Source organism: Medicago sativa, chromosome 5, assembly GCF_051527215.1.
Source record: "Medicago sativa cultivar Bolivia chromosome 5, Bolivia_mono, whole genome shotgun sequence".
NCBI classification, from domain to species: domain Eukaryota; kingdom Viridiplantae; phylum Streptophyta; class Magnoliopsida; order Fabales; family Fabaceae; genus Medicago; species Medicago sativa.
Window position 1 is genome coordinate 34,480,328 of NC_140753.1, and position 56,565 is coordinate 34,536,892.

The 56,565-nt window shown below is 33.7% G+C and overlaps 3 protein-coding genes and 2 pseudogenes across 15 annotated transcripts; 4 read left to right on the forward strand and 1 right to left on the reverse strand.

The window, feature by feature from the left end:
* Positions 1 to 1,022: 1,022 nt before the first annotated feature.
* LOC146921977 (uncharacterized) lies at positions 1,023 to 3,938 on the reverse strand (annotated as a pseudogene).
* Positions 3,939 to 16,558: 12,620 nt separating this feature from the next.
* On the forward strand, positions 16,559 to 16,906 carry LOC146921978 (uncharacterized). Its single transcript, XM_085711423.1, has one exon. The coding sequence runs from the start codon at positions 16,559 to 16,561 to the stop codon at positions 16,904 to 16,906; it is 348 nt and encodes a 115-aa protein (XP_085567549.1).
* A 2,617-nt stretch (positions 16,907 to 19,523) lies between these two features.
* LOC146921979 (18S pre-ribosomal assembly protein gar2-like protein) lies at positions 19,524 to 25,484 on the forward strand. 12 transcript variants are annotated; one of them, XM_085715157.1, is made up of 5 exons: positions 19,524 to 21,110; positions 22,265 to 22,387; positions 22,875 to 23,806; positions 24,384 to 24,829; positions 25,116 to 25,484. In XM_085715157.1, the coding sequence occupies exons 2-5, from the start codon at positions 22,378 to 22,380 to the stop codon at positions 25,222 to 25,224; spliced, it is 1,497 nt and encodes a 498-aa protein (XP_085571283.1). In that variant the 5' UTR covers positions 19,524 to 21,110; positions 22,265 to 22,377; the 3' UTR covers positions 25,225 to 25,484. The 12 variants fall into 12 exon arrangements, with proteins under 12 accessions (XP_085571283.1, XP_085571291.1, XP_085571284.1 ...); XM_085715165.1 differs by having other exon boundaries at positions 19,524 to 19,633; positions 25,079 to 25,484; XM_085715158.1 differs by having other exon boundaries at positions 19,524 to 19,633.
* A 14,706-nt stretch (positions 25,485 to 40,190) lies between these two features.
* Positions 40,191 to 44,007, forward strand: LOC146921980 (uncharacterized; annotated as a pseudogene).
* An 8,434-nt stretch (positions 44,008 to 52,441) lies between these two features.
* Positions 52,442 to 54,597, forward strand: RGF8 (root meristem growth factor). 2 transcript variants are annotated; one of them, XM_085715169.1, is made up of 4 exons: positions 52,442 to 52,588; positions 52,672 to 52,730; positions 52,825 to 52,888; positions 54,219 to 54,597. In XM_085715169.1, the coding sequence occupies exons 1-4, from the start codon at positions 52,504 to 52,506 to the stop codon at positions 54,377 to 54,379; spliced, it is 369 nt and encodes a 122-aa protein (XP_085571295.1). In that variant the 5' UTR covers positions 52,442 to 52,503; the 3' UTR covers positions 54,380 to 54,597. The 2 variants fall into 2 exon arrangements, with proteins under 2 accessions (XP_085571295.1, XP_085571296.1); XM_085715170.1 differs by having other exon boundaries at positions 52,481 to 52,588; positions 52,678 to 52,730.
* Positions 54,598 to 56,565: the final 1,968 nt, after the last annotated feature.

Consider the following 56,565-nt stretch of genomic DNA (forward strand, 5'->3'; position numbering starts at 1 on the left):
AACCAGCTGAGAGTCTGTAACACCCACGTCGTGGCTTTCGATATCCCGCTAGGTGGATACGAAAGGTTCCCGACCTAAGGGGAACGGTTTAAGCCGCAAGGGACCCCCACGACAATAGTAGGAACCGAAACACATCGGAATGAGAGGGATCCGGAGGCCGTGTAGGTATGGGACTACATGGTTGAAGGAAGGCTTATAAGAATTGTTAGGTACTACCCATATCAACAAGATGCATCTTCTTTTCGGGAGCTCAATCCATAGGAAATCCACAGTTAAGCGTGCTTGGCTTGGAGTAGTACTAAGATGGGTGACCTACCGGGAAGTTTCCCGGTAAGCATGTGAGTGAGGACAAAGCATGCTGAAAAGACTCGTGTTGGTTTGTGGGGTTAGTCGGCAATCCTGTAAGCAGTCTGGGATGTTACACTTGGTATCAGAGCAGACCTCTCCCAGTACGGTGTGGTTCGGGGACGAACCAGGCGGAAGCTGGTGGGCATGTAACACCCACTTCGTGGCTTTCGATATCCCGCTAGGTGGATACGAAAGGTTCCCGACCTAAGGGGAACGGTTTAAGCCGCAAGGGACCCCCACGACAATAGTAGGAACTGAAACACATCGGAATGAGAGGGATCCGGAGGCCGTGTAGGTATGGGACTACATGGTTGAAGGAAGGCTTATAAGAATTGTTAGGTACTACCCATATCAACAAGATGCATCTTCTTTTCGGGAGCTCAATCCATAGGAACTCCACAGTTAAGCGTACTTGGCTTGGAGTAGTACTAGGATGGGTGACCTACCGGGAAGTTTCCCGGTAAGCATGTGAGTGAGGACAAAGCATGCTGAAAAGACTCGTGTTGGTTTGTGGGGTTAGTCGGCAATCCTGTAAGCAGTCTGGGATGTTACAAAGTCCGTTTCAACCCATATGTTCCTCCAATTTATTGACATAACTATGTCAATAGCAGTAGTGACCCCCAAAAGTTCTGCAGTAAAGGCAGAGTTAGTGTTAAGGTTCTGAGCAAAGGCTCCTAAAAACAGGCAATTATGATCTCTGAAGACTCCTCCACAGGCAGCCTTAGTAGGTTCTTTGTTAAAGCTCCATCAGTGTTCACCTTGACCCAATTATGAATGGGAGGTGACCATATAACCTCCTTGATCACTGGAGCTCTGGGGGGATGAATGTTGATTCTGAAAGTTTTGAGAAGCACAAACTCAGTCATGTCACCAGCTGATGTTAACTTTGTGTTGTTACCAGTTAAGGAAACTTCTGCAATGATACTATTGATGACAGATGGCAAGTTAAAACTCTTGTTCTGGAATCTAGATTGGTTCCTCACAAACCAAATGGCAGCTAATATATTGATGATGACTGCTTTAATCACTACTTTACATTGAGGAGTCCATCTTCTATCACAAACTTTCCAAATGTCCTCCATGGAATTAAAATGAAAAGTAGTATTGAGGAGAGATGCAAACCAGGTCCATACTTTAGAGGCTAGAGAGCATTGAAAGAAGATGTGAAAAGTTGAATCAGCTGCTGATCCACAGATTGAACACATTGAGGCTATGCTGCAACCTTTACACATTAGATTTTCATCTGTGGGGAGCTTCCCATGTATGAGTCTCCAGCTGAGAAAAGATTTTAATGGTGGTATGTCAGGAGACCAGATGGTTTTTGCCCAATGAAAGTGCTGAGATTGAGGTGACTTTAGCAGATAAGCATCCTTCAAAGTTAATGCACCTGAAACATTAAGGTTCCACACCTTCTGATCCAATGTTGGAAAATTAGGTATGGTTACATCAAGAATAAGAGAAGTAATGTTTAGGAATGCATTGCTGACATAACCAGGAATCTTCCACTGATTTTGGTCAATGAAGTCACAAACTTTGGCTTGGAGGTGATCTGAGATGTATGAAGGGAGATTGAAGTGAGCTGCAAGATTTGTACTGCACCAATTATCTCTCCAAAAATTAATTGAATTTCCATCTCCTAGGTTCCAACTAGAATTCTGAACCACCAAATCATTTTCACTTTTAAAAGAGCTCCATAAAGAGGAATAAATATGATAGTGAATAGAAGTGGAACCTCTTAAAACTCTTGCCTTGAGAATTTGAGCCCAAGGTGCATCAGAAATATGCATTTCCCAACAAAGCTTCAGATTAGTAGCCTCATTGAGAGAGATCTTCCCTCTTCAACTGGTTTGCAAACTCTATGCCATGCAATAGTGACCAATTTTCTTTTTTCAATGTCTCCAAACCATATAAAATTCCTTATATTTCTTTCAATTTCTTCCAAAATGGAAATTGACCAAGAATAAACAGACAAGCAATGAATGAGCATACTTTGAATGACTGCTTTAACAAGCTGAACTCTTCCAGCCATAGACAATAAAGATGCTTTCCAATTTGCAAGTTTGATTTTGATTTTGTTAGCAATAGGCTGAAGATATGATGCTTTAGGTTTGCCTCTGAAGATAGGGACCCCTAAGTATGTAAATGGAAGAGAACCCACTGAAAATCCAAGTTGATCAACAATGGAGGCCAACCTGGTAGGAGAAATAGAGCTAGAGAAAATTGAGGACTTGGCTGGATTCACTTTTTAGTCTAAACAATTAGCATACTCTATAAAAAGATTCTTTAGATTCTGAATGCCAGACATTTTTGCACTGCAGAAGATCATGACATCATCTGCATAGAGTGTGGGAAGGAATCTTCTGATTTCCGGCAGCAGTGATAACATCAAGTTTACCCTCCTGAACAAGGTTAGTGATGCTTCTACTCAACACATCCTCAGCAAGACAAAAAAGGAGGGGAGATAGAGGGTCTCCCTGTCTCACCCCTCTTTTGCAACTAAAGAAACCATTTTGTTTACCATTGACTGAAATGGAGAGTTTGGCAGATTCCAATATCTCCTTAATCCAACCACAAAATTTCTCATTGAAGCCAAACGCATTCAAAACTTTTAAAAGAAATGACCACTCTAAAGTATCAAAAGCTTTGGAGATGTCAATCTTGAAAGCAATGTTTCCACCAAAACATTTCCTGTTGAGCAAGTTAACTGCTTCTGATGTGAGACAGATACAATCTTTGATATTCCTCCCCTTAATGAAGCCTCTCTGCTCCTTGGATGTGATAATGGGCATGATATTGGCTAGTCTATCTGCTACAATCTTGGATATTATTTTGAACTTGAAGTTGGCTAAAGCAATAGGCCTGAACTGACTGACTGTGTCTGCATTGTTTTCTTTTGGAATCAAAACAATTGTGTTGGAGTTATAGTTGTTAAGAATCTTGCCTTGAGAGAAGAAATCTTGCACAACATTAATGACATCAATCTTGATTATTTGCCAATAAGTATGATAAAATATTGCTCCAAAGCCATCAGGGCCTGGAGCACCATCTTTATTGAGACCCTGCACTGCATCATAAATCTCCAAATTTGAGGGCATCACAGTGAGGATGTTGTTTGATTGTTCATCAACAAGATTTGGGATGCAATCTTCCACCATTGTGCTAACCTGCAAAACAGAAGAACTACAAAAAATATTATGGAAATGGTTAGTGAAAAGTGAAGCTATCTGCTCTTGATTAGTAATGATACTGTCACCATCTCTTAGGGAGGTTATAAGCTTGGTTTTGTTTTTAATTTTGGTGGTTTTATGGAAGAAGCTGGTGTTTCTATCTCCCTCATGGTGCCACTTAATCTTTGACTTCTCCTTCCAAAAGATTTCTTCAATGTTCAAAGACTGTTGGAGATTTATTTGAGCAAGTTTTTCTTGCTCCATAAGAAGATCAGTATGACCATTAGTATCAATGTTGTTCTGAATTTCTTGCAGTTTGTCTTCAGCATCTTTCACTAAAGCATGTACATTACCAAAAGTTTCCTTGTTCCAAACTTTCAACTTTGATTTCAAAATTTTTAATTTTTGGGAAAGAATGTACATAGGGCAGCCATAGATAGAAGTCTTCCAAACAGTGTCAACTATGTTTTGCAGTCATCATGTAATGTCCACATCTTCATGAATTTGAATTGTGAGGCAAAAGTGATGGGGTTGAGTTTAAAATCAAGCAGTAGGGGATAGTGGTCTGACTTGTGTCTGATTAGAGTTGAAACATTGATAGAGGAGCATAAATCCAGCCACATGTTGTTACAGATTGCTCTATCTAGCCTTCTTTGAGTATTTCTTCTGCCATTTCTGCCATTTGTCCATGGAATTGTGCGCCTTTTGTAGGGAGATGGATGAGATTGTTGTTGTCAGACCAATTCAGAAATTCTTCAATAGGAATTCTAGCAAGTGAAAAATTTCCTCTGTGTTCATGAGTACCTATGATTGAGTTAAAGTCCCCAACAAAGCACCAAGGGATTAAGTGTTGGGTTAAAAGGGTTTGAAGTTCATTCCAGAGCTGTCTTCTTTTGATGTGGGGTGTAGAAGCATAAACTGCTGATATGCCAAAGGTTTTGGATTCTTCAGTGAGGGTGAAGCTAACATGTTGGTTAGAGATGGATAAAATGTTGGGGGAAAGGTCGATTGAGCAAATGCACCAATTGTTTGGGAGAGCATTTTGTCTGTGGTTCAAGGAAAAAAGTTTAAAGCCTAATCTAGATAACCATTTGTTAGGGAAAGTGTTAAAGTTCATCCAAGGTTCAGATATTAGAATAAAGTCAGGTTTGTGTTTAGATACTAACCTTTTTAGTGCTAACCTTGAGGGCTGGTTAGCAATGCCCCTAATGTTCCAGTAGATACCCTTCATCTGAAGGGTTTGGCTTGACCAGATTTGGATCTGATTGTGTAGGTGGCCAAAGAGTTGGCTTTTTGGGACTTCTTTTTCCTGTTTTTAACAACTTGAAAACCTGATGCTTCAATATTAAGGGCATCCTCTTCCTGCAAAGCTTCATCAATGTTCCTTTCATTCTCTTTTCTAGAGGCTTCAATCATTGCATTGTCCTCCATCTCCTGGTCTGCAAGGTTAGCCCATGATTTTTGTAAGAAAATCATGTCTTCTGGATTCTTTGGGGAGTGTCTAACGGTGTGGTTTGTGGTGAAGCTTCAGCAGTAACCTCCATAGCTTGTGTAGCATCCACAAACTCTGAGGTCTGAGAGCTTGACTGACTTTCTGCATCATCTTGTGGCTCAACATGAACTGCCCTATTTTCATCAGTCACTTCATGATTAAGTGGTTCATCTTCTTCTGTGTTTTCAATCCCCACAATTCCCTTCTGTGCATTTTCAATTTCTTTAGCAGCATTATCAACAACCAAATCTTCGACATCAACAACAATGTTTTCATTCACATCTTTCCTTACCCAATCAAATTCCTTAGCAGGTTCTTTGCCATCACTTTTGTTTTGTTTCCCTTTTTTGTTTTCTCTATTTCTGTCAATTTTATCTTCCTCCTTACCATTCAACTTTCTGCAATTTCGTTCCTGATGCCCTATTACGTTACAATTACTGCAAAACTCAGGTAATTTCTCATATTCAAAATCCACAAACACAGCGTAGCCTGTTCATTCAACTAATACTCTATAAGTCAGTTCAACAGCAAGATCAATATCAACAAGAACACGGGCAAAGTGGCCAAATGTTCTTTCAAACATAGGTTTGCTTGTGATTTCATCAATACAAATGGGGCTACTGACACTACTGGCTATAGCAAACAGTATGTTAGGTCTCCAATATTCCTGCCCTAATCCATAAATTCTAAGCCATACCTGAGCTGATGTGTTCTTCTGAGAATTAGGGTTGAAGTCAGGAGTCCAGGAAAAGAGCTTCAACAACCCTGGATTCAAGTTCCAAGTACCAACAGTTCTTACGCTTCTTGCATCTTCCAAAGAGGAGAAAGAGAATTCAAAATACCATTTTCCTACTGATGTAACTCCCCAGCGGTTTAGAGATTTCCATAGAGGTCTTAGCTTTTCACGCAAGGCAACAGTTGTCAAAGGGGTCGCGCCCTTTGGCCAAACTACTCGCGCATGCAGATTGTGCTTGCAAGTCTCTAGACCTTTTTCATATTCCTCATCCGGTATTGTTATGGCTTTTTTGTTACCTTTCAGGCTTGGTTTGGGTAGCTGGGACATGGGTATGTCGCAAACAGTGTTTAGGGCTTGGGCAAAGGTTTTTTGTGTAGTTTGACGTTGGATGGTTTGGTTATTTTGTGCGATTGTTGGTGAATCATGATCTACAAGGCATGGCCAAGGGATTAAGGTTTTTTTGGTAGTCATGGTGGTTAGTTTGAACAAGGCGGTGGTGTTAGGTAGAGGGATTTGATAGGGATGGTGAACAGTATCAAGATAATCGCCAGAGTGTTTTCATCTTTTTGGAAAAAGATAATCACACAAATTTTAATTTAATTGGGATAAAAACTACGTGCTGAAAAATTTCATAGGGACCAAAACATGTCACTTTTTTATGAGGTTAAAAATGAAATTCGCTATATTTTTAGGGACCAAAAATTTATTTAAAAGAGATAATAAATTTTATCAAATAAAAAGAGATAATAAAAAGAATTGATTTACACTACAAAGAAGATAAAAAGAGTCTTCAGTGATGATCAATTCAAATTGCAAGAGCTTCAAACAATCTTTCTTGTTTTCTTGTATGCTTTGCAATGGTGCAAGTAATGTTGAGCCTTTGATCTCTATTTATAGAGTTTTTGGGCTCATATAGCCGTTGTAGGGTGTCCAATGGTGTTATGCCATGGGTCCTAGTCCCCACAAACTTTTACTTGAAATTCTGGGTAAACATTCTGATCATAGGATGAACATCAGAATGTTGTTGTGTTCTTAAGAGAAACCCAGAAATATTGTTGTGTTCTTAATGATCTTCATCTGAGTTCATGATGAATGGATGAACACATGAGTTTCTGGGCACATCATATGCGTTTCATATGATTTTCTGGGCAATATCCATTGACCATGGCTTTTCCACATACATCATAATGTTGCTTGGATAAAGCATTCCCAAATTTACCTTGGAAACTGTGCAGGACTGATAAAGTGGATTCTGCAATCTTTAGGCCCATGCTTTGAGGGATTGTGCGGTCCTTGTACTGTACCAACTCCCATGTGTGTCTACATTTGATTAAATGAGACAGATTTGCTTTTGCTTTTGCTTTTTGCTTTTCACCAACTATACTGTTCATAAAGTAAGCATGTGCAGAGCTGAACATTTTGATCATTAGAATGTTCCTTTTGTTTCACTTATGATGATTTGTAAGACTACCATTTGATGTAATCAAATCCTAATAGTGAAACAACACTGAAGAGCAGTGATTAAAACATCTAGGATGATATTCCCTTTTGGAATAATCCTAGCACTTCAATGTTCATAGTCTTAAATGAACATTGAATATCCTTTTTGACATTAACCTTGGAAATGCCTTTATTGCTTGATTGATCTATGTAGATGTACTTTCTTGGACATTTGTTCATGTCACGTATAGCTTGCATGTTCTTGATAATGTTCGTGAGTTTCTGGGCTTGTGTAAGAACAACCTTCTGAACTCAGCTTGAACATTCTGATCAACTTTCTGAGCAACATTCTAAACTAACTTTCTGACTTCAGAATTAGTTCATGAATTCAAACGTCCTTTGATTTATTGAATCTTGGTATGATTTAAATTTTGTTTTGTGTCTTGGTTAATCACGCAAGAACGCACAAATACCAAGAACTATCAAAGTCCATTAATCTTTTAATCACCACATATGCCTTTAATGATTTCTTAATCCAAAGTCAAAATCATTTTCTGCATAAGATATGTTCATGTCACATCTGTTCTTGCATTTTCTTGGTGTGGACATTGATTTATGAGTTTGCTCTAATGAACCTTCTGAACAACCTTCTGAACTCCTTCTGGGTTCATACATGATGTAACACATTTAACATTTAACATGATAATTAAGATGCTATTTGGGGCAAATAATGAGAGAATATAATGCATGAAATTATACATAACAGAACCAATCCCTTGTCAATTATAAGAACACTAATTTATTTTAAATGCACCCTTAATATATCTTATTAAAGCATAAGACATCATGCAATGATTTTAATCATCAATTATGACTTGTGCAGTTTAAAATGAGTATCATACCATCATGAAAGAAATATGAACAAAGAGTGAAAAAAAATTATTGCCTTTTATGGTTAATCATTTGATATATGCATGTATTAGATATGACAAAATTTGATGCATTCAACCATCATATTTATTATAGTGCAAATAAATGTGTACCTTATAAGATGATATCCATCACTTTGAGATTCAATGAAGAGATCATGATGTTATGCCATGTGTCCTGGGCCCCACAAACTTTTACTTGAAACTCTGGGTAAACATTCTGATCATAGAATGAACATCAGAATGTTGTTGTGTTCTTTAGAGAAACCCAAAAATATTGTTGTGTGCTTGATGATCTTGATCTAGGTTCATGATGAATGGATGAACACATGAATTTCTGGGCACATCATATGCGTTTCATATGATTTTCTGGGCAATATCCATTGGCAGCGGCTTTTCCACATACATCATAATGTTGCTTGGATAAAGCATTCCCAAATTTTCCTTGGAAACTGTGCAGGACTGATAAAGTGGATTCTGCAATCTTCAGGCCCATGCTTTGAGGGGTTGTGTGGTCTTTGTATTGTACCAACTCCCATACGTGTCTACATTTGATTAAATGAGACAGGTTTGCTTTTGCTTTTTCTTTTTGCTTTTCACCTACTGTATTGTTCATAAAGTAAGCATGTGCAGAGTTGAACATTCTGATCATCAGAATGTTCCTTTTGTTTCACTTAGGATGATTTATAAGACTACCATTTGATGTAATCAAATCCTAATAGTGAAACAACACTGAAGAGTAGTGACTAAAACATCTAGGATGATATTCCCTTTTGGAATAATCCTTGCACTTCAATGTTCATACTCTTAAATGAACATTGAATATCCTTTTTGACATTAACCTTGTAAATGCCTTTATTGCTTGATTGATCCATGCAGATGTACTTTCTTGGACATTTGTTCATATCACGTATAGCTTGCATGTTTGTGATAATGTTCTTGAGTTTCTGGGCTTGTGTAAGAACAATGTTCTGAACTCTGCTTGAACATTCTGATCAACTTTCTAAGCAACATTCTGAACTAACTTTCTGACCTCAGAATTAGTTCATGAATTCAAATGTCCTTTGATTTCTTGAATCTTGGTATGATTTAAACTTTATTTTGTGTCTTGGTTAATCACTCAAGAATGCACAAATACCAAGAATTATCAAAGTCCATTAATCCTTTAATCACCACAGATGCCTTTAATGATTTCTTAATCCAAAGTCAAAATCATTGTCCGCATAAGATATGTTCTTGTCACATCTGTTCTTGCATTTTCTTGGTGTGGACATTGATTTATGAGTTTGCTCTATTGAAACTTCTGAGCAACCTTTTGAACAACCTTCTGAACTCCTTTTGGGTTCATACATATGAACTTCAGAATGTTTCTTCTGGGCTCCTTCCTTTTTTACGGTTGTACTTTGTGCTGAACATTTTGATGTTCTTCAACACTTTGAACCTTATGAAGGTTGTTTATTTATTTCCTTCAAAAACTACTTGAAGCATATAAATGAGAAATCATTTGTTTTGACAAACAAGATGATTCTTTCTTTGAAGTCCAAAGGAATATTTCTTTGCATCTAGTTCATCATTGCTTGTAACCGATGACTTTAAATATTCTTGTTTATCCATGAAATAATCCTTTATTATTTCTGGATATATTTAGGGCTAATGTTCATGATTATTATGAACTCCATCCATATGAACATTCTGATCTCTGTTCTTATGAAAATTCTGAACTCAGAACTTCTTATCTTTAGAAGCTTTGGAAGTGTGATACTTTGAGGAGGTTCGGAGAATCTTCCTAACTTGTATGCATATTTCCTTTTATCATATAACATAAAACTCAATGTGAGTTATGTCACATAACTTTAAGCACATTCTTGTGTAGCTTGTGATGTAAGTTCTTCCATCATGATTCAAGTTCTTCCATCATGATTCTTGAGCTATAAATCTTCATGGAGATATAATATTGTTGTTTCAACTGATGATATACTCATTCTTTCATTGTTAAGTAGATATAATGCACTTATCAATGTGGGTGGTTTCTAGCTTATCCACTTATGTGATTCATATTCTTTTAACAAAAACTCCAGTGCAAACATCAGTATATCAACCTTTCATAAAATTTATCATTTATTCCATGAGGTTTGTTATCATTAAAACATTCATCAAAAAGATTTTTGCTTCAACAAGAGATACATTGATGAATGCAACACATCAAAAAGAGTCGTTGTTGAAGCTTGATCATCACCAATGATCTGTTGCTTGATTTGGCTATTGTCCTATGAGGGAATAATTTCAAATTCATTACTTGTATAGAGAATAACCAGCGTAGACACAGTTGTTATCTTGTACTATTGCATACATGACAAGTGGAGTAGTGGTTGTACAATTGTACCATGTCCTTTTCATGTGCTCTTTAGTGGATAAGCATCCAATGCTTTCTAATTCCTCGTAAATAGCCGTTGATGCAGGCCTCTATCCCTTCTGCAATGATGTGTCTTCAAAATAACAAGCTTTGACTAACTGCAGCTTCCACTCTTCAGACTCTAAAGAACTTCAGCTTCTGAGGATCTTCAGACGCTTGATGACGTTAGTTTCTGCAGTCAGTTTCTAATAGTCTTTAGACTCTGGTAGTCTTCAAACTCTGTCTTGCAACACAAGCTTCCTTTGTAAATTTCATTGCTCTCATTTGTTCTTTCAGAACCAATACTTGAATTTAAGACTTATAAATTTTTGTCTATGGTCCTGCACACTCGAACAAATATTAGCATATCCAATTGATTTTTTAATACCTTGTTATCATCAAAGCTTAAGGTGGTAATGTTAAACACATTTTGTTCCAACACATGGATACAATGTTCATGTGATCCTAAAATAGTGTTAAAATCTCATATGCAACTTCAGGGTATTTTAAATTGATTGTGAATGTTAGAAATTGATGACCACAAGTTTCTTCTTCTAATATAGCAGGTGGAAGCATAAACTGCAATGACACCAAAAGGCTTACCATCAATATCAATTTGGTGAAAGGAGGCCTCTATTATTGACAGTATAAGTTTTAAGACTAAGATTATGAAGCCACCTAGGGGAAAGGTTTGAAATAGGCATCCAAGGCTCAACTATAAAACATAAACCAGGCTTGAATTTAATAAGTAACTTTTTTAGAGCTAATTTTGTAGGAGAATTAGCTAAACCTCTTAGGTTTCAATAAAAACACTTCATCTGAAAGGTTTGGGGTTACCAACCTTTGATCTGGTGAGATAAGGTTATGATTTTGAACTCTTTTATGCACTTGCTTTCTTCTCAGCTTTCTTAGTTGATTTGCTGATAACAATCTAAAAACCTTGCTTGTTAACATTAGGGTTTGCATCATCTGCATCTTTGGACAAAACAGTTTGAGCATGTAACTTGTTAGACAAGTTTCTAGTGGTATGAACTGGTGGATTTTTGTCAACTTCTTGGATAGGCATCTCAAAATCACCATCATTGGGTTCCTTTTCTGCAAGGTTTGCCTAGGATTCTTTTAGGAATTCCAAGTCATTTTGCACTATCTCATGCATATCCTCATTGTTACTATCTTATGAATCTGCATACTCACTTTCATCATCTTCTTCCTTGAGGTTCTGATTGTTGATAGCTTGAGCAGCATCAACAAATTCAGAATCATTTGTACTTCCAGAGTCTTCTATATTTGTTTTACTTGATGCATTGTTCTCAATCTCAATGTTTCTCTTGGAACTTTCTCCCTCATCTTCTCTTCTCTTTGCCAATTCTTCATTTATTTCCTTTTCAAGATTCACATCCTGTTGATTCCTTCCTTGTGATGTTGTTTCTTCAAGAATCACCACCTCAAGTTCCTTGTTTTTCTTTTGCGCATAAACCTGAGCATTCTTTTGAGCCTGATTTTTCTGAACAATATCTTTTTTCTCAACTGGCTTTCTTTTACATATATCAAAGTAATGGCCAGTGCACTTAAAATAAGTACAAAAATCAGGTAAATTCTCATATTCTATGTCCACAAAGAAGGCATACCCTATTCTTTCAATTAAGATTTTATGGCATAGAGTTTCATTCAAGTTCATATCTATCAAAATCTTAGCATAATGTCTAAAGGATCTATCAAGCATAGACTTACTAGTGATGTTATCAGTGCAAATCGGTGTTCCAACCCCACTGGCTATTGCAAAGAGTATTTTTTTTGTCTCCAATACTCCTAAGAAAGCCCATAAATACGAATCCACACATGTAGAGTAGTTTGGTGTTGAAGGCTAGGGCTAAGACTCAAAATACCAAGACTTAAACTCCAAGATCCTATTGATCTTACCCTTTTCATGTCTTCAATAGAAGAGAAGGAGAATTCATTAAAACCCTTTCCAATCGAAGTAACCCCCCATCTTCCTAGGGCTTTCCACAAGACAGATAGCTTGGATCTTAAGCTTTCAACCGTAATAGGGTTTGATCCTTTGGGCCAGTTGATTCTTCCTTGCAAGTTGTGTTTGCATGCTTATAATCTTGCTTCATAATCGTCATCAAGAATCTGGATTGCTCTATCATCGCCCTTACGACATGGTTTTGGAAGCTGGCTTAATGGAATAACGCATATATTACTCACAGCTTGAGCAAAAGTCTTTTGTTGTTTGGATTGTGTGTTTTCTGGGTGAGGTGGAGATTTTGGTGGAGAAATCTGAGGTGATTAAAGGCAAGGCCAGGTGATGATGATGGGTTTAGGCGATGGTCATGGTGTGTTTGTTGGTGGTTGACGGCGGTTTAAGAGAAAACTTAGGGTGAAGGAAAACTAAAATGTGAACAGTGAAATATCGAACATAAAATTGCCCAAATTAAGAGAGCACATATTGTTTTTCAAAATTCTTCAAAATCCGTCAAACCCCACTCCAAAGTTATTGATTCAACCAGTTTTGTGAAAATGGGATGCATTTCTTACTGTTTATTATTCACACAGTTGTTTTTGAACGAAAATTTGCACTTGCCCTCCCTTTCTATATATACTCACTTCCTCATAACACCAAATTTATTGAATCATTTGCATCTATTCTCTCTAGGTCTAAAAAACTCATTGTTCATAAGTTCTTCAAGATTAATCACTTTTTCTTAGGATCACTTTGTGCTTTGAATCATATGATTTGCTGGGGTGCTAATTGGGATTGTAAGTTGGTTCTTTCAAGGAAATTGGTTAGGCTTAATCAAGGTTCTAAAGTGAAGTGAATAATCTCATTCCACCTTCAAAGGTATTGGGGGTTCTTTCTAATTGTTCTTGTGTTCAATGGGATCCATTTGTCGGACGTAGCATCGAAGAACAAGAGTGAAGAGTTCGAAGGGTTAGGTGATTGTGGATTTGAAGACATATAGAAGCACCAAATTCAAAGGTTATTTGAAGTTTGAGGGAGTGCTTACATAGAGGTTGAAGAACTAAGATAGTTTCAAGGAACTCTTGTAATCACATTTGTATTCAACATTGCTCCTATTAGTGGATGACCTTGGTGGAGGCTTTTTTCACCAAGAAGAGTAGATGTAGCCCGAAGCGAGGACGAAAGGGTGAACTACTATAAAAATCTCGGTGTCGTTCTCTTTTCCCTTATCCTCTTTAATTTTGATAGTTGTATATGTTCAATTGTTAAATTGATAGTATAGAAATTAATTTTGATATAAGTTATTTTTGTTCAATATTGACCTAATTCGTTGAATTAGGTTTTCACCATTTTGCTTGGATCAATTAGTTTTAATTCGTATCAAATTAATCAATTGTATATACATTATGCTTGTGATTGATAACTTGTTATATTTTCTCATAGGTTTGGTATAGAAATTGTCTTGATTTGCAAGTTGTTGAAGAATTATTAATAATTGATTGTAATAAGATTTATCTTGTGAATCTCTCAATTCTACTATAAATCTTATTAGTACATAGTCTTATCCTCTTTGTGATTGTTTGTGAAGGTTCAACACATAATTCCAATTAGTCAAAATAATTCAAATCGCTTTCGCTAAAACTCCGTAGAAAACTTCAAACCGTTATTCACCCCCCTCTAGCGTGCTACCTTCTTAGCCATATAGACCAACACTTAAGAGATCTAAAGTGTCAAAATAAGGCTAAAGACACATATGAAACAAGTGGATATCTATTAATATTTTTATCTTTACTAATTTTCGGCAAATGATCTCATTTGAGCAGCTAAATATATATAATTGTAGTAACTAATTACTAAATATAACCTATTCAAATAATAAAAAAAACATTTTTCGTTGTAGCTAAAGCTACCCCATAACAACACAAGGCTTCACCCCTGACCAGTGATGTTGTATAGAATAGAGCGTGAGCGATGAATACACAACACAAGAATAAGATAAATGTAGGGAAAATGATGATGTTATGTTGGATGTAAGATGAGAATATATGAGATATGATTAGAAATGACCAACATAAGAGAAAATTCGTAAGATAGAAATGGTGGTGGAAAGTAGACTTAGGTGGGTTGAATATGTAGATTAAAAAAACATTTACATGTAGTAAAAAGAATAGATCAAAGGGAAGATGATTTGATCATTAAAAAAATATTAAGAAAGATCTATCAGTTGGAATGAAATATAATTTATGATAGGCATTATAGCGTTATTTGAATCAAGTAGCCGATCACATTTAATGAGATAAGACTTGATTACTGTTACATTAAATAGTCTTCAAACTTGTTCGTGCCATTTTTTTAAAAGGTTAAATATATTCTTGGTCCATATAAATATTCTAACTTTTTATTTTAGTCTGTTTAAAAATTTTCTTCGACTTTCAGTCCCACAAAAGTGTTTAGTTTACACTTTTGATCTTTGCATTTAAGTTATGTCATTGTACCCTTCAAAATTTTGAATGATTTTTTGCAGAATTTTTAGAATATTACAAGAATCTCTCCAATAAAAAAAATTAAAATGTTTTAACAAAGCATGAATTAAGTGATAAAAAAAGAAAGATGAGAGAGCGAGAGGCAGGCAACCGCACCGACAATCCTATTCACCGGCAGAGAGAACATCTAGGGGGCAAGGGGGACAAGAAGGGTGCCAGAAAACGGGGGGGGGGGGGGGGGGGAGGGGGGGGGACGATTGGACAGTGGTCGTAATTTTACTTGGTACAAAGGGGATGAGAATTCTATGAGCCGCCTTGATCGCTTTTGGTTATCAGAAGAGTGGTGCTCTACGTGGCCAAATTGTTTGCAAGTTGCTTCACTTCGAGGATTATCTGATCATTGTCCAGTGGTTTTACCATCAGTTTGTTTGTTCGAAATGGTAATCTTTCAATGTGGACGGTTGGGGGGGGGGGTTATGTGTTAAAGGAAAAACTGAAGTTACTGAAATTAGCTCTTAAGGATTGGCATTTGACACACACTAAGAATTTACCAGGCAGGATCAACTCTTTAAAATCTCAGATTGATGTGTTGGAGTCGAGGGGAGAGGTTAATGTTTTATTAGAAGAAGAGGTGGTAGATTTGCATTCCATGACACACGACCTTCACTCTTTGTCCAGAGCAAACATGAGTATTATGTGTTATTGTGGCTTCGTGAAGGGGATGCAAACTCTAAATACTTCCATGCTATTATGTCAGGAAGACGGCGTAAAAATGCAATTTCATCCATCTTAGTTGAATGTATTCTTGTCGAGTGGGTCTCTAATGTTAGGGAGACAGTTTTCAGTCACTTTCGTGCTCATTTTTAGGTTCAAGATATCAGGAGGCCGAGAGCGGATAATCTTAATTTCCGTCGTTTATCTATCGCTGAAGGTACGTTGTTGACTTGTCCATTCAATGAAGTGGAGGAAAAGGCTGTGGTGTGGGACTGTGATGGTTTTAAGAGTCCTGGAGCAGATGATATTCATTTTGGTTTTATAAAAGAATTTTGGTCAGATTTGAAGAGTGACACTATGCGATTTATTTCAGAATTTCATTGCAACGATCGTCTTTCTAAAGGAATAAATAGTACCTTCATTGTTTTAATTCCTAAGATTGATAACCTGCAGCGTCTAAATGATTTTTGACCAATTGCTTTGGTGGGATGCTTGTACAAAATCTTGGGAAAGGTCTTGGTGAATCGACGGAGGAAGGTAATGGGTACAATTATTTTAGAGTCGCAATCAGCCTTTGTAAAGGATAGACAAATTCTTGATGGCATCCTTATAGCTAATGAGGTGGTGGATGAGGCCAGTAAGATGAAAAAAAATATTTGTTATTGTTTAAAGTCGATTTTGAAAAGGCCTATGATTCTGTGGATTGGGGGTACTTGGATGATGTTATGGGGAGGATGGCTTTTCCAACTTTGTGGCGTAAGTGGATGAAGGAGTGTGTCAGTACGATAATTGCTTCGATATTGGTTAATGGTTGTCCTACTGATGAGTTTCACTTGAAGAGGAGATTGAGACAATGTTAACTGCTTCGATATTGATAAATGTTTGAATGTTATGATGGCTGAGGCTGTAAATTTGAATTTGTTCACTAGGTATATGGTGGGGGCGCATAATGCTATTGTCCTTTCTCACTTGCAATTCACAGATGATACTTTACTGTTAGGCACTAAGAGTTGGGCGAACGTTCGAGCCTTGAGGGCGATTCTTACGTTTTTTGAGGCTATGTCTGGGTTGAAGGTAAATTACCATAAGAGCATGTTGGTTGGTATTAATATGGATGAGTCTTGGTTGAGTGAAGCCGCCTCAGTTTTATCTTGTAAAATTAGGAGAATTCCATTTATGTATCTCGGTCTTCCCATTGGTGGTGATGTTAGACGCCTGATTTTTTTGGGAACCTATTATTGATCGCATAAAGTCTAGATTATCTAATTGGAAGAGCAGAAACTTGTCTTTTGGTGGTCGCTTGATTCTCCTTAAATCCGTCCTGTCATCGCTGCCTGTCTATGCTCTTTCTTTCTTCAGGCTCCCTCAGGTATAATCTCCGCCATTGAATCTATTTTATTAAAAAAAAAAAAAATTTGGGGTGGGGGCGAGGATAATAGGAAAATTGCTTGGGTTGACTGGAATTCTATTTGCATGAGTAAGGAGGTTGGTGGTTTGGGGGTAATGAGATTGAAGGAATTTAATATTGCTCTTTTAGGTAAATGGTGTTCAAGGTGTTTAATGGATAGGGATGGTCGGTGGTTTAAGGTCTTGTCTTGCCACTATGATGTTCAAGGTGTTCCGTTAAAGGTCTCTATCTGTGTGTGACGGCTCTTCCGCAATAGGTGGTCTACGAAGGACAACTTACAGTGTCGTGACATTATTCCCCTTGAAGCCCAATTGTGTGTTTCAGGTTGTGGCCAAAATGAAACAGTAGGACATCTAATTATACATTGTCTAACTTTTGGTTTCCGTTGGCAACTTGTGAAGTCTTGGCTAGGCATGTATTCAGTGGATCCTCAACATGTTATGGATCATTTTCATCAATTCATATATGTTGCAGGAGGCCACATTTCTCGTCGTTCATTCCTTCACATGACTTGGCTTTGTTGTATTTGGGTTATGTGGAATGAAAGGAACCATCAGTTGTTTTCTAATAAGGTTACATCAACTGTGCAATTGATGGAAAAGTGTTTTTCCTTTGGTTACCATATGTGGTGGCAGCAACCCTTGTTTGTTTAGGGATTAGCTGACCGTTGTTTCCCTCTTTTTTGATTTTTAAGAATTGAATGGTGTAATTTTGTTCTGCTTCGTAATGCACTCCTTGTGCTAGGGAGCATAATTTTTTGTTTATATATATCTCATTTTGGCTTGTTCAAAAAAAAAAAAACAAAGCATGAATTAAATATGAATTTTTATGAGCCAAAAACATAAAAATCACATTTAATTCAATTTTTAAAGATATTTAATTCTTGTATTGTTAAAAAAGTATCGTAAATATGATTGCTAAAAGAAAATTCAAAATTTCGAATGATTGAGTTAATAGCATAAATCGAAAGTAGTGGTGAAAAACTTTTGAAAGACTAAAGGTTGAAAAAAGAATTATAAGGACTAAAATTTGAGATATTTATAAGAATAAACACACATTTAGCTAATTTTAATTTAATGACTTGTCAAAAAAAACTATTTCTAATGAGAACAAAATCATGTATGTATGTTCCATAAAAAAAAAAAAAATAATGTAGGTATGTCATATTATATTAATATTTTATTCCATTTTATTCTTCTATGTTCTGACAGTTCCGTTATATCTCCATGAGTCATGATTCCCATCCCATCCGCTTCATTTTTTTTTATTAAATAGTATATATAATTTATTTTTTATAAAGTCTTGTAAACAAATGCCTTAAGCATCAGGTAAGATTAAAAATAAAAATCAGAGCAATGATATTTGTACATCTATTTGTTGGCAACTTTGGTGATAACTTTGTTTTTCTCTCTTTATATTGATCAAAAACAATGGAGAGAGAAAAAAGAAGAGAAAGAATAATAACATCATGTGAATATGAGAGAGAAAATTGTTAAAAAGTTGTAACAAAATGGTTGTACAAATATCATTTCTCTAAAAATAATTTGTAAATTTTATATAGAAAAAAGTTATATTTTATAGTTTCAATGTATTGAATGCATTATTCTTAAGACAAAACTTATTTTTAAACTTTTTAACAAATAATTTTTGGACACTTGTTAACATTTCTCTTTTCGATATATCTAAATAGAATTATTATTATTTTAAATATAATTGTGAGTATAACTTAATTGATAAGAAAAAAAACTTAATTGATAAGAACATTGCGGTCAATGGTTGATTTTGGATTTTTTTTATTTATGGGAAATATTAACAAGTGTTCTGAGGCACTGGATAAGAAGCTTTAAATGAAAATTTTATTTTAGGATTCGTGTATTCAACACATTAAAATATTTGTCAAAAAAACACATTAAAACATCAACAAGCAACTTTTTCAACATGAAAGTTATCAATTGATTTCATTTTTTGAATCCTTAACATAGGAAATGTGTGTGAGTGAACACTTATTAGCAAGACTCTTTATTTATTTATCTTAAACGATGAATTTTTTTAGTTATTAAACTACTTGAGGAAAAAATGAAAAAATTGATCGTCTAAAATCACAAACATTGCATTGCAAACGTGATGATAGCATACCTTATTAGCAATAGGAAATGGCAAGATACGCACCCCCACCCCCACTGGATCTACGTTATCATTTTCAAAAGCCAAAGTTGGTTGGCAATTCGTGTGTGTGAGTGGTGTGAGCCTGAAATAATGAAATTAAATTAAAGTTTGTTAGGTGGGTCCCAAATTAAATATATACATGAATAAAAAGTATAGAAAGAAACATTAAGTCAAATCTATATAATATAAAAAAATGGAAAAATAATAATAAAGTAATACAAGAAAAAAAAAGAAGAAAACAAAAGTGATGTATTATAAACAGAAGACGTAGAAAACAGCTACCTTAGTTGTTGTTTGTTTTATACGAACGACAGTTTCAGAAGCTGCGTGCGTTCAGGATCCTATGGTGGGGTCTCATCCAAGATTGACACATTAACAGTTTCTTCTTTTCTCTGGTGAGTTTAGAATCATTCTAATTCTTCAAACAAAGTTTATTTGTTTTGTTTCTCTTTTATTTGTTTTTTTTTTCTTCTGTTTATGTTGTAATTTTTTCGTTTTCGAGTTTGTTAAGGTTTAGTCAAAGATTTTGGTCGTGTTATCTTGTCGTGATTTTCTTATGTTCATTTTGATGGTTTTTTTTTTTATGATAGTCTTCATAGTATTATGTTCATTTTGATGGTTTTTTATGATAGTCTTCATAGTATTATGTTCAATTTGATGGTTTTTTATGACAGTCTTCATAGTATAATGTTCAATTTGATGGTTTTTTGGGTCTTATTTTTCTCGGTAAATTTCTGGGTAGTGTTTGTTTGGTTGGAAAATGATGAAAAGAAAAAAGTAAAGTAGAAAATTGAGGCCTATTTGGTGCCTAACTCAACTCACGTGTCTGGTGTCTAATATGTGTCAGCGTCACATTAAGATGTATTTGGTGTTTGATACATGTTCAATGACTTGCACGAGTCTGGTGTCTGATGCGTGTGTCAGTGTCACATTGAGATGTATTTGGTGTTCGACACATGTTTAATGACTCGCATGTGTCTGGTGTCAAATATGTGTCAGGGTCACGTTGGGATGTATTTGATGTTTGACTCTGACACATATTCAATGACTCGAACGTGTCTAATGTCTAATATGTGTCAGTGTCTCATTGAAATGTATTTGGTGTTTGACACATGTTTAGTGACTCGCACGTGTTTGGTGTTTGAAGCGTGTCAATGTGTCCATGTTGGACACCAACTCTAAATGGAGGTCCGCAAATAGTTGATAAGATTGAACTTCTCGGATTAATCTGTCATGACATCATATACCGAGTTAAAAACGAAACAGATGTCGACGTGTCAGTGTGGTGTGAGAAAAGAAAGTTTTGGTGGTTCAATTTGTTAAAGGTGAAGACTTTAAGGAGAAAGGGAGGGTAGTGGGAAATGAAGGAGAGACAGAAAAGTGAAAGAAACAGAGAGGCGAAAGATGGGATATTTTGGGTATGAAATTAAATATTGAAAAGAGTTAGGGGGTGACAATTTAATGCTGTAACATAACATACCCTGTTGTTTTTGAGACGGTAGGGTAGGGACCTGTTTGGTGGTTTGTTTTTTCATTTGTAAAGCATTTATTGCAGAAAACAGAAGGTGGAGGGTGGAAGAAAGAAAGAAAGAAGAGGTTGTGAGTTTTTTAGAGAGAGAAAATGAAAGAGAAAGTGTTGTTACAGTTGACCATAATTAAAGCTTATAGTATAATTACAACTCATCCATTATCTCTCTTAGGTTGCTTTTATTATCAGTACTGTATTACTTAATTAATTTCATCATTATTTTTTATATATATATTCCTTTTCTTCATTCTTTCTTAACCATTGATTTGAAGAACACACTATTACCGACTTGGACAGAAACTGTTGTTTTCTTTCTTCTTCTTCTTCTTTAGCTTTTGACTTTGGTAATTCTCTCTCTTTTTCTAGTTTCATTTTATTCATTCATGTATCTTTATCAATGAATTTCTCCTTTGTGTGTTTTACATGGTTCATGATCAACTATGGTTGATTCTCAAGGTGTGAAAATGGGAATTTTTTATTTTTTATACTTTTTGATTTTTGGTGATTAAAATACTATATAGTATGAAATATCTTTTTCAAATTTTTTATCATATGAAGGTTTTGGGATCTGAAATAGAGATCTCAATTTTCATTTTGACCATGTTCCCCAATTTCCTTCATAGGGATTGAGGTTGCAAAAAACCAACCCAGTAGTTGTTTTTTCACTTTACTTTTTCTGGATTTCTAAACATGTTTATTCTGTTGAGTCAGATCTATTCAGTGCTAAAAGACAAATAATTGGTAGGGATTTTTTTGTGTGTGTGTTTTGTAGGCCTTTTGATTTAAATTTTGGCTTTGTAATTTTCTAGTTGAAAACTTTCGTAAAGTTAAGTGATTTTTTAAACTTTTCTTTCTTGTCCTTTTACACGTTGTGCACTGTCCTTGGATTCTACTTGGGAAAATTCTTTCATTATTTTTTTAATAAAATAAAAAAAGAAAAGGTAATTTGTACTTTCTTCTTCTTTTTTTGCTTATAAATTGTTTATTTTCTTAGGTTCTTAGAGGCTACACATATTCTTAAACAAACCAACTTTGATTGGTATGTTTAGATGTGTTATGGTTTTGCATGTTAGAACCTTAAGATAGAATATGGTCCCCATTTTACTGATTCTAGTGCCAATTTAAAACCTTGTGCTAAACTTTCTATATGGTACTTTCTTATGTTCTTTGTTTTACCTTATAATTTGGATCAAGAATCAAATTGGATTCTTTTCTATATCATTTTGCAGCTAAAGTTACTTGCCTTTATGGAAATTGAGAATAGATGGTATCTTATGAAGGATTGAATATTTTGTTTCTCTTTCTTTTTAATTTCTTACTTGTTTTTATTCTTTTACACTTTTTAAATTTGGTTATTGTTTGGTAGCATTGAAATAGAGTCATGATGTTGGTCATTCGCTTTCGATACTATTTTAAAGCATTTCCTTTATTAGATTTTTTCTTCATTAAGTGTAGTTATTATGCTAATCTAGTTGTGTTCTTATTTTCTGATTTGCAGATTCCTTCTAAATATTGTCTGATCAAATTAGTCTCATTGATTGAAAGTAATCCAAATACCATTGGTTGTTGCAGTTCCGAAAATTCAGACATGTATTCAAATATAAGTACTTCATGAAACTAGGTAAGAAACTGTTTATTTATGATATTTGCAACTGGTTTTTAAATATCTTCAGAAGCCATTGAATTTGTTGGGCCATGATTCCTAGCATTTGGTGAGGGTGTGATGTTTTTGAAAGGAGCTTCTTTTTTCACTCCCCAAAGTTACTTCGAAAGTATAGTTCCGGATAAACATTGTTTTTTCCGCTCCGAAAGTACACTCCCAGACAAATACACAGTTTTATTTCCGTTCGGAGGAATACTTCCGGACACATGTGTGGGTCGGGAAAGAGGCTATCTTTCTGAATCATATCTCTAATATGGAATTTTTGAAGATTGTCAATTTAGCCGATGAATTAGGTTTAGACTGTCATAATGTTACAATTTTAAATATAGATTCTTCCTATGATTTACTAAAATTCATAATGTTTTCAATGGTGTGTCTTATGCTTATTATTTGAAATTTTAGCCATACTAATCCATTTTTCACTTGTCTGCAAATGAATGTGCAGAAGGTGAATTAGCTTTCTTCCATTCAAAAATGGGCGTTGAGTTGGACTCTCAATCGTTTGAATTCAATGATAGTGATGAAAACTCCCCTACCTTCAAATCGCGGAACCAGAAGGAAAAGGAATATGACACCAAAGTCTCTAAGAATTTAAAGAAGATCGAACATGGTTTCGATTCATCGCCAAATGACATGAAGTCGGCAAATTGTATGCCTGATCCGAAACTAGAATTTTACCACAGCTCAATTGATTTGAAAAACAATCATGAAGCGCATGTGATTGGTCCCAAATCTCCTTCTTCCAAGGATAAAAGAGGCTTAGATCCATCACCGAAACTTGAATTTTACGACAGCATGCTTGATTTGAAAAATGGTTTAGGAACAAAAGTAACGGACTCGATTAACCCTGTATCACGTTCTTCCAACGATATAGGGTCATTCATGATGTTTGCAAATGATAAACAATTGGTTAAAAAGTCCGTCACTTCGCCAATCTCCAGTCCTTTGCAAGTAGATAAATTTCAGGATGCAGTAGATGTCTTTGTGGACCGAACTGTTACTGAATGTCAACCAGAACTTGAAGTTTGCTACAAAGAAGAAAGTTATCATGTTGTAAAGGATATCTGTGTTGATAAAGGAGTCTATACCAAGCATAAGTTCGTGTTTGAGGAAAGTGAGGATGGAAAGGCTTATAATTTCTTCCCATTGGAGAGTTGTGATGATAACCAGAAGCCGAAAGACAACACTGGTATCAAGGTATTAAATCAACCAGAAATTGAAGATTCTGACAAGGTTTCTTTGAATCATGATCAGCAATTTCATGTGATCCCCAAAGCCGACAATGAGATTGAAGATCTTATTGATAATGTCACAAAAGCAATGGATTTACATGAAGACACACATGATTCAATAACTCATGATGACAAGGATGAACAGGTAATCAACATACAATCGAAGTATCTAAATATTTTGTTTGTAATCATATGTCTAATGCTCTTTTGAAATAATCGATTGATTGATTTGATATGTTATTTAAACTTCCCTTCTATGTGATTGTTATTAAATACATTATGAAAACTAAATGCTTCTTTACGATGGACTTATTTTGAGCATGATGTCCACAGATTTCAATCAATGTTGTTAAATAGTGGTTATACTGGTGCTATAGCATAAAGGAATTTGAACTAATCACCATTGTTCTGCAATACGCTATTTAGTACAATATATTGTCAAATAACGGCTATAGCAGTGCTGATTTGAACAAACTGATGTTTTCCGCGATTGATAATACTGATTTCAGTTCTTCAGAAACATATTAATTGCGGTTTCAATTCATCAACTACTAAGTGAAGTTTCTACTTCATATTCATTAAAAGACAGTAATATTGTCAGCCTAAATTTCATGTCTTCCTTTGGCAATTTGTTATCTTAATTGTTTTTGTGCGCTGCAGCGGATGCGTTAGTTTGGTATGAAAGTGCAGTTTCAGGACTAATGTTTATGTGTTGTTTGTAGCTATTGGGTAAACATAGTTTACATAGTTTGCATTCCCAGTCAAAAGCTTCAAATGATATGGTCGAGGAAGAAGTATTGGCAAGTCCAGCTTTGGGATTAGCCACTGATGAATCGAACAGTGATGGTGATAGAAGCTTCAATTATCATTTTGGCCCTTCAGCTCCTGCTGATTGTATCAAAAAGGAATTTCACCAACTCGGTGGCTGTAACTGCGATGAAAGTCACCTACCTGTTATAGCTGTAGACAGTTCGTCTGGTGGTGAAATTTCTGAAATTCATCATTCTGAAACAAGTCAGATTCGCCGTGGATTTGGCGAGTCAAGTTTTTCTGCTGCAGGCGCTGTATCAGGTCGTATAAGTTACTCAGGGTCTATACCTTATTCTGGAAGCATCTCTATCAGATCAGATAGCAGCACTACCAGCACGCGGTCCTTTGCTTTTCCCATGTAAGTTTCTAGAAAAACTTTTTTTTACCTCAATATACCTTTTCTTTGCCCTTGTTACGATGCATGAGGGTTTGTTTGGATTGGCTTATTTGAGCTTATATGCTGACATTAACACTTGTCACTGTTTGTGAGAGCAAGTAAACAATTTATGTGAAAGCGGGTTGACTTTATTTTATGTTTTGCTATAGAAATAACTTATGCATAAGCACTTATGCTATAAGCACTTAATGAAGTTGTTTATCCAAACAGGTTCTAATAGGACTTGATTTCGATCTTGTGCTTGCAGACTGCAATCTGAATGGAATAGCAGCCCGGTGAGAATGGAGAAACCTGATAGGAGCCGCTACCGGAAGCAACGCAATTGGAAGAATGGTCTTCTTTGCTGTAAATTTTAAGAGATTAATATTTTCTCTTATAATAGGTTTAAATTTATATATACCATTTAAATTTTACTTGCATAGAGTTTCACAGTGTGCAGTAGGTTTAGTTTGCCTATTGCGTAGTCAATACTCAGTGGTGGTGATTTAGAATTACCAATCAATGATCTTATATCTCTGCTGCAAGCAAAGAGAATTGATTTTAGCCTTGCTTGCATCTGATCTACATTTTCTCTTTGATTGGTTATACATGGTTTTATTGATTTTTTCATTTAAAATTTCAACAGCAATCTACTCCTAGTTGATATAAATCGAGTCAGTTTGTGTATAATCGAATTGAAAGCTCTAAACTTAGAATCTAGATAATTTTTCGTCCGTGCCTCCATAGAAATCAAGAACACAGTAGTACGATCCTATAAATCAGATCCTGTTCAGTAAGGTCGTAGAATCTAGGCAGTTTAATTATTGAAGTGTCTCTTGAATGAAATTTTAGGTATTTATTTAATTTAGAATGTTGTTTTAGTTTACTGTGGAAGAAAGGATAGAATCCATAGATTTCATTTTTGTTAGGTACACATTTATTGGAGAAAATCAGGTAAAATATAGTAACTTTCTTTCTACAAATGATAAGAACACAAAAAAAGCAGTACATGGAGTTTTTAAGGCCACTATTTAAGGCTGTGTTTGGTTGGTAGTCAATTCATGGTTTAAATGAGGGCAAAGGAACGCCATGTATTGATAATTCAAAATATAAAATAGCAATAAATAAGACAGTGCCATCTGATGCAAACTTAATGGAGAGAACTTTAGTATCATCATCATTATCATTATATTATAATCTTTCTGTTCCCTTTTAATTCTGTAGAGATTGAGATCAGAGTTTTTGTGATAGGTTGCTAGGATTTTCTGTTGACGTGTTTCTATTCAATTCTTGTGTTTGCTTTAGTTCCTTGAATGGCTTTGTTTGACTTTGGATTCTAGCCTTTAAGATTGCGTTGATATCTTTTGGTGTTAACATGTTATAGGCACTTATTTTACAATGCCATTTAGTAGTGTTTAGTAATGATTAATCTTCATCTCAAAATTTTTGGGGTATACAAAGTTGATTCTCCTCTTTCACTTGAATTTTAGAGTTTTCTTCGTATACAAGAATCAGGAGTGTATCTTTGACCACTTTTTTTAAGGTTTCAACTTTACTACTTGAACAAATTTATTGTTGGTTGTGTTGATCTCTTTTATTAAATGAGTGGATATTCCATTTGAAATCGATTTTAAATTTGAGGTTTCGATTTTAATTTTCATAAATTTAAGAAATAATTTTTTCAATTTTCAAATTTCAAGGAAGGCGCCTTCCACCGCGCAAGAGTAACATAGGTTTCATGGTACATGAACTTTTTTAACTCTTGGATTTAAAATTTACACCATATCCACCTGCATTTTTTGTAAAATACTTCTATAAAAAAGACGGAAGGAGTCGTATATGTCACCCAAGTTTTATCCGGTATATATTGGTTCTGCTGATATTCTTTTAAAATTAAAAAAGTGATTCTGTTAATATTTTTTTTATGTTAATTTAAGGGTCACTTGTACCTTCCAGCTTTCATTACTCTCTCCATCTCCATCTTTCTTCCTCTCACCATTTGTCATCTTTCCATCTATCACCACATCTTCCAATCAACAACACCACATCTTCCAATCAACAATCTTCAATAGTTTAATGATGAATTCAAACTTGACATAGTAAAGTTACAAATGTACTGCAAACAGGGACTGATCTTAATATATATATATAACTAGGGATATAATTTGTTGTTTTGTAAAAGTTAGTTATATAAATGAAAATAAGAATCAAATTTCTTCCAAAAAATAAATTAACATAGTTAAATAATGTATGTGTATGTGTGTATCAAGATTCTATACATAAGATTCTCTTTAAATATCAAGATACAATACCCCTAAATAAATAATAGAATTTAAAAGATCAATCAATTCTTTTCTTTTTTTTGAGGGGCAATCATTTCTCTATTTTAATAATCGAACAATAATTTTGAAATAGAATCTATACATACTATTAACAAATTTAATGTCAAAACAATTTATCTTAATTCTTGTGTTTTTTTCAAATGTTTCTTATATAAGGAATGTAATATAATGCATATATAACCATGCAGTCTGCACGTGTAAAATGGAGGAGCCCCTCGTGCCCCCCTTGGTATGTATCCCAGCCCACAAACAAAAATGAATCATACACAAAATAAAATGTCCCATTTCTAGATAATTATTGTGATTGAACTCATGAAAGATATTTCACACCGTACGTATGTATCACTTATGCTAATATACATATATAAGAATACAATATACATGTGGACAATGAGGGTGCCCCTCTTTGTTGTGTATCCCTGCCCACAAACAAAATTGTATCATACGCAAAGTAAAAATGTCAATGAAGATACCCCATTTCTAAAAAAATTATTGTGAGTGAACTCAAGGAAGATAATTCACATCTTATGTATCACTTTTACAGCTGCATGTACAAATTATATTGAATATTTTATGCTAGTGTGAAACAATTTAATCCAATATGTCACTCCATCATGTTTGTATTTTAAATATGCATCACGTCACAGAATGGTGGTAGAGAAGAGATATAGGAGATAGATATATACTACCTCCGTCCCTAATTATAAGACCCTTTTGAGAATTTTCTTTGTCCCTTTTTATAAGACCCCTTTGCTATTTTCAACTACATTAATTATTTCTTTACATACATGCCCCTATTTATCATACATATTTTTCTTCAATTAGCAATAAATAACATATGGAAAACATAAATTAACTCTCTCTCTTAAGGATAAAATTGTAAAAACAATAGTAATTACTAACAACTTTAATACAAATATTCACTTTCTTAATTCCCGTGATTTTAGCAAAAGGGTCTTATATATAGGGACGGAGGTAGTATATATATATATAACTGAAAAGTCTTCGGAAGCTACAGCAGATACACATTGTCTATCAAACACAAGATCTGGTTGGGTGAACCATTTCTTCCTCCATTTTCTTGATAAAACACTTATTCTCCCTGCTTCCTTGATTGTCAAGTATGAGAGAATATGATCTTGTAGATGATCGGGTAAGAAACTAATCGTATCCGACTCCACGTCTGTCATTTTTAGCCTAAATAAAAAAAAACAGCACATTAATTACTCTTATGAATTCAAAACTATTAATGTTGTGATTACCATACAAGAATGGTTTAACATATTGTCATAATTTTGCATGAGCACATTATAACGTTTTGTTATAACTGTTAGGCCATGAGTAGGAGTTTCACTGGGTTGGATCATCACATTGGACTAACAGCTACCGCACAAGTGAGTCGGACACTATATCTTCATCCAAAACATGAAGGCATCGAGTTTATGGGTCATCTCACTTTCAAACTCAACTCTTTCATTCAATTCCGGAATTTAACTAGCACTTGTCATACCACTGCAAATAACATTTTTGCAAAATCAAAGAAAAGGATGAAATAAAAAAATTGAAGTGAAAATGGAAGAACTAACCAAAGTAAAAAATGAATTAGGCACTTGAAAGCATGATAGGTGAAATGGAAGAGCATAAAGATTGTAAAGTAGGATTGAACATATAAACATATGAATTTGGTGGCATTTATTTATGGTAGGCAAAGGGTTTCCCTTGAATACCAGGCAGTAGGCACCTTAGTAATTGTTGTACGGGTCCTTATTCAATTTTGAAGACAAACCAACTTTAGTAAATGAGATAGTCATTTATGTTTACAAACAAGCTATGATAGTGTGTGGAAAACAATCTCATGAGTTGTGTCATGTGGAGTTCAAATTGAATTTTGATTGGTCAATGGCATGTGGGGTGCAACGCAAGAGTGTACGTGGAAAAGAATATCATGCATTCTCTCGTGTGGACAAAATTAAAAGTTACCAAATCATCATTAATTCATACTCATGTAGTGCTTGTTTGCTTTTGTGGTGACAAAAGTTGATTTTATTTGAATTAATTTTTTTAAAACTTAATCTTATTTTATTTTTTGAAGGAAAAATTTTATTTTATTTTAAAGTTAATTGAATGTATAGTGGTTTGTGTTTAAATACATCTACCTAGAAGTGGATCCAACAATAAATTTTAATGTAAAAATCACGGTTAGACTCAAAACTATATATTTTAGCTTCAAGATAGAAACAATTCTTGAAGCAAAATCAATTATACTCATCTTAAAATAAATCAGTTTTACACATTCAAATTTATTTTGCCTCAACCAATCAAACATAGTCTCTCGTTTTTTATTGAAGAAGCCTAATTAGCCCACCGCAATTGACACTTTGTAATATCGAACGTGAGACCTGAAAGGATCAATCATAAACTTAGAATGCTAAAGGACCAATTAAACTACTCATGACAAGACTCTCTTCAGAAAACCACTTTATGCAATGTGTGAACTAAACTTATGACTTTAGCAAAATTTGTTTCTCTTCCCTTCAATTATCATGGTTGGTGGCTTAGTTCATTCACAATGTTGGGCATTGGCTAGTTGTTATTTCTTTTCTTGTTTTTAGTTCTTTTTTCAGTTTTCCTTCATGTAAATATTGTTTTGACTCTTCTGCTCTTCCTTGGCGCACCTTGTGTTAGGAAGGACATTTTGATTTGGTAACATATTCCATAGGAAGGACATATTCCATATATATATTCTATATATCCTATATCTCTTCTCTACCACCATTAGTCCCAATCAAAATTCGTATATCAAATGCTTCGTACAATTTAGCACCGCTCTTTCTCTAAGGGTAATGCTCATCTTTACGAAAATCAACCGCAAGAAGGGGACGATAAAATCTGAGCTGTTAATCTTAATTTTTCATCCACCCATGACCGTGCATTTAGTCAAACATATATCTGCTCTTTTTATATAAAAATTGCATGTACTATTCTTCGGTTTCGTATATCAAATGCTTCATACAATTTAGCACTGCTCTTTCTCTAAGGGTAATGCTCATCTTTACGAAAATCAACCGCAAGAAAGGCATGATAAAATCTAGACATGGCAACCCAACCCGCACCCGCCGGGTCCCACCCGCCCCGCCCTGATTTTAACGGGGAAAAGCCGAATTAACTGGGTCCGGGTGCGGGTCCGGGGAAAACCCGTAGATTTAATTCGGGGCCGGGGACGGGGACGGGGGATACTCACACCCGCCCCGCACCCACCCCCGCCCCGCACCCGTATATGGGAATTGTCCTTTAATATTGTTTTGAACGTTTTCAATCCTTCAATTTTTAAGCTTAATGTAACCCTCAATTTCTAAGCTTATTTTTCGTGTTTGATAGTTTTATTTTTGTTAAAATGTAAGGTCAGTGATGTGTTTTTATTTGCCTACATTGTCTGATTTCATCTTTGGTTCAGTGGTATATGAACTCTAGCAACCCTGTTTTTTACTTTATAAAGAATGGTTTTAGTTTATGTTGCGAAGAGTTTTAAGTTAAGTTGACAATAAGCAGCATTTGTTGAAAATGGTAAGAAATTGTTGTTTATGTTCAGTAGGATCCCCAAATGGTTTTATTCTTATTCTTAAACTCAAAGTCATCCAGACAGAGTAGCACCCTTGGTTGTCTATTAATTTTGATGCACAACAATCTTAGTAATAGTTAATAAGGACACGTTCTATTATGAGTAGAGTTTAATTTGCTTACTTGTGCTGCACTATAATACTCACCATTATGAATTTCATAACACTTTTTGCCCTGGATATTAAAGATGACCATTTCTTAAAAGACAATGTCTTTTGCTTTCGAGCACATTTCTTATTCATATAACTTGTTAATACTTCACATTTTTTACAATTATATAGTGATCACAAAATAGGCTTTACTGTATTTTTTTTTTTTGCCATTGAAATCTGAAAATAAACTTACTGTATTTTTTAAATTTTTTTTTGCTACACTGTTCGCGGGTGGGGGCGGGGGCGGGGCTGGGAAACCCGTCCCCGTTGGGGGCAGGTCTGGGGGTAAAGATTCTATCCCCGCCGGGTTTGGGGGCGGGGGCGGGGCTGGTTAGTGTGAAATGGGGCCAGGGACGGGTGTATTAAAACCCACCCCCGCCCCGCCCCGCCCCGTTGCCATGTCTAAATTAAAATCTGAGCTGTTAATCTTAATTTTTCATCCACCCATGACCGTGCATTTAGTCAAACATGGATCTGCTCTTTTTATATAAAAATTGCATGTTCTATTCTTCGGTTTCGTATATCAAATGCTTCATACAATTTAGCACCGCTCTTTCTCTAAGGGTAATGCTCATCTTTACGAAAATCAAGCGCAAGAAAGGCACGATAAAATCTGAGCTGTTAATCTTAATTTTTCATCCACCCATGACCGTGCATTTAGTCAAACATGGATCTGCTCTTTTTATATAAAAATTGCATGTTCTATTCTTCGGTTTCGTATATCAAATGCTTCGTACAATTTAGCACCGCTCTTTCTCTAAGGGTAATGCTCATCTTTACGAATATCAACCGCAAGAGAGGCACGATAAAATCTGAGCTATTAATCTTAATTTTTCATCCACCCATGACCGTGTATTTAGTCAAACATTGATCTGCTCTTTTTATATAAAAATTGCATGTTCTATTCTTCGGTTTCGTATATCAAATGCTTCGTACAATTTGGGGTTACCATGTTATAGGCCCTTATTTTACAATGCCATTTAATAGTGTTTAGTAATGATTAATCTCCATCTGAAAAATTGTGGGGTATACAAAGTTGGTTCTCCCCTTTCACTTGAATTTTAGAGTTTTCTTCGTATACAAGGAGTCAGGAGAGTATCTCTGACCACTTTTTTTAAGGTTTCAACTTTACTACTGAACAAATTTATTGTTGGTTGTGTTGATCTCTTTTATTAAATGAGTGGATATTCCATTTGAAATCGATTAATTTAGTTGTAAAAGTTCTTTTTTTCAAGAGCTGATCTAATCGACGATTTTAAATTTGAGGATTTGATTTTAATTTTCCATAAATTTAAGAAATAACTTTCTCAATTTTCAAATTTAAAGGAAGGCGCCTTCCACCGTGCAAGAGTAACATAGGTTTCATGGTACATAAACTTTTTTAACTCTTGGGTGAGCAACTCTTACATAGTCACAACCCTAAAATAACATATTTAGGCACACACATAAATGAAAAGAAATTAAAAGAAAAATTTCTTTACTTTTATCTTTAAATTTCTCTTATCCATATGTATGCCTAAGTATATTTTATTTGTGTTTATGACCAACTAAGATTTTTACATAGTATATATATATTGATTCTTGATATTCTTTTTAAAAAAAAAAAAAAAATTGATTCTGCTGATATTTTTTTATGTTAACTTAAGGGTCACTTGTACCTTCTAGCTTTCATTGCTCTCTCTCTTTCTCCCTCTATCTTACTCTCACCATCTGTCATCTTTTCATCTATATCCACATCTTCCAATCAACAATCTTCAATAGTTTCATGAAGAATTCAAACTTGACATAGTAAAGTTACAAATGTACTTACAAACAGGGACTGGTCTTAAAATATATATAACTGGGGATAGAATTCGTTGTTAGGTAAAAGTTATATAAATTAAATCACAGTCAAATTTCTTCCAAAAAAAATAATAATTTAACATAGTTAAATAATGTATATGTATGTGTGAGACTAATAGTAAAATAATACTAACTCCGACCTTAAATATAAGATCCCATTGCATATTTTGTTGTCCCTATTTATAAGATTCTCTTTAAATATCAAGATACAATTCCCCCAAATAAATAATAGAATTTAAAAGATCAATCAATTCTTTCCTTTTTTTGAGGGGCAATCATTTCTCAATTTTAATAATTGAAGAATAATTTTGAAATAGAATCTATACATACTATTAACAAATTTAATGTCAAAACAATTTATCTTAATTCTTCATGTTCTTATACAAGGAATGTAATATAATAATGCATATATAGCCATGCACTCTGCACGTGTAAAATGGAGGAGCCCCTCGTGACCCCCTTGGTTTGTATCCCTGCCCACAAACAAAAATGAATCATACACAAAATAAAATGCTTCATTTTTAGATAATTATTGTGATTGAACTCATGAAAAATATTTCAAACCGTACGTATGTATAACTTATACTAATATACATATATAAGCATACAATATACATGTGTGCAATGAGAGAGCCCCTCTTCGTTGTATCCCTGCCCACAAACAAAAATGAATCATACATAAAATAAAGGTTTAATAGCACCCACAAACAAAAATGAATCATACATAAAATAAAGGTTTAATAGCAGTTTTAACCCCTTAACTTTTACAAAGTTGTGATTTTTACCCCTAAGAAAAAACTACCAAATCGTCCCCTAAGTTTTGCAACTGTAGCAGTTTTGACCCCCCAAGGCCAAAAAATAATTAAAAAAATAACACGTGGCACCTCACTTAGGGTGCCACGTCAGCATAGATTGAGTCAAAATTGGCCTTGGGGTCAAAACTGCCACATGTGCAAAACTTAGGGGACAATTTTGTAGTTTTTTTTTTCTTTGTAAAGACTACATGCCAAGGAAGATGCCTCATTTCTAAAAAAAAATTATTGTGACTGAACTCAAGGAAGATAATTCACATCTTATGTATCACTTTTACGCCACAGTGAGAATAAATCATGTGAGATTGGTTTGATTTTTACACAGTAACTATAATTCAAATTTGAACCTCCATGTACAAATAGGCTTAAATATGAAAATAGTCCCTGCAAATATCTGACATTTTGGTTTTAGTCCCTGTAAAAATATTTTTTTTGTTTTAGTCCTTGTAAATATAAAAAATTTGGTTTTGGTCATTCGTATTTTGTTTTAGTCCTTGTAAAATTGATTCATATTGGATTTGGTCCTTGTAATATGTAGAATATTTGATTTTAGTCCCTCAAAACGAGGACTAAGATGAATATTATAGGGACCAATTTCAATATGAAATGATTTTACAAGGATTAATACAAAATACCAAGGACCAAAACCAAATATTCTATATTTGCAGGGACTAAAACCAAAAAAAATATTTTTATAAGGACTAAAACCAAAACACCAGATATTTGCAGGGACCATTTCCATATTTAAGCCTGTACAAATTATTATTGTATGCTAGTGTGAAACACTTTAATCCAAAATGTCAATCCATGATGTTTGTATTTTAAATATGCATCACGTCGACACTTTAATCCAAAATGTTTAAATATGCATCACGTCGACACTTTAATCCAAAATGTCAATCCATCATGTTTGTATTTTAAATATATTCTCGTGCGCTTAACTCAGTTGATATGAACAATGCATAAAATATGCAAGATCCGGGGTTCGAACCTCGGTCACCACCTAAAAAATTATGCATCACGTCACAGAATTAAGGAACTATATATTTGTTCATTTATATGTCCTTCTCGAAATTGCCTTTAAGCCAGCCTGTATGCTTCTTCAAGTGATGCCCTCGTAAACAAAATTGAGTTCTAAATTTTTATCAAAAGATCAGAATGTTTTCCGAAATATTTTACACGTGTTATTTTCATGTTTCACTAACTACTCCATGCACATATTTTTATCTTTACTTTTTTATTTGATCTTTTTTTTTTTTGTAGGTTCTATTTTATTTGATGTTATATCCTTTTCATAGCCACGTTTCCATTTTTGTAGCCTATTATTATGCTTTGTTTGCTTGGTTAGTCGGTCAAAAGCGTTGCCTTATTTTTCTCAAGTGAAAAGTGGCTATTCTTATGGAGTCTGTGGTCTCTTCTCACGCATATAATTTGGATTATATATAATTATATAATAATCATAATAGTTACTAAGCCTCTCATTTAGAGAGAAATTAGCAGTATAATCACCACATAGGAAACACTACATCACGCAGAAAAATATATCCCTCCTTATAAAATTGAGTTCTTGTTTCATTGGTTTCCATTTTTCCTTGAGCAGCCTTGTCAAGAAGAGTTTGCTGATGAGGTAGATAAATCCTTAAAGTCAATATTGAAATTGAAATAATTAGAGTTACGATGTTCAGGATTCCGATAAATTGCATCGAACCACCATCGTGGTTGGATGCAACAACCTATTTATGGTTTGAAAGCCGATCAAGCCAACACGGAATGCAAGAGATTGTTTGAAAAGTGACAAAAGTGATTTTTTTTAATGGTAAATTTGTGTTCAGGATGCTTTGCAGAAATAATTCAACATGATTATGGGGTTTACACTATCACATTAATGGTATCATAGTCATGATTTGTGCATAACTGGTTGTATGTCCTAAGTAGTGCTTACTATGTTTTCATATGTGTACTCTCTTAATTGTTATGCTTTTTGTTGGTTGTATCTGATGTGTGCAGGACTAGGCAAGTTGACTATCCAGGGTGGTTGAGAGTTTAAACCACCACTAATTTCTCGTCCACTTATCCCAAAAAAAGAATAATATTTGGTCCGTTCTGTCTAGCCCTCTAAAAAATTGGAACGGAGACGAGACGAGTTAGACATCCAAAATAAAATAAAAAGAAACTATTTTTATACATTTATTTCATTTAATTTATAAGTCACAATTCGATTGCTAATTTTCTTCTACTCATAGATTAGAGGTTAGAAAATTATTTAATTTAATCATTTTAATTTCATTATTTTAGGTTCATATTTTGAATAATTTGTCAATTGGTGAACTCATCAACTTTTCATTTTGATTGTCTTGTTGGCTTAATAGAGATATTAGATGTTGTAACATAGATATTTGATTGACGATTTTCATAGTTTTAGTAGGCTCATTAGTATATATTTTAGCATCCTTAAATTGGTGTGATGTTGTTTTTTATTGTTTTTTTTTTTTTTTTGCATTGTTTTGCAAAGTTATTAGTTATTAATTTTAAATAAAGGCATAACCTATCAACCCACTAGAAAACGGAGATGGGTTAGATTTTCAAGCCTACACTTCTAAGAATTTTGCTCTTCACCCTGCACTTTTCGCTCGCGCCCTGCAGCCATGCCAAAAATGCCCTTGCGTTGGTTAACTAACGCAATGTTACTTAAATCACGCAAGTGTAAAATTATGCGTTACTTAACTAACGCAGCGTGACTTAAGTCACGCATGTGTAAAAACCGTTTTTTTACACTTGCGTGAGTTAACTCACGCTGGGTTTCGTCTGCACAATAAGCTTTGTGCTTTTGTAAAGTAATAGTTTATGTATGTATGTATGTATGTATGTATGTATGTATGTATGTATGGGTCAATGAGAGAGAGGATCATCATGTAAAGTGGAGTAACAGTGAATGCATGTGGTTTTTGTATGCATCCAGTCAAATTGGTCTTTGCTTTTCATGCATTGGCCCACTTTGCATTTTCTACTTAGAAATTCATTGCATGTACTAAAACGCTGCGTGGTAAAGATCCAGTCAAATCGGTGCAAAGTGATGAGAAGTTTTGAAATCCAGCGTGAGTTAACTCACACATGTGTTAATTTCTGCGTGACTTAAGTCACGCAGGGTGCGTGAGTTAACTCATGCAGCGTGACTTAAGTCACGCTGCGTTAGTTAAGTAACACATAATTTTACACTTGCGTTAGTTAACTAACGCAAGAGCTTTTTTGGGATGACTGCAGGGCGCGAGTAAAAAGTGCTAGGTGAAGAGCAGAAATCCACTTCTAATTGGTCTATCCGTCCATTTTTATCGGGCTAATGACAAGTGATATAGGAGAGTTGATCTGTTTTGTCATCTCTATTAATAAACTTCCAAAAAATGTTAGACCTGTTTATATAAAAAAGTTTATGTAACTAATTTAAAAGTACGATACTTTCATGCTTAGTTTTTTTTAGGTAAGTTGGTTCTTGGAGCTCATCAGGATTAAGACAGGCATCAAAATTTACATAACATTCACAAAAATACTTACAAATCACTCGTTAAAACGAGATTCATACATTAATAATAGGAGTTGAATATATGACTACACGAGTTAGTCTTTGTTAACAACCAAACCAACTTGTACTCGCTTATTTATATGCGTAGTTGTTCACAAAATTTTGTCCTATTTTACTTCGTTTCTAATTCCCTCTCATTATATAGGGAGCCCCTAATATAGACCTCAATTTAAAGGGACTATGGCTGGACCTCAATGACTTACTTGCTATCGCAAGTCACCATTGTAAAGGTTACCAAGCTTATGTTCGTCTCTATTTCGGTCACAAAAATTAGGTAAAATTGGTCCTCAACATGTTAGTCACTAAACTCGTCTCTTATTCTGTCTTTAAAATATGACAATGCACACATCGTACCTGAAAGGAGTTCGAAGAGGCTAGGATTTGTGTATCTCCAAATACACTCTTATGCTGATGTTAAATTTGGTATATGGTTCTGGCGGCCAAGGTTGTCAAAATCGGGATTTTGCTTCATGTCGAAAGAGAAGAGCAAAATCGACCATCGTAATATCGCAACCAAAATCGAAGGATTTTTACTTAACTACCTTTGTAGAATTGATATAATAAATTATAAAATCGCAATCAAAATCGATGGATTTTACAAACAAAAAAAATACTAAATATATGTTATAAATGGTTTATGATCGTACCTAATCAGAAGGTGGCTGCCGGTGCTTGGTTGAATGTGGTGGTTCACGGCGGTAGTTTGTACTTCTGGTGAGCGTTGGACCGAATGGGGTGTGTGTACCTGCAGACACTCCGACACTCAAGTCAGTAGAGTTCAAAATGGGGGTTTGAGAGTGAAAAGAGATTCTACCTAGGAGGTTGCGAGGAGCCTCCTATTTATAGAGGTGGGTGAATGCAGAGCCGTTGTAAGACACACGTGTGTCCGGCGGTTACAAAATCGTAAGAAGTGTAACCGCCGGTGAGATATTTGCGGAAACGTGGGAAAAGAGACGTTACTGTTCGTTTGAACAGGTCTCAGTTGCTCCGAGCACCCCCCCCCCCCCCCAGGGAAGGGGTGTGTTGCGAGTAAATTGCCAAATGCAACATTTGGGCTTGGTTTTGTTATTGGGCCTAAGTAGTTAAGCCCAAGTCTTTGACCGGTCTAGAATAGTGTATAGTCATAAATGACAGTTTATAAGAAATCGTAAAATCGCAATCAAAATCGATGAATTTTGTCTATTTTGGGATTCTACTATGGATTTGAGTCGTTGAAGGTGAAGTAAGTCGCAAAATCCTGGATTTTAGGATTTAAGTCGGGATTTTGACAACAATGGTTATGGCTATGGAATAGTATGCACAAGAGGGAATGACCCCCTCAAGGTTTGATTTGCTTAAATATCATACGAGTAAGTAATTTAGGTATCTCCAAATACACTCTTATGACAACTCTGTCTTATATCATTTAGGCTTATCCTACATGTGTGTATGTGTGTTTATATATATATATATATATATATATATATATATATATATATATATATATATATATATATATATAATGCTTTATTGAAGCCAAATTATCCCATCGAAATTAACATCAAGCTAATCGAATATGATACTTTAAAATGAGCACATTCTAAAGTCCCAATATCTTATGGAGGGGGAGCAATACATACTCGTTGTATAGAAAGTTTAGTAGGTTAATAGAGAAAATTTCATGTGTATAAAATATTAATTGACTTTCTTCAAAAAAAAAAATAATAATATTAATTGACTGTTTTTTTAGATAGTTTCAATTGGACTGACCCAACACATTTGAGGTATCTCATCCTCTCAATTTTAATTGAATTCATTATACAAACTTCATCTTTAAATATACGATTCTTCACCACAAGCACTATGAAAATTGAGGGTAAAATTACATTTTCCAGCAATTGAATATTTATTTATTTATTTTTTAAGTTTACCTACGATAAAGAGATGAAATTTGTTATTTCATAATAATATTTCTTGCATACTAGAAAGTAATGAGGTGTCATTAGGGCCGGCCCTTTGGAGATGCAAACATCTCTACTGAGTTGGGCCTCCAAAATTTGGAGGCCCAAAATATTTTTTTTTTATTTGTACAATGCTTGAAAAAATATAATATATACTAAACGCGTTCACAAATATCAGAATCATGAAGATGATTTGGTTGAAAAGACACTCATATGCATTGTAGATATCATGGGTTCAACTCTCAGCAAAATTAGATCATGATTTTTTTACTATAATTATATTTTTAGTTTGATTGGGCCTAATTATACATGAATTTGAGTTCTAAATATTGGGTTCAACTCTCAGCAAAATCAGATCATGATTTTTTTTTACTATAATTTTTTTTAGTTTGATTGGGCCTAATTTAATGAATTTGAGTTCTAAATATTCTCAATACACTATTTTCCCTTAAAAACACAATATTTATGTTTTTCTTATTTTTTTAAAACACTTGAAACATTTTTTTCTCTTAAAAAAATAATGTTTTTTTTACTAGGGGAATATCTTTACAATTTGAGTCGAGCCTCTAATTTTGTAGGAACGTCCCAGGGTGTCATTTTCAAAACTTCTTTCTTATTTTCACACCTGCCACATTGTGGCATTCTTTTTCTTTCCTTTCATTCCATTCTCATTTTGCCCAACAAATATTAGTAATAATATATTACTTGACTCAATAAATATATAAAAAGATAATTTATTTAAAATGACTCTAAATTAAATACTTAATTAATAATAATAATAGAATAAAAACATAATTAAAATGACTCTAAAAATAGTGTATGACTGACTGTCATCAGTTGTCAAAATCGGGATTTTGCTTCAGGTCGAAAGAGAAGAGCAAAATCGACAATTGTGAAATCGCAACAAAAATCGAAGGATTTTTACTTAACTACATTTGTAGAATTGATATAATAAATAATAAAATCGCAATCAAAATTGTTGGATTTTAAAAAAAATATAAAAAAACTAAATATATGTTATAAATTGTTTATAGTCGTAAATGACTTAGTTTGTGTTTTGTGTTGTTTTTTGGTGTTGGTGGTCGAAATGAAATTTATTTCTTATAACATAAGAGGTTTAGGGAGTCTAGAGAAAAAGAAAGAAATTCATAAGATTGTGAAATATCACCGTCCTTGGATTTTATGTGTACAAGAAACTAAGTTGGAAAGTATTAATGATGTTCTTTGTGCTTCGCTTTGGGGTAATCAAAATTTTGGCTTCTCTTACAGACCCTCTATGGGGGCTTCCGGTGGCATTTTAACTATTTGGGACACGGCTGAGGTTGATGTTAGGATTGCAAGGAGTATGGCTCATGTCATTATTATTCAAGGTAACATGGTGAAAAATGGTGGCAAATTTGCCGTTGCAAATGTTTATGCTCCGTGTGACCCCCTTCGTAGGCAAGATGTTTGGGCCCAAATTGGTATGATTCTTAGTAATTTTAGACATTTAAGTTGGTGTGTTTGTGGTGATTTTAATGCCATTCGGTCTCAGGCTGAGCGTAAAAGCAGAGTTGTTGGCACAATTGTTGAAGACTACTCTCATTTCAACCAGTTCATAGATGGTAACATTCTTTTTGATTTTCCTCTTTGTGGTAGAAATTTTACTTGGTTTAGAGGGGATGGTGTCTCTATGAGTCGGCTTGATCGTTTCCTTCTCTCTGAAGATTGGTGTGCCCGTTGGCCTAATATGATTCAGCGTGCTTTAATTCGTGGCCTTTCTGATCATTGTCCTATTTTGCTATCTATGGATGAAGAAAATTGGAGCCCTCGCCCAAGACGCATGTTGAAATGTTGGGCGGATTTACCAGGTTACAAACAGTTTGTTCGGGATAATTTACAGTCGTATCATATTGAGGGTTGGGGTGGCTATGTCCTTAAGGAAAAGTTAAAGTTGATAAAGGGGAGTCTGAACAATTGGCATCAGAACCACACCCAAAATTTAGAAGTTCGAATAAATGATTTACAAGAACGTATTTCTATTCTTGATGCCAAAGGGGAGAAAGTTGATCTTTTACTGGAGGAAGTTGAGGAATTACACTCTCTTTCAGCAAATTTGCATTCATTATCTCGCATCAACACCAGCATGCAATGGCAGAAATCCAGATTACTTTGGTCGAAAGAAGGAGATGCTAACACTAAGTTCTTTCATAGCATTATGTCTTCCAGGCGACGTGCGAACTCAATATTTTCTTTAACAGCTAATGGTAATACTATTGAGGGAGTGCAAGGTATCAAGGGATTGGTGTTCAACCACTTTTCATCTCATTTTCGATCTGTGGCTGCTGAAAGACCTAGCATTGAGAATCTCAATTTTAATATGCTTAGTGTAGGTCAATGTGGAGATTTAATCAAACCTTTCTCAGTTGAGGAAGTCAAGCAAGCTATGTGGGATTGTGATAGGTTTAAAAGTCCTGGACCAGATGGTGTGAATTTGGGTTTTATCAAAGATTTCTGGCCGGAACTTCAAGAAGATTTTATGCGCTTTATCTCAGATTTTCACAGGAATGGAAAGTTATCAAAAGGTATCAACAATACTTTTATTGCTTTAATTCCTAAAATTGAGTGCCCGCAGCGCCTAAATGATTTCAGACCTATTTCTATGGTTGGAAGTTTATACAAAGTTTTATCAAAGGTCCTCACCAATAGATTGCGAAGGGTTATGTCTAGTGTTATTTCTTCAACACAATCAGCTTTTATTCATGGTAGGCAAATTCTTGATGGAATTTTGATTGCTAATGAGTTGGTGGAGGATGCTAAGCGTCTAAAAAAGGACTTGCTTCTATTCAAGGTCGATTTCGAGAAGGCTTTTGATTCTATTGATTGGTACTATCTTGAAGCAGTCATGAAAAAAATGAATTTTCCTACCTTATGGCGCAAGTGGATTATGGAATGCATTAGTACGGCTTCAGCTTCAGTTCTAGTTAATGGTTGCCCAACTGATGAATTCAAATTTGAACGGGGGTTGAGGCAAGGAGACCCGCTTTCACCTTTTTTATTCTTAATAGCAGCTGAAGGTTTGAATGTTATGATGAAGGCGTTAGTAGAGGCTGGCCTTTTCTTTGGTTATAAGGTGGGATCTAATAACCTTCTTTCCATCACTCATCTACAATTTGCTGATGACACTTTGTTAATTGGGGATCGTAGCTGGGCAAATATTAGAGCTCTGAAAGCTTTGCTCCTTCTTTTTGAGGCGACTTCAGGTCTTAAAGTGAACTTCCACATAAGTATGTTATTTGGTGTTAATATTCATGATTCTTGGTTGGCAGAGGCAGCTTCTGTTATTAATTGTAAATTGGGCAGACTTCCTTTTCTCTATCAGGGACTGCCTATCGGTGGTGATCCTCGTAAAATAAAATTTTGGCAACCTTTGATTGACCGCGTGAAGTCAAGATTATCGGGTTGTAAGAGTAAAAATCTATCATTGGGTGGCCGATTAGTACTTTTGAAGTCTGTCTTGTCCTCTCTTCCGGTCTACTTTCTTTCCTTCTTCAAAGCTCCCGCAGGTATCATTTCCTCTATTGAATCTATTTTTAATTGTTTTTTTTTTGGGGGGATGTGAGGAGGTTAGGAAAATTTCTTGGATTAACTGGGACACCATTTGTTCCAAAAAAGAGAACGGAGGTTTGGGGGTACGGAGGATAAGGGAGTTTAATTTGGCATTACTTGCTAAATGGTGTTGGCGGATGAGGGTTGAAAATAGGAGTTTGTGGTATAGAGTTTTAGCATCTCGATACGGGGAGGTAGGAGGAATAATCGCCGAGGAGGGGCGGTTTAACTCTGTTTGGTGGAATAATTTGATTAATATTAAAAATGGGGCTGGTGTGGGAGGTGGTCGGTGGTTTGATACTAATGTTGGGCGGGAGGTAGGAGATGGTACACAAACTTTATTTTGGTGGGATCCTTGGATTGATGGTATGGTTTTGAAAAATAGTTTTAGCCGCCTTTTTGATCTTGCTACTAATAAAATGGCTACGGTGGCTGAAATGTATTCGCTTGGGTGGGGGGAGGAGGGTGAAGCTTGGAAGTGGCGGCGTCGCTTGTTAGCTTGGGAGGAGGAGAAAGTGCGGGAGTGTAGTTATTTTTTAACTAATATTATTTTGTAGCCTACTCATTCTGACAGGTGGATTTGGCATTTACATGCATCCAACAAATATAATGTTACAAGTGCTTATAACCACTTGTTGTCATCAACAAATAACAACTTGATAGCTGATCACATAACTGAAATTTGGAATAAGGAAGTGCCTTTAAAAGTCAGTCTCTTTGCTTGGCGTCTGATGCGTAATAGGTTACCAACAACAGACAATTTAGTTAAAAGACAAATTTTACAACCAAATGCTCAACTTTGTGTGGGTGGATGTGGCATGATGGAAGACGTAAAACACTTGTTCTTCTCTTGTGATTTTTTTGGTAAATTATGGTATGGTATTTCTCACTGGCTCAAGTACCACATAGTGTTTCCTGAACATGTGTCAGATCATTTGTATCAATTTGGCACCTTAGGCGGGTTTTCCAAAAGCAACCGCTCAGCTTTTAATCTCATATGGCTTTCTTGTGTGTGGGTAATTTGGATAGAAAGAAATGCTCGGGTCTTTCATCAAAAAGAGGTCCCGTTACATCAATTATTAGATAAAATTAAACTTCAATCATACTGGTGGCTGAAAGCGAACCGTCCTAGCTTTGCTTTTTCCTATCATTTGTGGTGGTTAAACCCTTTACCTTGTCTGGGTATTTATCTGTAATGGGGGGTTTTGTCATTTGATCTTGTTTTTTTGTTACCCTTTGTTATGTGGTTGTAATTTGATACTCTTTCAGCTGGGGTTTTTGCACTACTTGTGCTGAACTTTCCAGTCTACAGTAATATATTTCATTTTAGCTTCTTCAAAAAAAAAAATATATATACTAAACGCGCGCACAAAAATATTAGAATTTGAAGATGGTTTGTTGGTAAAGACACTCATGTGCATTGTTGTAGATGTGGTGGGTTCAACTCCCAACAGACCATACTTTAACATCATTTTACTATAATTATTTTTTTAGTTTGATTGGGCCTAATTTAACATGAATTTGAGTTCTAAATATCCTCAATACTCTATTTTCCCTTAAAAACACAATATTTATGTTTTTCTTATTTTTTAAAACACTTGAAACATTTTTTTCTCTTAAAAAAAAATAATGTTCTTTTACTAGGGGCATATCTTTACAATTTGAGCCGAGCCTCTAATTTTGTAGGAACGTCCCAGGGTGTCATTTTCAAAAATATTGTAATTTTTCAAGGCTCACTTCTTTCTTATTTTCACACCTGCCACATTGTGGCATTCTTTTTCTTTCCTTTCATTCCATTCTCATTTTGCCCAACAAATATTCGTAATAATATATTACCTGACTCAATAAATATATAAAAAGATAATTTATTTAAAATGACTCTAAATTAAATACTTAACTAATAATAATATAATAAAAACATAATTAAAATGACTCTAAAAATAGTGTATGACTAACTGTCATCAGTTGTCAAAATCGGGATTTTGCTTCAGGTCGAAAGAGAAGAGCAAAATCGACAATTGTAAAATCGCAACCAAAATCGAAGGATTTTTACTTAACTACTTTTGTAGAATTGATATAATAAATTATAAAAACGCAATCAAAATTGTTGGATTTTAAAAAAAATATAAAAAAACTAAATATATGTTATAAATGGTTTATAGTCGTAACTGACTTAGTTTATAAGAAATCGTAAAACTGCAATCAAAATCGATGAATTTTGACTATTTTGGAATTCTACTATGGATTTGAGTCGTTGAAGGTGAAGAAAGTCGCAAAATCCTGGATTTTAGGATTTAAGTCGGGATTTTGACAACAATGGTTATGGCTATGGAATAGTATGCACAAGAGGGAATGACCCCCTCAAGGTTTGATTTGCTTAAATATCATACGAGTAAGTAATTTAGGTATCTCTAAATACACTCTTATGACCGCTCTGTCTTATATCATTTTGGTGTGTCTCGCGTGTGTGTCTATATATATATATATATATATATATATATATATATTATGCTTTATTGAAACCAAATTATCCCATCGAAATTAACATCAAGGTAATCGAATATGATACTTTAAAATGAACACATTCTAAAGTCCCACATATCTTATTGAGGGGGTGCAAGACAGACTCGTTGTATAGAAAGTTTAGTAGGTTAATAGAGAAAATTTCATGTGTATAAAATATTAATTGACTGGTTTTTTAGATAGTTTCAATTGGGTTGACCCAACACATTTGGGGTATCTCATCCTCACAAAATTTTAATTGAATTCATTATACTAACTTCATCTTTAAATATACGATTCTTCACCACAAGCACTAAGAAAATTGATGGTAAAATTACATTTTCCAACAATTGAATATTTCTTGCATACTAGAAAGTGATGAGGTGTCATTAGGGCCGGCCCTTTGAAAATGCAAACAGCTCTACTGAGTTGGGCCTCCCAAATTTGGAGGCCTAAAATATAATTTTTTTATTTGTACAATGCGTGAAAAAATATAATATATACTAAACGCGCGCACAAAAATATTAGAATTTGAAGATGGTTTATTGGTAAAGACACTCATGTGCATTGTAGATGTGGTGGGTTCAACTCCCAATAGAACATACTTTAACTTCATTTTATACTTCATTTATTTTACTATAATCATTTTATACTTCATTTATTTTACTATAATTATTTTTACTTTAACTTCATTTTATACTTCATTTATTTTACTATACTTCATTTATTTTACTATAATCATTTTATACTTCATTTATTTTACTATAATTATTTTTTTAGTTTGATTGGGCGGCCTAATTTTTTAACTTCATTTTATACTTCATTTTACTATAATTACTACTACTTCATTTATTTTACTATAATTATTTTTTTAGTTTGATTGGGCCTAATTTTTTAACTTCATTTTATACTTCATTTTACTATAATTATTTTTTTAGTTTGATTGGGCCTAATTTAATATGAATTTGAGTTCTAAATATCCTCAATACTCTATTTTCCCTTAAAAACACAATATTTATGTTTTTCTTATTTTTTTTAAAACACTTGAAACATTTTTTTCTCTTAAAAAAAATAATGTTTTTTTACTAGGGGCATATCTTTACAATTTGAGCCGAACCTCTAATTTTGTAGGAACGTCCCAGGGTGTCATTTTCAAAAGTATTGTAATTTTTCTAGGCTCACTTCTTTCTTATTTTCACACCTGCCACATTGTGGCATTCTTTTTCTTTCCTTTCATTCCATTCTCATTTTGCCCAACAAATATTAGTAATAATATATTACTTGACCCAATAAATATATAAAAAGATAATTTATTCAAAATGACTCTAAATTAAATACTTAACTAATAATATTAGAATAAAAACATAATTAAAATGACTCTAAAAATAGTGTATGACTGACTGTCATCAGTTGTCAAAATCGGGATTTTGCTTCAGGTCGAAAGAAAAGAGCAAAATCGACATTTGTAAAATCGCAACCAAAATCGAAGGATTTTTACTTAACTACTTTTGTAGAATTGATATAATAAATTATAAAATCGCAATCAAAATTGTTGGATTTTAAAAAAAATATAAAAAAACTAAATATATGTTATAAATGGTTTATAGTCGTAAATGACTTAGTTTATAAGAAATCGTAAAACTGCAATCAAAATCGATGAATTTTGACTATTTTGGAATTCTACTATGGATTTGAGTCGTTGAAGGTGAAGAAAGTCGCAAAATCCTGGATTTTAGGATTTAAGTCGGGATTTTGACAACAATGGTTATGGCTATGGAATAGTATGAACAAGAGGGAATGACCCCCTCAAGGTTTGATTTGCTTAAATATCGTACGAGTAAGTAATTTAGGTATCTCTAAATACACTCTTATGACCGCTCTGTCTTATATCATTTTGGTGTGTCTCGCGTGTGTGTGTCTATATATATATATATATATATATATATATATATATATATATATATATATATATATATATAATGTTTTATTGAAACCAAATTATCCCATCGAAATTAACATCAAGGTAATCGAATATGATACTTTTAAAATGAACACATTCTAAAGTCCCACATAGCTTATTGAGGGGGAGCTAGACAAACTCGTTGTATAGAAAGTTTTTTAGGTTAATAGAGAAAATTTCATGTGTATAAAATATTAATTGACTGTTTTTTTAGATAGTTTCAATTGGGTTGATCCCACACATTTGGGGTATCTCATCCTCACAAAATTTTAATTGAATTCATTATACTAACTTCATCTTTAAATATACGATTCTTCACCACAAGCACTAAGAAAATTGATGGTAAAATTACATTTTGCAACAATTGAATGTTTATTTATTTATTTTTTAAGTTTACCTACGATAAAGAGATGAAATTTGTTATTTCATAATAATATTTCTTGCATACTAGAAAGTGATGAGGTGTCATTAGGGCCGGCCCTTTGGAAATGCAAACAGCTCTACTGAGTTGGGTCTCCCAAATTTGGATGCCTAAAATATAATTTTTTATTTGTACAATGCGTGAAAAAATATAATATATACTAAACGCGCGCACAAAAAAAATCAGAATTTGAAGATGGTTTGGTGGTAAAGACACTCATGTGCATTGTAGATGTGGTGGGTTCAACTATTTTTTAGTTTGATTGGGCCTAATTTGTTTTGTTTACTATAATTATTTTTATTATTTTTTTAGTTTGATTGAGCCTAATTTAACATGAATTTGAGTTCTTAATATCCTCAATACTCTATTTTTCCTTAAAAACACAATATTTTTTTTTTAAACACTTGAAACATTTTATTCTAAATTTGAGCCGAGCCTCTAATTTTGTAGGAACGTCCCTGGGTGTCATTTTTTCAAAAACATTTTTAAAACACTTGATGTTAATTTTGATTGGGCCTAATTATTTTTTTCTCATCACTTGAAACATTACTTTTTTTTCACTAGGGGGCCTATCTTTACAATTTGAGTTGAGTCTCTAATTTTGTAGGAACGTCCCTGGGGGTGTCATTTTCAAAAATATTGTAATTTTCTTACATCAATTGAATGGTTAACCGATAAAATTGACGCGTTCAATTTAAAATCTTACCTTTTTATATCGGTAATTGAGAAGGTTAACTAATGTAAAAATATACATTTTTATTGATTTTATTTAGAAATTTAAGAATAATACCAATTTAAAATACTTTCTTTAAAAAGTTAACATAGTTATGATTTATGAATCATAGTTGGATGGATGTCAATTATTTAAGTGATTAGTATGAGAATGGAGAGGCATGTTTTCTATCATTTTCTAAAGGAAATTGATGGAAAGTAAAGGAGAAAAATCTCCTTAAATTATAGCCTCTCTTTACTATTTATCATTGGCTATATAAACCATACCCTGAATCAATTTTAATATATAACACTGTGAGAAAACTTTTAGAGAGGAAAAAATCCAAAAGATAATTTTAAAAATGATTGTTCAAATATTATTTCTTCAACTAAAATTTCCTTAACGTACAAGTGTCCTTGACGAGGATAGGACCTTTAAATGTTTGGCTTTTTTAACCTTTGGGAGGACACATTTAGACAAAAAAGCTTACCGTTCTTGAAATACTACGCGTTCTCATGTTTGATGAAACATGTTGCATGTGCTTAGCATTGAACACCACAAGTCTTTCTCGGGGATCACTTCGTGTTGGGCACTTATAGAATCTTGAATTTGACAATGAAACAAGACGTGCTAAGCTTATAAAAAAACTACTACTTGTATATTCCAATTTGCTGTTTCCATTACCTTTAATACCATGAACCCTCTTGTATATTTTCTTGGCTTGCATGAATGTCGGTCCTCTTGAAAGTTTCAAGGGCTTTGACTTGCGGGACATGTGTACAACAATATATTAATCCGTACAAGTTGCATATTCGTATCATATGGAATGTAACAATCAAAAGTTACTAGCCTACCCTGCTAGCTAGAAAGTTCCATTCCCATAATTCTTTCTGTTTTTCACAAGAAGGAAGGGGTCAAAAGTTAGAGGTATCTTGATACAGATTAATAATCATTTTATTTTTGTGTATCACATGTTTAATTATGTTTTTTTTTTTTCCCCATTGATAGTATGTGTTATGTTAAGATGGAGTCTAATATAAATCCGGTATAAATGTGAACTTACTATGTTAGTAAACTTTAATAAAATATTATGTCTGTTTATTATTTTTTATTATTATAAAATTTATTTTTTACTAAAAATGATACGGGTTCATTCTTAAATTATTTTTGAGAGGTTCATATTAGAGACTTTAATAAATAAAGTTGAACCCATAATCTCTCCAAACTTATCTTAAAACGGGAAATACTTCCATGACATAGTTTTGGTGTCATTGGTGCCATTGGAGAAATCCTAGCCATTGATGTGTGTGGATGTGTGTGGGGATGTGTGTGTGTGTGGTGGAGATGCAAGCTATGGCACCAATGGCACCAAAGCTATGGCACCAAAGTGCTACTCTCTTAAAACCATGAGAAATGCTACTGCGATGATATGCTCCTGTAATTCCCAGCCAACTATAAACTGAAGACCATACCATGTTTGCGAATGGACAAGAAAACAACAAGTGATTACAACTTTCTTCAACACTAGATGAAAACATGCACAAGTTACGGACGCCGGCTAAAACAATTCCCTTTAAATTTGAACAAGTGATTACAATTTTTGAAGAATTTATATCAATCCACAAAAACTCCAAAATCTTCTTGCAATGCATTTTTTTCGCAAAGTCCTCCCCTCCCAAGTCTTAAATCCCTTCAACTTACTCCTTCCTTTTTTTTTCCTTTCTAAAGTCCTCTCCTCCCTTTCTCCTTAAACTTCGAAAGAGACCTTTAAAGCGATATATGCTTTAATTATATGTGCATTAAATTTCTTAAAAAATAAATTTATTGTAATTAATTAATGTATAATTGTTTTGTAAACAAAAATAATAATTAAGATATATATGGGTTAAGATATCGTAGTTTGGATATTGGTTTGGATCGGTGTTGCTTATACGATGGTTTATTCAAGATCTCGTCGTCTTGGAACGCAAAAGAGTCTGTCAAACAGTTGCTGTCGTGTATAGTTGCCATTCTTGTTGTTAGATTCTCTGATCTTTGTCCAAATATGTTGAGATATGCAGGTTTTGATGTTTCGGATTCGTCTTCAGCACAATGATGAAACATTAATATCCGTATCAATAATTTGATTGATTTTGTACTGTTCGTGATATCCTCGTCATTCCCTTGTTTGACGAAAGATTTTGTTAGTTTGAAAGAGTCGTTTTGCTTGTTGTAACATATAGGTTGTTGGCTCGCTAATTTAAGTTTTTATGCTTAGAAGAGGAAGTTGGAGAAAAATTGACTCTCATATATCCATATACTAGAAAACATTAAATTAATGCAAGAAATTTAGAGAAAAAGTTTGAAATCTTTATTGAATTCTATGTTCAATAAATGAATGACGATTTAGACAAGAAATTTCATGTTTTTCCTAACTAAATTTTTATTTTTTTATAGAAATATTGTGGTATATATACCCAACAATAGCCTTTCATGCAATTTACATGTGAAAATTGCCATATATATAGGGGTGTAACTGGTTCGGACAAAAGCAACGAAATCGAAAGTCCAAACCGAACCGAACCGAAAAAATAACCGACCTTGTTTGGTTCAGTTTGAAACCGATCCGAACCAATCGAAACCGATCTAGTTTGGTTTGGTTCATGGTTTTTCATTTCGAGATCCGTGAAACCGATGAACCAATCCGATGATAACCAATTAACCACACTCTTTATTTTACTAATATTATCCTACCTCTCACAAACTTATGGTTAGGCCCAAAATTAAACATAAGATACTTTTTAATCCATTTACTTTCTCTCATCTTCATCTCATCTCATTAGTTACACTCTTTCATTTCTACTAAAAAAGAAACCCTAGCCGTCAACCACATCAAACTCATTGTTCATCGCCACCGGTCACCGCTGAGATCGTTCATCTCTTGGTTAGTTTTATCATGTTTATGCCATTGATTTATACTCATTATATTTCATTGTTTTCCATGTTCATTTTCTATGTCATTGATTTATATACATTACTTTATATGTCATTGTTTAGTGAAAATTAGAAAAAGTCATTCAAAAAAGAAAGCATTTGCGATTTGCGTAAAATTTTGCGAATAGAGAACATGAAAAAACAAAATATGAAATACAATTATACAAAGTTCTATGAAATATTTTGTGAGAATATGATTCTTTTTTTAATCGTATTATTAAATAAATCGATCAACCGAACCAATCCAAACCGACTAGTTTGGTTCGGTTTCTTTTTTGAAAAGCAGTGAAAACCGAACCAATCCGAACCGATGAAGGTTTCATCGGTTTGGACATTTTTTTGACTGAAAACCAATCCAAACCGAACCGTTGCACCCCTACATATATATATATATATATATATATATATATATATATATATATATATATATATATATATACTGATTGGCCCTATATATGATTGACAATTGTAATTGATTGATAAAGGAAAGGAGCATACAACTTCCTATCTCATTAACGGTTAAAAATATCTTTCTTGTACTAGAAATTATAAGCTAAATTAAAACTAACACTGATGAAATCTTAAGACAATTATGTAATAGTTACTGGTGTAAATTTGAATGCATGGTTGAGGGCTTTACAAAAAAGGAAAATGTTACGTGTATGTTATATATAGTATATAAACCATGAAAGATGTGAGTTTAACTCAGTTGGTAGAGATAATACATAATATATGTAAGATTTGTGGTTCGAATCTCATACACTATAAAAAATCAGAAAAAAATATATATGGTGGAATGATGTTGCCGACGTGATAAATCCATAATGTGATAGAAAGAGAGAAATAAAATGAAAATAAAGTGTTGAACATGGATGTAGAAAATTTATGAATATCCACGTATCAAGGTTGTACCAAAAATGAATGCATGGTTAAGGGAGTGATGGATGGGATAAACATCATTCAAACAGAAAGTCACAAAGGGGCCTACTAGATTAGGTGAAAAACCAACCCGAATTGTGTGCAGCCTCCTAAAAAGTGAATGAATACTAATTTAAGAATTTTTTTTGTACTTGTTTTGGAACTCTCCATTTTGTGTTTTGTGTTTACTCTCTCTCTCTCATGCCTGTGTCAGTGTTAAATTTCCTTCCTAGGTTTAGTATATAAGTTAAACTCATCTGCTTAAGAAAGTATCTCATGCATCCTTTCAACAAAAGATAATGGAGCTTATAAAAATCATCACTTTTCTAAGTGTTTTCTTCTCTTCTTTACTAGTTGAATCAAATCCTTCATTTCAGCACCAAGGTATACATAGAATCTATCTATCTAACGTTCATACTTATTATAAGTTAAATTAAATTAACTTGTAATTAATTTTTTTCTTGTAGATACAGACCAGCAGCTTTCTCTACCAATACTGCATAGAAAGCTAATGTTCACTAAAAAGGTAATATATAAATCTGAAGAAGCTTCTTTAGTCATCATTATTTGTTTCACTATATTTATGTTATTTATTTCTGACTATATGTTCCTATATATAGGTTAAAGAATCTGATGAAGCTAGACATCTTGTATCACATAAGGAGAAAGATTCCCTTCCTGCTGGTAATTATCAAACTATGTATTAATTAGTTACTAGAAACAGTGATCACCTGCATGCATTGAATAATGCAAAATATTATATTTTTTATGTTAGCTTTCGTTCGTGTCATTTTTCATATGATAAAATTTTATCAAGTATTAGGTATTTTTTAACCTAAGCCGCAGGCTCTATTTACTTTTCCTTGTTGGTGCATGAAGCTAGGTTTGTATCATGCAAAGGGGGTAAATAAAAGTTGTTTTCGTTTTTTTGAAACAGAGAAAAAATTTCTCAACAAAAGTATAAAGCCACGCTCAAAGTTTTCAAAAGAAGGTCCACAACTTTGACATTAGACGCGGTTTAGATCTTATGAGATCGTAGTAGACATTTTAATTCGAGTAATGATATTTGTACAACTATTTGGTGACAATTTTTGTAACAACCTTCTTTTTTCGTTTTTTTTCATTGGTTAAAACCGATAGAAAGAGAAAAAGAAAGAGAGAAAATAACAACTTAATGTGAGTATGAGGTAGAAAATTGTCTAAAATTGTCAATAAATGAATGTACAAATATCACTTCTCTTTTAATTCACTACTATAAAACTTAGGTTAAATTACATCAAGGGTCCTTTAAGTTTGAGGGTTGTAACAAATTGGTCATTTAAGTTAGTTTGGTCACACACAAGTTCTTTAAGTTTGTAAAAGTTTTCAATTTAGTCCTTCTGCCACATCATCGTTTTGGTTAACAGAAAGACTAAATTCAAAACGTTTACAAACTTAAAAGACTTATGTGTGATCAAAATAACTTAAAAATCAATCTGTTAGAAACCTCAAACTTAAAAGACTTATGTGTGACTAAAATAACTTAAAGACAAATTTATTACACACATCAAACTTCAAGGACCCTGATGTAATTTAACATAAAACTTATTAGTCAAACTTTTGAAAAGAAGGTCATCAACTTTGATATGTATCGTGGCATTAAGTTTTTTTTATGTAACTATACTAAACAAATTTATAATGTTTAGTTATATGATGACAAAGTTGATTAAATGAATTCATATTGAGATTGATCCTAGCTAACAGTGAAAGTAAACTATTGATTTTATTTTAATTGGATACATTTATAATTTTTTTTTCATGTGTTAGAAAATTAGTACTCCTAAGTCCTAATACTCTTTAAACTATAATTTAATTTTGTTTACTGAAAAAGAACAATATTAATGATCATTAAAAAAAGTTCAAAAGGTATGGTATGTCCGTATGTACATATACATGTTATCTTAATCATATTAGTATAATTCAAAATACAATATCAATTTACTCAACATGTTTACGAAATTGTGCAACATTACAGGGAAACAAAACATGAAAAAGCAAAACATGGAGGTTGGAACCAAAGGAACAAGACAAGAGTGGATGGAATCAGATGATCCTTCACAATACTTTACTATGGATTATAATCGTGTCAAAAGACGGCGTCCTATACACAACAAGCAATTGCCGGTTGGTCCATAAACATATAGGAGAAGATAAACCACCTTGATCATATTTCTCCAATAAATAACACTACCTAGGAAGTCTTTAAGGCTAAAGTTTTGTTAAATGTGTGTAACATTAGGATATAGGAAAATGGGTTTTTAGTATGATGATAGTCTTTCTTTTATTTAAAAAGTGTATGAAATGACTTAGAGGACTTGTATCAACAACTTAATTAAACCGTTTATTTGAAATCATTTCATATTGTGTATATATATTTTGCTTATAAAAAGCATCTAATATGGGCATGGTTTAAATTTTGCTTACTTAAAGCATCTAATATTGATCTGGTTTTTTTTTTAGAGGTAATATGGATCTGGTTGAAATGTGAATCCAACAATTTCTAATAAATTTTAATAACATATTATATTTGTTTCCTATTTTTTAATATTATAGATTCTTTTTTTTTTTACAAAAAAATAGTAATAACCCACCTTTGAATCATTTTTGAGAAGTTCACGTTACACGCATCCTTCAAAAAAATATAAGCATTTGTATTTTTAAAATATATTTCTATAACTTATAAAAAGTATCCTTAAAAAAGTTACAAAAAGTGGTTAAACTGTTGCATATTTAAAGGTGTTTTCATCTTTGGTGACAGAGAATTCTTTGGAGGGAGTTGAAGTTGCCTTAATTGGTGGGTCTTGTCGTAAGAACAATTTTGATGAAAATGCTGAAAGGGAATTGATGATTTTAGGGTGCGTTTGATGGTCAGAATAGGGAGACATGATATGATACATTAATCATATCCTGCTTAAATCTCATGTTTGATGCACCAAAGGGATAGGATAAAATAAACTATTTTCCTATCCTATCCTGACATTCCTTTGTAATTTCTATCCTGAATATGAGATGTGTTAGAAATTATCCTAATGGAATTAGAAGATCATTCCTTATTTATTATCTTGATATTCTGTCATTTTTAAAATAATGATAACATGTATTTTCTATTATAATTAATAACATGTCATTTTTACAATATTTAATTAATTATGAGAGCAATTTTTTCATTTAATTATAATGATATCATGTTTGTTATCATGTGTGTATCAAACACATGATATGATTAATGTTTATCATGTCCTTATCATATCCTATCTTTATCCAGCTTTATATCATACCATGCCTATATCATACCCTAACCATCAAACGGACCCTTATTGTTGTAGTACTAGTGTTACGCATCAAGGCGGCAAGTACAGATATAAATTCTAAGTAAAACATGGGTGTGAAATAAGATTAAGAATTCTGCTCTTTACCCAACAAAAAATGCTCATTCCTAACTGAAAAGACTATAATACCCCTGCACGAGTTAACTCACGCAAGTGTTATACCCGCTTGAGTTAATTCACGCTAGTTCCATTGTTGACACTTGACAACAGCTTTCAAACATTTATGTCTTACACTCTCGTGCTTCTCATGTTCTTCTTCCTTTCTCACCTTGAAACTGGAATCGAAATCATTCTCTCCAACCTAGACCAACACCCTCTCCAATCGATCATGAAATTAATTGTTTCATTTAACTAATTTATCCTGGTGAGGAAGAACATGTTTTTTTTTTTTTTTTGGATTAGAGGAAGAACATGTTTGGTTTCCTGATAAATCCCACTTGCAATCATTTTTTGTCACAAATTTTTTATAAAATCCATATCATTTACCACAAATCCCTTTCCTTTGTTTTCCGATTCCTTGCTATTATCCGGAAGTTGTTGATTAAGTCAGTACCACAAATCTTGATATGAAAATAGTTGTAAAGAAATGTTTTAATAAAAAAAAAATTGCTAGCAATAATTTTTTTGACGGAGCTAGTAGATTGATTATCCAGCACCGAAATAGAATGAGTTCATCTGGTAAATTAAAATGAAGTGAAGAAGAGAAAAGAGAAGAGATGAGAGAGAAAATGGAAATTGACTCACTATGAAAAGCATGCATGATAGCTGCTGTCAAGAATGAACTAGAGTGAGTTAAGTCACGCATAATTAATACTAGTGTGAGTTAACTCATGCAGGGGTATTTTGGTATTTTCAGTTGGGAGCGAGCAAAAAGTGTTGGGTAAAGAGCAGAATTCTAAGACTAATGGGTGTTCAGATTCTGGACTGCAAATAACCCAAGGAAGAAAGACTGAGTTTGGCCCATTTCAGGTAATAAAATGCAGTATAAAACAG

Excerpts from the sequence above, each read along its gene's own strand:
- LOC146921978 (XM_085711423.1), top strand. The coding sequence starts at position 16,559 with ATGGCTGAGGCTGTAAATTTGAATTTGTTCACTAGGTATATGGTGGGG.
- LOC146921979 (XM_085715157.1), top strand. Across the intron at positions 23,807-24,383 it reads ATGATGACAAGGATGAACAG|CTATTGGGTAAACATAGTTT; the intron begins GTAATCAACATA and ends TGTTGTTTGTAG. Across the intron at positions 24,830-25,115 it reads CGGTCCTTTGCTTTTCCCAT|ACTGCAATCTGAATGGAATA; the intron begins GTAAGTTTCTAG and ends TTGTGCTTGCAG.
- RGF8 (XM_085715169.1), top strand. The coding sequence starts at position 52,504 with ATGGAGCTTATAAAAATCATCACTTTTCTAAGTGTTTTCTTCTCTTCT. Across the intron at positions 52,731-52,824 it reads AGCTAATGTTCACTAAAAAG|GTTAAAGAATCTGATGAAGC; the intron begins GTAATATATAAA and ends TCCTATATATAG. Across the intron at positions 52,889-54,218 it reads GAAAGATTCCCTTCCTGCTG|GGAAACAAAACATGAAAAAG; the intron begins GTAATTATCAAA and ends GCAACATTACAG.